The sequence below is a fragment of the Rhinopithecus roxellana genome, chromosome 9, assembly GCF_007565055.1.
Source record: "Rhinopithecus roxellana isolate Shanxi Qingling chromosome 9, ASM756505v1, whole genome shotgun sequence".
In the NCBI taxonomy this organism is placed as follows: Eukaryota; Metazoa; Chordata; class Mammalia; order Primates; family Cercopithecidae; genus Rhinopithecus; species Rhinopithecus roxellana.
The window spans coordinates 128,631,483-128,703,088 of record NC_044557.1 but is presented as its reverse complement, the minus strand read 5'-3'; the positions used below and the strand labels follow the sequence as shown (position 1 = coordinate 128,703,088).

The following is a 71,606-nucleotide window of genomic DNA, read 5'->3' as shown; positions in this document are numbered from 1 at the left end:
CCAGCACACAGCCTATTGTACCCGTTTTGGGGACCTGCAATTCGCTTCAAATACCAGGAATCCATCCTCATGTTACTGGATAGAGTAGTCCAGGTTCCTGGTGTTTTGAACAAAGAATCGAACAAAACGCACAGAGCAATAAAAGAACGGAGTAATGAAAGCACAGATTTACTGAAGACAATTAGGGGTGGGAGCGCACTCGAGCAAACACCTCAAGAGCCTCCTTAATGAGGGTTTCTGTTGAGCTAAAGAAACTCAGCAACATCACTTGGTGCCCTTTAGAGGCCTCCAATTGGCTACACCCCATGAAGGATTGGCCTGTGACCAATCACAGGCTGAAGTAGCTTGTTATTATGCGAGTGAGGATGTGGCCTATAAGCTGCACCTGCTGCTCTCCTGCTTATACGAACTGGCTGCACCTGCTGAGCCCCGTTCCCCTAATTCCCTATTCTCCTGCCACATTCACACTCTGGGATTGCTCCTCACTTTGGGCTCATTATGACTAAAGAGGAGGAGCTGAGGCCTCGTTACCACTTCATTGCAGAGACAAAGGCATAAACAGTATTTACTAAGCATGTATTGAGCATTTGTGATGTTCCAGGCACTGCTCTAAGTCCTGGGGTGCAACAGTTGGAATGTATCACCTCCAAAATTCAGGTGTTGCCAATGGGATGGTGTTGAGAGGTGAGGCTTTCAGAGGTGATTAGGCTGTGAGGGCTGCTTCCTCGCGAGTGGGATTAAGGCCCTTCTAGAAGAAGATTGGCCCAGCATGTGGCTGGCTTGCCTTCCTGTCCTCACCACCTGAGGACACAGTCTTCCTCCCCTCTGGAGGGTGCAGCCTCATTTGAGACCAAACCTGCTAGGGCCTTGATCGCGGACTTCCCAGCCTCTGGGACTGTGAGCAATCCATTTCTGTTCTTTATAAATTGCCCAGCCTGTGGTATCCTGTTAGCACAACATAAAACAAACTCAGACTTGGGAATACAGTTGGGGGCAGGGCGGGTGAGGACCCTGCTCTACAGGAGCTCATGTTTTAGCAAATTTAAAACCCGCTGCTGTACGTGCTCAAATGCTAGTTCCTTTTGGAGCAGGAACATAGCTGAAAAGAGGGATTGAATTTCAGCATGGAGGGCTCCGTCATCTACCTGGACTCTCACCAGCTTTTCTGCTCCTCACTCCGAGATGAAGCGGTTTTCCATTTTGATTGGGCTCGGAGATTCCAGGCCCAATGCCTTAGACCTGTGTGCTCATACATTCTGCTTGATCTTCTGAGGTGGCAGGGCAGAGTCTGAAGGCTCCATCCCCATTTGGAATATCCCGGTCATCTGAGGCAATGGCTGCTGGTCCAGCCTGAGTCATCATTTTTCCCTGAGGAAAGGAGACGATTGCTCAGATGCTCAGCCGCTTTGCTCTGGCTTCGCCGTACCCTTTTCAGATGTTTCAGAACTCTCTTCAGGAAAATGAAAAGACGCACCCTGGGAGGCGTTCAGCAGAGTAACCTCCAGAGACGGCAACTGTTAATAGCAGGAGACAGGGGCCGGGCACAGTGGCTCACACCTGTAACCCCAGCACTTTGGGAGGCCAAGGCAGGCAGATCACCTGAGGTCAGGGGTTCGAGACCAGCCTGGCCAACATGGTGAAACCCCCATCGCTACTAAAAATAAACAAACAAACAAACAAACAAAAAATTAGCCGGACACGGTGGCACATGCCCAGCTGCTCAGGAGGCTGAGGCTGGAGAATGGCTCTAACCTGGGAGGCAGAGGTTGCAGTGAGCCAAGATCGCACCACTGCACTGCAGCCTGGGTGACAGAACAAGACTCAGTCTCAAAAAAATAAAAAAGAATTTTTTAAAACCCTAAAATAGCAAAAAGATGCCCTGAGCACAGGAAACATTCATCCCAGCACTTCTGGAGCAGACTGCTTTAAAACTGGGCCTCTCCATCTTCACAAACACAAAATCCAACGAAAACAACACATCCTTCCCATGGGTATGAAGCATAGATCCCATCCCGTGGGGACAGTGTTGATTAGGAAGTGGAGGACAACGAAGGCTTCCTGGTGGAGGAGGCTCTGCGGCAGGACTTGAGGCATGAGGGTGAGTGTCTGGCTCTGGGCAGGACACAGAGGCAATGCCAGGGACATGGACAGGGGGCTGTCACTCGGCCTGTGGTCTTTGCCCTGGGATTTTGCTCTACGGCTGCCCTCTTGCTCCTGAGAATTGTTACATTGGTTTTCCTCCATCTCAAGGCAAGTGTTTTGGTGATAGGTCAAGGAAAATACCCACTGAATACAAAGCAGGCTCCTAGAATATGCCCAGAGAGCACCATAGCAAATGCTGTCTCACCAGTGCCGCACCACAGCAGCCTGTCTTGGTGGCGCCTGATGCCCTGGGTGCCGGGGCATGTGGCAGTGCCACATTGCCGGGGGTTCAGCCTCTGCGGGGCTGCTGGAAAGGACAGACAGGCCTGGCGGGCCTCCTCCAGTCCCAAGTTGGGACATTTCGAGTCCACCACACTCGGAGAAGAATCTTCCAGCCCTGGGAACAACCCCAGTCCCTGGGGTGAGCTCCAGAGGGCAGCTGCCTTGATGCTAGCGGAAGGAAGGCAGTGGGCCGCCCAGGAGCGGGGGCACCTCAGTGCTGTCAGAGGAAAACATGAGTCCAGAGGACCCTGACTTAGCTCAAGCCTCCCCCAACATCCAAATCCCAGCTGGCTGGATGACTGCGGTCCTGCAAGATGAAGGAAATACACTATCACCTGAAATTCCAAACAGGCGCCCCTGGGTGGGCTGACGGCCAGCCGGTCCCCGAGGCCTCTATCACAAGCTGGGAAGGTGACCTCCAAGCCAGGTGGCCCTGCCCCACCTTCCCCTTTGTGATGGACTGAATATTTGTGCCCCCAGATTCATCTGGTGAAATCCTGACTCTCAATGTTTGCTCTCAGGAAGTGGGGCCTAGGGAGGTGATGTGGTCATGAGGGTGGAGCCCTCCTGAGTGGCGTTTGTGCCCTTATAAAGGGGGCTAACAGTGAGAAGAGGACACAGGGAAAAGATCCCATCTTCCATTAAGGAGACAGGTCATCACAGACACGGATCCCAGGTTCAAGCGATCCTCCTGCCTCAGCCTCCCGAGTAGCTGGGATTACAGGTAGGCACCACCATGCCCAGCTAATTTCTGTATTTTTAGTAGAGACAGGGTTTCACCATGTTGGCCAGGCTGGTCTCGAGCTCCTGACCTCAGATGGTCCGCCCGCCTCAGCCTCCCAAAGTGCTGGGATTACAGGCGTGAGACACCGCACCTGGCCTAATACTTTTTTATATATATGGCATTTTCAGGCTCATACAAAATGGAGAGGAAGGTACAGAGAGTTCCCATAGACTCCCTGCACCCCCAGAACCTCCCCCACCAGAGTGGTGCATTTGTTACAACTGATGAACATCTGTTGACCTGTCATCATTACCAAAGTCCAGTTTACCTCAGGGCTCAGTCTTGATGTTATGCACTCTGTGGGTTTGGACGAATGTATAATGACATGGACCCAACATGACAGTATCATGCAGAGTAGTTTCACACCCCTAAAAGTCCTGTGTTCATCTGTCCCTCCCCACTAAGCCCTGGCAGCCACGGTCTTTTTCCTGTCTCCATAGTTTTGCCTTTTCCAGAATGTCATAGAGTTGGAACTATACAGGATGCAGCCTTTTCAGACTGGCTTCTTTCCCTTAGTAACCTGCAGTGAGTTTCCTCCATGTCCTTTCATGGCTTGACAGTTCATTTCTTTTAGTACTGAGTAATATTCCATTGTCTGGGCCGGGCGTGGTGGCTCACACCTGTAATCCTAGCACTTTGGGAGGCTGAGGCAGGAAGATCACTTGAGGTCAGGAGTTCGAGACCAGCCTGGCCAACATGATGAAACTCCATCTCTAATAAAAATACAAAACTTGGCTGGGCATGGTGGCAGGCAACTGTAATCCCAGCTACATGGGAGGCTGAGGCAGCAAAATTGCTTAAACCTGAGAGGCAGAGGTTTCAGTGAGTCGAGACCGTGCCATTGCATTCCAGCCTGGGCAACAAGAGTGAAACTCCATCTCAAACACAAACAAACAAAAAAACAAATCCCATTGTCTGGATGTACCACAGTGTATTTATCCATTCACTGACTGAAGGGCACCTGAATTGCTTCCAAGTTTCGGCAACTGTGATTAAAGCTGCCTAAACATCTGTGTGCAGGTTTCTGTGTGGACCTAAATTTTCAACTCCTTGGTGGGTAAATATCAAGCAGCACAAGCTTGATCATATGGGAAGAGTAAGTTTAGTTGTGTGTGTGTGTGTGTAACAGATACCAGGCAGGAGTGCAGTGGCTCTTCACAGGTGCAATCATTGCACACTACAGCCTCAAACTCCTGGGCTCAAGTGATCCTCCTGCCTTAGCCTCCTGTGTAGCTTAGACTACAGGCATGCACCCACTGCACCCCAATTTTGCAAGAAACTGCCAAACTCTCTCCCAAAGCATCTGCACCATTTTATGTGCCTAGCAGCAATGAGTGAGAGTCTTGTTGTTCCCCAGTCTCCCCAGCATCTGGGGTGGACAGCGTTCAGGGTTCTGGCCACTCTACTAGGTGTGCAGTGGTATCTTACGGCTTAGTTTGCATTTCCCTGATCACCTAGGACGTTGACCTCTTTCCATCAGCTTGTTTGCCACCCAGGCCACCTGTTCCCCACACAATGACAGTGTCCTACGAGGCAGTTCACAGGGATCTGAGCACTGGCCTTGTTCTCAGGGTCCCTGAAGTTAGACTGTGGGCTTCTTGAGGGCAGAAGCTTTTCTTTCCTGTCTGCTCCCGTTACCTGAGTTGATTGATACACTTCCCTGAAGATTCCAGACACAGCCTGGTGAGTACGAGCCAAGTCCATTGTGTGCTCATGCAGGCTGCGGTTAACTCTCTGAGCCTCAAGCTTCTCATCTGTGAAATGGGGAGAACAGGAGGACCTGCTTCATGGAGCTGGTTTGAGTCATAAATGCTCATTAGCAGCATAGAGCTTGGCACATGGGAAATACTTAGAAAAGGTTAGTTAATGGTGACAACGATTATTCAATTTGCTTTTGGAGGGATGACCAAATTCTATTAGTCCAAAGAAGAGCTGACTTTGGGCAGGACAGCCAGTACCATTCTTTGGTGCCAAGAAACGTGAAGCCCAGCAACTAGGGTGCCTTCTTGCCTTGTTTTATAATTTTTGTTTCCAAAGTAGATGGCTAGGATGATGGGTAGAAAAGGTTAAAACCAACCAACTAGCCCATGGTGGCAGCCAAGCAAACTTAAACCCCCAAAGCCAGAATTCAGCTGGAAAAATACACGGTTCCAATGTAAGAATTAAATTTAGAGATGAAGAAAAGTTACCTAATTTTGGGACTTTACCCAGGAATTGAGCTCAAATAGCGGCAATGGGGTCAGCTGGTTAATAGAAGGCTGGTTCCTGTGTGGCTGCCTCACTTTCTCCACGCTAGCCAAGGCCAGCCTGGCCTGGCGTCTTTCCTCACACCATTAACACAGACAACTAATGAGATGTTGGAACAAGCCCAGAGAAAAAAACTTGTTTAGAGCACTTCCTCCCCACTTCACCGGCACAAACATCTATTCTGGGTTTGGGCCCTTTTCCAAGTTGGGTTACATGATGATAAACAACAGGTTATTTTGGCGAGTAAGATTTTAGCTGGGTACTTCGCAAAACAATTAAAAACAATTTGAAGAAACTATTAAGTGGAAAAGTTAGAGGCAGAAAGAATTGTCGGTCGTTCTAAAAGTGTTTTCCACTAAGCTTCTTGTTTATTTCTTGATGTTGTGGAAAGACCTTCTTGGCCACGTTTTTCATGAGTTATCTGTGTTTCCCATAGATTTGGGGTCTAGACTATCAATTATTTATCTTATTTGAAGGATAAAAGTGGAAAGTTCAAGAAATCAATAATTAGCTGGCTTGAATTTGCTGAGAAATTCAGAACAATGTTCACAACTAAAATTTACAAAGTAAATCAACAGAATACGAAGAAGTAATTTAACCCAGAATGACAAAATGAAAGGATGGTTCCCATGTAACCTCATAAATTTCCTGCTTGATACATCTCAAGTCTCTGATTTCTAATAAAATTCTCATGAGAACATAGTATTGCTCCATAAAAACTCCTGAACTCTCCCCCATGAGAACGGGCTGGTTTATAAGGGTGCATGGGTTCAAGTCTGTGGTTTACTTATTAAAAATTTCTCAGTAAATATATCATGGTCCACTGGAGAGCACCCCTCAATTGTGGGGAGGCCATGTATCATTTCTGCTGTCCCTAAGTAAGAAGAAAAACAAGAAGAAGCATGCCAGGAACTCTGAAGCAGAAAAAAAAGGGAACCTTTATTTTTCTAAAGAAAATTCTAAGACTTTCTGTTTACCTTTGACCCAAAGAGACCTCGTGGGAGTTTCACATTTGCTTTGTGAAAATCTGAGCATTCTTGCCAAAAGGGTTGACAGGCAGTCCTGCGAGGGGCGAAGGAAGCTTGGTTTGGTTCCTGCCCCTGTTGTGGGTCAAGGCCCTCCCAGGGAGCACAGGGCAGAGCAAGGCTGCTGAGTTGGGGCTGCAAGTGCTTTTGAGGAAATATGTACACTTACACGTAGTCGCAAAGGTAGTAAACTGTGGCTCACTCACCTTTCCCCACATGCCCGCCAACTGGAAAAATAACGTTCACTCACGTTGCGCTTTTAATCTGGGCCAGTTACTGCTAGAAGCTTTGTGGGTCCCCCCTCACTCAGTCCTGCACACAAACCTATGGAACGGTCCATTGTTATCACCTTCATCTTAAAGAGATGCAAACTTCACCCAGGAAAGTTAAGTAAGTTGCTGAAGTCACACACCTGGTCAGGGACAGAGCAGGTAGATTTCACCTTAATGCTGATGTTCATCACGAGACTAGATAAGAGAGAGATGCCCCGCCACGGAGGGTGACTGGAAAACCTGGGAGCCTTTCTCGCTTCACCTTACTTAGCCAGGGTCCTCTTCAGACAATCCTCTTCCACAGGATTGGAGCAAACACGTGCAGAGCACCGGTCACGGGCTACAGCTGTGCTGGTGGGTTCGTGGGTGGGCCTCGCGGACCCTCCCAGCAGCCCGTGGGAAGGGAATGCTGGGCTTATTGTGCAACTTTCTTCCACTGGGTTCAAGAGCTGGACCTGGTATTTCTAGCAGTAGGTACAGGCCTTGGTGCATGCATTTTCACTGGATAAGAATAGGCTTTGGTCTATGGCTGAAATAGCACAATTAACAATTTTTAAAAATAGATTTTAATTTTTAAAGAAGTTATAGGTTTAGACAAAATAGAGAAGAAGGTACAGAGACCTCCCATATCTCCCAAGCCTCCCCTGTTATCACCAGAGTGGTGCATTTGTTTTTTTTTTGTTTTCTGTTTTTGTTGTTTTTTTTTTTGAGATGGACTCTTGCTCTGAGGCCCAGACTGGAGTGCAGTGGGTGATCTCAGCTCACTGCAACCTCTACCTCTCGGGCTCAAGCGATTCTCCTGCCTCAGTCTCTGGAGTAGCTGGGATTACAGGTGCCTGCTATCACGACCGGCTGGTTTTTTTTTTTTTTTTGTATTTTTAGTAGATACAGGGTTTTGCCATGTTGCCCCGGCTGGTCTTGAACTCCTGTCCTCAGGTGATCCGCCCACCTCGGCCTCCCAAAGTGTTGGGATTACAGGCATGAGCCACCGCACCCGGCCCAGAGTTGTGCATTTGTTACAGTCCATGAACCTGCACAGACACATCACCATCACCCGGAGTCTATTGTTTCCATTACGGCTCACTCCGGGGTTGCACGTTCTATGGGTCTGACACATGTACCATGCCATCCATCCACGGCTACAGTGACAGACAGGGGACTTTCACTGCCCTAAGAATCCTCTGTGCTCCAATTATTCACCCTGCCTCATCCTGAACCCCTGGCAGCCACTGCTCTTTTTCCTGTCTCCATAGCTCTGCCTTTTCTAACATGTCGTAAGTTGGAATCATACAGGATGCAGCCTTTTCAGATTGGCTTCTTCCACTTAGTAACATGCGTTTACATTTCCTTCTTGTCTTTTCATGGCTTGAGGGCTCATTTCTTTTTAGCATTGAGTATCGTCCCAGTGTCTGAGAGGGGCACCTCGCAGAAATGAAAAGCACTTTCTAGAGCTGAACATGGGTGGCCCTGGTGGCCCATTCCAGAACTCACTGTCCCTGAAGAGACACATAAGGTGACCTTATTTTTCCTTAATGACAACAGCAACCGGAGGCTGACATGTCCGTCCCCACAGTAACCACCCACCCGTGGATGAACAAGCAGAGAGCCCCGGACGCTTCGTCAATGCAGACTTCACCTTTAAGGGCACCTGCTGTTGCAAATGAAAAGCTGTCATATTCCTTCTTATGGAAAGTTGATAACTACATCTGAACACCTAATTACCTTCATAAACCCCGACACACAGCGCTCCGATCAGGGCAGGCCGGCAACTTGCTGGGAAAATGCAAAATGTCCTGCAGGGCTCAGCTTTTCACAAGCCCCTTGGTGGGGTCCTTATTGGCGTTTGTGCGTTTGAAAGCAACGGATCAGGCCTCCCAGCTTGTGCTTGAAAGGGAAGAGCAGGAGCCTGCGTGCGCGAGGGAGGGCGTCAGTGCCACCTGGTGGCCGCGCCGGGGAGCCCAGGTTCCAGCCTGGCAGCAGCTCTAAGTACAGGGTCGGTCCCACCGCTCCACAGGGCTGAGAATTAGTGAGCTTGCAGCCCCAGCCGCTCCTACAGCCAAGCCTGAACGTGAAATACGCTGAACTCCGTCACACACGCCTACTTCTCTAGCTCAGCGCAGAACGGCTTTATTATGAGAGTCAACAGGATGTTAGTGTGATGATGATCTCCACAAAGAACGGCTTTTTGCAACATAGAATTATGGCTCAGTGTTACCGTGAATTAAGTGAGAGAAGGTGGCCGCGGAACATTTATTTCGAGACTAAGTCAAAACTAACCAGAGTAAGCTTTTCGCTGACAGTCACTGAAAATAAATGACTACAAATCCTGAACGTTTTTAATAACCTTACAAAATTCACCTTAGGCTTTTGTCCACCTAACTCCATTATTCAGGTTTGTCACATGACTCCTCGACTGCTGGAGCAAAAAATATATGTGTATTGACCTCAAAACTCTTAAGACATTTGAGAATGGAACGTTGGGTCTGATGATCTAACTGGAACTTTATCATTCATTCTGCAAGGGCTGTTACTTAAAACAAACAGGCCACTCACGGTGGCTCACACCTGTAATCCCAGCACTTCGGAAGGCTGAGGCAGGCTGATCCACTTGAGGTCAGGAGTTCAAGACCAGCCTGGCCAACATGGTGAAACCCTGTCTCTACTAAAAATACAAAAATTAGCTGGGTGTGGTGGCGCGTGCCTGTAGTCTCAGCTACTCAGGAGGCTGAGGCAGAAGAATCACTCCTGAGGCAGGAGGTGGAGGTTGCAGTGAGCCGAGATCGTGTCACTGCACTCCAGCCTGGGTGACAGAACAAGACTCCATCTACAAAATAAACAAACAAAACAACAAAACTAACAACTAAGATTGATCCCTTTTTCTTCACTGTTCCTAGAAGTTCTAGGGGTAAGAGGGAAGACAGGGATCTCACATTCCATGGATGAGGTTTCTGCCCTTGTGAAGCCTCCAAGGTCACCAGATGAAGGCAAGATCTCCTTAGATGATTTTATGGCTTTGGCGTAATTACTGTAAAACTATCAGCAAAAGCAAGCTCGACCCTCCTCAGGGTGCACTGTGCATTTGCCTTTGGGGTGAACCAGGTGAGGCAGTATTGGGGAGGGAGAACAGGGGGAACAGGTGCCACCCTTCTTCCCTGGTCCCAGTCAACAGCCGACCCCTGACTGCAAAGGATGACTCCATCCTCTCGGGAGGGACCTGGGGGACTCAGCTTGAGAAACCAGAAAAGGCAAAAGGAGGCTCCTGCCACATGGGTGCGACAGCTCACACCCATTGCCTTTGTGGATATGCATGGGAATTCCATGACTCTGCCAGACCAATGATCAATATACCTGTTTTACAGAAAAGGAAACTGAGTCTCAGAAAGATTAGGTCATTTATCTTTGGTCACAGAAATAGCTGGAAAAACAGCCTGGAAGAGAACCCAGGTCTCACATCCCACTTTGCTCCCCTCAATTCTTTGCTTTGCCCTCAAAGACACAGTGAGCCAAAAAAGTTCATGTCTTCAGTACTTGGCCAAACTTCGGGTATAAGAAAACAAAACAAAACAAAACAACAGCAACAAAACATGAAGAAAGAACAAGTCTCCCTTTTTTTTATCTAAATGCTCTTTCAAAGTAACTTAAAGACGAAGTGTCCCTTTGAATCCAGCACTTTCGGGTCTGAAAGATATCCTTAATTGGTCTTGGTTGTTTGTTTGTTTGTGTTCTCTTATTTCAGTTTAAAGGCACACTCTGAACAAAATTCCATATTGTTTATTCTGTTCCCAATCTCATCTTCCCCCTCTTTCTCTTCCCCCAACCCCAGCCTTGCCAATTTGTAAACAAATCAGAAAAATCCCCAATGGGCTGAAAACCTGTCCATGGTTCACTCCAGCTGGAAAGAATGCTGTTCCACCAAGATTCAGATCCCATTTATAATGGAAACCCTGACAGGCAATGTTGTAATTATGGTTGTGCCATAATGAATGTATCTGTGCGGTTAAAGTAGTGGATTTTTCCATGGTATTTTTCCATGGAAGATTTCCTCCCTGAAAGATGTTAACTTAAAAATCTGGATGATAGCTTTGGCTTTAGAGCAGGGTCACTCCTGGCATGGCTGTAGCATGAAGTTAACTATTATATTGACTTTGGTAGTAATGATTAGCAAGGGGGATATTAGTCAAATTGATATTTTGCAGGACTGATGGCAGTTTGGGGGGTTGGGTTTGATGGTGTAGGAGCTAACTTGGGTAAGCTTGTATTGCCTTTCAGATTTTTTTAACCAGGAAGTACTGTCTTTCTTTTCTGACATGATGACTAATATGAAAGTAGAAAGGCTGAATATGGCTAACTGGTATTAGGGTGACCAACCATCCCAACTGGCCTGGGACTAACTATCCTGTTTGGGCACTAAAATCTCATAAGCCAGGAAATCCCTCCATCCTGGGGAAGGCAGGACAGTTGGCCATCCCAGATAGTATGGAAAACAGAATCAAATTTAGGAGGACAGCCGAGTGTTAGGTTGGTGTAAAAGTAATTGTGGTTTTGCCATTATAACAGTCTGTGTTAAAGAGAACGAGCACACTTGAGTTTTCAAGTAAAATTCTTTCTTGGTGCTTCAAAAACCCTACTTAGTGTCAGCAGCATTTAGCTTGAGAGCTGACTCAGGAAAAGGCTCAGAAAGAATGTGAAAATCCCTGCTTGGTATGGCAGAATGTCATATGGAAAACCAGACAAGTCATTGTTCTGCCCAACAATTTCACGGGTTAATCCATCCTCTGGCCATTTGGAGGCATGAACAGAGTGGGACATTTCACGGGTATCAGGCCCTCCCCAGAGGCCACTGCTGAGGGTTTTGCTTCTCCAAGCCCTTCTTAACAGGCCCTTGGCTGTTCTTCCAAAACCTCTTCTCTATGCTGAAAAGGGCACAGGAGAGAAGGAATGTGGGGGCCGATTTGTGGAGCTCCGGCTTCCTATCCAGGCCCCACACCCTGCCTCACTCAAGGGGCCTTGCCTTCTGGATCTCCTCCTTTTATGAAGCTCTCAGGTTGCTCTGGCTGCCTTTCCAAGTAATGTGAAAACAGCCGACTTTTAGGAATTGGGGGACTGAGTGAGGTTAAAAGAAAGGAAGGAATACAGAATCAAAACAAACGCAAGAATAGGGCAATGGCCAAAAACACCAGTCGATGAACTTGACAACTCCGCAGAGTGGCAGGAGAACATCTCTATCAATTTCAAAATGTCAGTCAAGTCGATTTCTACCAACAGACCCTTCAGGACATGAATATTGAATCTATTTGTGGATCTATAAATCCTCAGCCTTCAGGGTATGTATAGAATCCATTTCTGGGTCTGGGCCTTTGGTGACTCTGTGTGAGCCCTTTCTGCAGCTGTAACTTCCATTGCTGTGAGTTCCAGGGGCATAAGATGGAGGAAAGGGCAGGTGTGGAGTTCCTGACCTTACATGACAGAACATTCTCCCATGTCACCCACCACCATGGGACGAGTGTGCTTCCTGCCCCATGGGAGCTGGGCTTGTCAAGGCCATGCGTGAGGCAGGATGGCAGAGTTTCCACTCACCCCTCGGGGAACTTCTGACCTCTGCCTCCAGCCTGGCCACGGCCTGGAAAGCCTGGGATGTGCAGAGGTGCTGGAGCCACAGCCCGCTTAGATGACATGCAGACCCCATTGGAAAATGCATGCTTGCTGTCGTACGCCCATGAGCTTTTATGCTGTTTAATCTGCTGTTTATGCTGTTAATAGATCCACCTTTAAAAAGTGAACAAAATTCAATTGGGAGGCGTGGCTGGTTCTTCTTCAGTGGCGCTGCTCAATTGTGTAGGAGAACTGCAAAAGGGTCTCAAAATTATACTTTTTTCTAGGCTTTCTTCTGTTGTCAGAGGGAGACAGAAGATGTGAAGTTTCTGTTCTTACCTTTCTGCTTCTTAATAGAAGTGGCTGCAAGGAATTATGTTGATGTGCCTGCAAAGGCCACAGAAAGACAGTCACCAGCAGGCCAGAATCTAAGTCTTAGATACATAACATAGTTTTATTTTCATATGCATGAAGAGAGAGGAAACTGTGAGAAGTGGACACATATATTTTCAAAGACCACAGCTTGAGGGCCATTTGATGCAGGGGCCAAGTGCTCAGCAGTGAGTAAGACAAGTCCCCGAGGCATCTCAGCGTGGTAGCAGTGCCAGCTGTCTTCAGTTCTCCCCTCCGGACTGACTCTTCGCCCTGCCCGGGGCCATGGGAGCTGGTTTTTATAGACTGCATGGAGACTCCACGTCGTTGGCTTCCGGTAAGGTCTGGCCAACGCTGGTGGTCCTAGCAGAGGGGCAGGACACCTATCTTCTCCTGCCAGGTCACTGGGGGTTGGCTGCAGTCCTTACCAACAGCACAGCTCAAATACGGGGGACCAAGGGTGGCAAGCAGTCTCTTTGGGGGCCGACTGCAGCCCCACGCCCACCCTCAGGGCTGCAGCCGCAGGCAGAGCGCTCTGCCATCCCTCCTGGGTTTCCTAACTCTACTCCTCACTTTGTAAACAGCTCCTTTGAGCAGGAAAGAGAGAAGTAGCCATGTTCTGAGCTATCAGAGTCCTCAGCTACGGAGGACAGGGAAGGAGTGAAAATGTTTCCACAAAGACCCGCCTACAAAATGGGTGTTCAGAAGCTTTGCTTCTGGAGGTAAAATCCTGAGACATTCAGAAAAGCCTGGAAATCGAATTCCACAGTAAGAGTGCTTGCCATGAGCCATTTATCAAGCAGGGTCTCAAGGGGACAGAGAGTTGAACAAAAGTTCCTGCCCTAAGGTATGGAAACATTCATTTAAATCAAGCCTAATTTTCCACAGGTCCTGGATAGCAGAGGTTCCCTGCTTTTGGTAGAGACAGCAGTGCCGTGCAGTCTGCAGCATAGGGCATAGGAGGGGGACCTGCATGGGACAAGAGGGAAGTGATGTGGACTTAAAAAATGAACACAAGTGACCTGGTAGCTGCCGCAGCAGACGGAGGATAAATGCTCTGAGGGGAAATGCTATTGTGAAGTTGTGGGTGACGGCCACCTCCTGAGGAAGAAGCATCAGAAGAGGAGACAGAGACAGGGGAAGACTGCAGCCCAGGAGACTCGGCCCACAAATACCCTGGTGTTTGCCTGAGGATGGATCTCTGCAGCACCAAGTCAGGGCAGGCACAGCGGACGAGTGGAGGGAAGAGTCCCTGAGGATAGGAGCGATCTTTAAGGGCGCACAGTTTTATGCGGGGGGAGGCTGGAAAGGACCTAGTGGGGGTAGGGGATGCAGGGTGAGTGGGTGGGGACAAGAGTGAGTGGGGGGGATGGAGGGTGAGTGGGTGGTGATGGAGGGTGAGTGGGTGGGAAGGGTGGGGATGGAGGGTGGTTAGGTGGGAAAGGAGGGTGAATCTGGTGGAAATGGAGGGTGAGTGGTTGGAAATACGGGGAGAATCTGCGCCCTGCTCACTGTGGACTTGGAGAGTTCCCCTATGACTATGGCTTTGCCTCCCCAGGTCATACCTCTCTCCTACAGATGTACTGACTCAAGCAGGAGCTTCTCATGCACTGGAAGCGGCACAGCATGGGCAGGGCCAGCCCCTGTCCTTCCTGTGGGCCTGTGAGGAGCACCTGGCTATCTGCACTGGCTCAGCCTTGCCCCTGGACAGGTGGGTCACAGATGTGTGACCTGGGGCTTCTGTGACAGACACGGCTGTTTCCACTGTCTCCGGACGTCAGTGTACGCTGTGGACAAACGCAGCCGGTCTACGTGAGGTCTGTTCTGCACTAAGGACGAGATGGGCTGAAATGCAAACTCCGGTCCAGACATAGCTGGAGGATAAGCGACCCACCGCTGGGACTCAGGAAAAGCTACTGTTTTGGTTGTGATCCAGTAGATAATATTTAGGCTAACAAACATCTACAAAGCCACCACTAACATTCTGATGGAGAAAAGAGCAGTCCCTGAACTCTGGGACCTGGTCTGATGCTTATAGGATGGCCCTGGTGGTCTTCTGTTGGCCACAAAGCTTCTCACAGGACACCAGCCTCCGACGCAGCCACCGCAGACCGTGACACAGCAAGTCCAAAGGTCACTATGCAACCACAAAACACCAGGCTCCCCCTTCCCCACTAAATGAGTGATGACTGCTTCTTTACCCATGGCAGCTTTATGCTCGAGTCCCTCCCTACAGATGCAATTGACTGCAATATCCAGTCACAGCATTGCCCCCAACCTTGAGTAGGCCCTGCTTCCCTAGACCCTCCCCAGATTCACCCAGCAAAGTCCAAATCCTGTAAGTCCTTTCCAATCTCCTTTCACTGAGCGGCCCCACAGTCCCCCACAGCGTGCGTGCTTCTTTGCTGAGAAGAGTCATAAACCCAAGTGGTTCAGTTACAGGGGATTCCTGGTGGTCTTTGTCTGAAGGGCATTAGCATGGCTGTCTCCAAATGTCATGGTCATGCTCCATGGGCCCAGCCACAAAGATCCAGATGGGGGCTAGTGAGGTCCAGTGCACCACCCAGTCCCTTCTACCCAAGACAGCAGTGAGTATTCAGTCCTGGGAGCTGGTGACAAGAAGAAGGCCCTTCATCCATCCCCACTGAGGTCCTCTGTGACCTCCCATGGGCAGAGGCATGAGGTTTCCTGGGGTGAAGCATCATGGATACTCAAGGCTGGTTATTTTGGATAATTGCAAAACCTGATCCATAGAGGCTCCATGAGGGCAGGGAGCCAATGTGCTCATCTTCAGGTCTCTCCCGATGCACTGGTTTTCATTCTCCGGCTCTTCCCTTCTTCTCAATAATAGAAAATGGGCTAGGCACAGTGGCTCACGACTGTAATTCCAGCACATTGGGAGGCTGAGGTGGGTGGATCACCTGAGGTCAGGAGTTCGAGACCAGCCTGGCCAAAATGATGAAACGCCATCTCTAATAAATAAATAAATAATTAGCCAGGCATTGTGGTGAGTGCCTGTAATCTCAGCTACTTGGGAGGCTGAGGCAAGAGAACCACTTGAACCCGGGAGGCAGAGGTTGCAGTGAGTCGAGATTGCACCACTGCATTCCAGCCTGGGCAACAAGAGTGAAACTCCGTCTCAAAAAAAAAAGAATGGAAAATGTCCTGGAACAGACCTTAAAGTTTCCACCTGCTGTGCCTTTTTGCTGCCCATACCCAGCCACTGAAGCTCCAGGTCAGGACCTGGCAAGTCACTTTCAGCTGCATCTTCTAGTCCTCGAGGTTCCTTCTTAGGTCACTGCACTAAGGGGCTGTTCTGGCTTTATGCACTCATCTCCAGGGACAGCCTTGTCCACCTTTGGGTAACTCTGTCTTAAGATCCTGTCTGGAGCCCTGAGGAGTTTCGTCATGGCTCATAAGAAACTGCAGGAAGAAAACAGCACCTCTCCTCTACAGAACGGTGTCGGGTCCTGGAAGACGACAATCACGGCCCTATTAAGCCGACCTGCTGCGGGTTCCTGCAGCCGTCTCAGAGGGGTCTCCATAAAGCTCTCACCTGCTTCTCCCACTGATGCTGTGGGTACCTGTCACATCGCTTCTGTGTGGCTCTGTGATCCTAATGGCTAGCATCCAGTAGGTGCTCAGCAAGCATTTTTGAATGAAGTGTCCATTTATTAGTCCTCTCTAATAAATGTATATTTTATGATCCTTTTCATCACCGGGCAATACGCTTTCTGGAGGCATGAAGTGAGGAGAAGCCCATGTCGGTCCACAGGGCCTCGAGCAGCAAGCACATGCCTTGATTTCTGCATACTCAGTGCCTGTCATACTCAAAAAATATTCCTTAAATGAATGAATGAATGAAGAGTATTTCTAGCTTTCCAGGCTATTCAAGGGCTAGAAAGTTGGAAAAGAATGAGTAAATTCCCCATATCCCACCCTTACTTTTACCCCATAACACAAATGCCATTGAACCAGGATATGCACTCAAGCCAAAATTCATGCCTACAGCCCCCATCGTTAGTGAATTCATGCTGTTGAGAGACTGCATGGAGGAAGGACTGAGATGCTGGGAGAGCACAGTGAATGGAACTATGAATGATTTTGTTTTCTTAACAAACTTTTTTTTTCTTTTTAGATAGAGTCTTGCTCTGTCACCCAGGCTGGAATGCTGTGGTGTGATCTCAACTTACTGCAACCTCCACCTCCCAGTTCAACTGATTCTCGTGCCTCAGCCTCTTGAGTAGCTGGGACTACAGGTGTGTGCCACCATACCAGGATAATTTTTGTATTTTTAGTAGTGATGGGGTCTCACTACATTGCCCAGGCTGGTCTCGAACTTCTGGCCTCAAGTGATCTTCCCACCTCAGCCTCTCAAAGTGCTGGGATTACCAGTGTGAGCCCCTGCATCCAACCCAAACCCTCGTTATCTTCACCTGTGGTATGGAAAGTTTGTAGCCACTTGTCTGCCAAACCTGATTGGCTTATGTGGCTGGCCAGGAGGATGCTGATGGTCTGAGAGCTTATTGCAGAAAGTGTCTGCACATTCCCTTAGTATGTGTCAGGCTGAGCTAAGTTATTCTACTATTCCTTTTTAGAGCTCTAATATTGTCCCCTAATCCAGAAGTGTTTGGAGAGAATAAAAACTACCCATTCTGGTTGGGCACGGTGGCTCATGCCTGTAATCCCAGCACTTTGGGAGGCCGAGGTGGGCAGATCCCTTGAGCTCAGGAGTTGGAGACCAGCCTGGGCAACATGGCAAGAACCTGTCTCTACAAAAAATACAAAAAAGTAGCCGGGCATGGTGCCCACCTGCAAGTAGTCCCAGCTACTTGAGAGGCAGAGGCGTGAGGATTGCTTAAGCCCTGGAGGTCGAGGCTGCAGTGAGCCAAGATCGTGCCACTGAAGTCCAGCCTGGGTGACAGAGAGGTCCTGTCTCGACAAATAAACAAATGAAACAAAACAAAACAAAAATACCCATCCCCAAATAGCATCCGGCTCTCTGTGTGCCTTTCTCTTTGATGGTTTATGACTGGACTTCCTTAATCAGCTACAAAGCAAGGCTTAAAGAAATGATGGAAATACCTAGCCACAAAGAACACGTTAAAGTGGAGGAGTTAGAGGGAAGGAGAGTGTGAGAGGAATGGACGTTTGCTCCCTTCTTGTTGGATGGGCTTAAATCATGGATAGTGTCTCACATCGAATGGAGGTGGGAACAAAGCTTGGAGATAAAGGAGATGGGCTGGAAAGCAGCAGTGGGGACTGGAAGGGAACTGCTGGCTGGCCAGCCTGCAAGAAGGGGAGCTGCACATTTCACAAAAAAATACACTTATGCAGCTGGCCAGGAGGATACTCATGGTCAGAGCGAATTGCAGAAAATGTGTGCATGTACCCTTAGCATGGGAGAGGCTGAGCTAAGTGAGTCTACTCTTCCTTTTTAAGGGCTCTAATATTGTCCCCTAACCAAAAGATACGGGAATCTTAGAATGACATTTGCATTTTCAGTTATGTTAGTTATTACAAGCACACAGTCCTTATCTACTCCCAGAAAGCATTCACATTATCTTACCAGGAGATTTCATAACATAATGCAGTTAGAATATATGAAAATGAGATTCATAACCACTAAGTGTGAGGCAAAGCTAATTGTAACAAGAACCCCGAATAAAACAGGAATCTGGGTTTTACCTTTGTGTTTCCTAGAAGCCACGGCAAAAAGATAAAACAGGGGAACCTATAGCTCATAAAAGGCAGCAGGCAATTTTGACTGGAATCTCTTTCTCCTCCTCCACAGTGTATTAGAGTCTCTGCTATGCATGGGTGGGGTCTGTGATGTTTACAGCGAATCTGAGAAGTCATCCAGCCCTGTTTCCTCATTTTTCAGGGATGCAGATGGAGATTCAGAGGTGACAGTAATGTGCCCAAGGACACAGGTGTCAGAAGTGGGATTTCTCTTTTCACTGCACCAAATGACCAGCTTGGCTTGTCAGCCTGTTGTCTTATCCCACGGTGACTGTGGTCAGATGAAAAAACTCGGCTCTTGCTTCATCTGTTCCCTGCAGCTGCAGTCCCTTTGGATAGACTCAGACTTAGGGGTGGACGTGAGGCAGGGCTCATGGGCAGTCCTCAGCTGTGGCAACGACATCCACACACCAACAGCTGCATGGTGACTTTGGTCCCTTGTGGGCTCCTGCGGCTCCTCCAGCTCTGAGATACTGAGGGTTCTTCCAGGGAAACCTGCACTAGGGCAGAAGCCGCTACAGGGGCCTGTGCCTAGGATGGGGCTAATGTCAGCCATGGTGACGGGGAAGGGCTTGGCCACTGGCTGGGGCGACGCAGGCTGGGCAGGGCAGCTCTTTCCCAGACTCCTTCCAGAGTGGGCCGTTTGCAGAGTAGCTGGGCTGCCTTCTTGTGAGGATGTGGCCACTTCTGCAGCGGCGCTGAAGTACAATGTGGAACTCTGCTGTCCTTCCCCTCCTCTTGGCTCCCCACCCGTCCCCTTCCCCTGTGTCCCAGAAACAGCGCCGGCTCCTTCCTTTGGGGTGCCCACCCTCTGCGTGGCTGCTGGGTTCTGGCTGGGTGCCTCATCCTGCTGATTGCTGGCAAAAGATACGTAACTTGAGGTTTCCAATGGGTCGGCCTCTGCTTTAGGGACACTTTCAAATGCAGAGCTGTTCTCTAAGGTTGACGGGTCACGGGATGAGGATGGGAGCTCTTGCTGGGCGGACAGGGCCTTCCTCTGCAGGTCGTCCTGTTGACTCAACCCCCACGCAGGTGGACAGTAGACAGGACTGGCATCTCCAAAGGCGGCATTGATCTTAGACACATTTCCTGTTTTTAGGGCAAGTTTCACCCACAGCCAGTGGTGATGACTGAGTAAGGAGTCCTCCACAGCAACCTGGGTCCCCAGCCCAGCCTCTGGGGGGACCTGCTCAGGGGTAGGGGGCTTCCCCAAAATGGTTAGCTCATAACTTGCCCCTTGGCATGAGCCTGAGCTCTCGGTTCTCTTCCCAGCTAGAGCTGCAGCCCGGGGAGAAGCTCCTCTCTCTGTTTTATCACCTCCTGCAATGCCATAGGACTTCCTGAGGCAGCGCTGCCAGATGTCTGTGGACTTTGGATGCAGCAGGCTGTAATAAATCACCAGCGAGACACTGCCTGAAAAAGAGCAAAGCGACCACAAGGTTATGTTCTTTGAAGTCTGCATCCTCCCTGTGGTGTGCAGTTTCAGGTTCCGGCCCTTTTGTGTAGAGCAAGATAATTTGGGATCCAAAATAGGACTCTTGTTGGAGCCTCAGAACTGGCTATTTTGGGGGAATTTAAGTAGGTTCCAGCTTCTATAAGCTGTAACTATTTCTAGACTTAAACACGAATAACAAGGCTTAAATCCGATTGATTCTATGCTTTTGTCTTGAGGGCAGCTCCAGTTGAGTCATCTACATGTGTGTGCGTGTGAGTGTGCATCCATGCATGTGTGTGTGTGTGTACACACAGGTACAAAATGTTTGGTAGAAATATGCATTCAAGTAACTGGACCATACACTCCAAATTCAACTGTCAATACAGTGGTTGATGGGTTACAAAGCAGGGGGAAGGGAGGATGTAAGAAATAACCTCAAAAACAAGTAAGACCTAAACAGGTTAATCAGATTCATCAAAAACCCCATATCAAGGAATTTCCATGAACAACAACAATACTTCCTTTGTGCATAAACATCTTAATCACATTGTTGTCAGTTTAATTTATTTTGATCAGAAGTGTTGACTGCTGCAATAATTTCTTTAACAGAGCATTCCAGTAAGCCTCCCACGTTATTTCCAGTTTCCTGTTGTACTGGATAAAGAGCCTGGTTTCAGGGTGCTCATTATAAACAGCACAAAACCTGAAGTAATGCCTGAGGCCAGGAGACTGCAGCATGACGGAGCTAGAAAGACCCCTGAGGATGCCCCCCACCCCCCAATCCTCTCTTGTCTGAGGGGACTGGGAGGTCTGGGTCGAGCAGCTGGTTAGTGGCCAGGCTCAAACTTGGGAAAGAGAGATGGAATGCCTCTGTGTGCAGCGCCCCCTCTGCAGTAGGCCCTGCTCAGCCAATGTCTGCACTGTTTTGAATTCTCACAATTGCCCGGTGAGGGACATATTATCATCCTTCTTGTACAAGCAGCCACCCAAGGCCAGAAGAGATGAACAAAGGACCCTGACCACAGAAGTCCTGGGCACACTTATTCAGTGAACACAGACTTTCCAGAGGCCATGTGGTCTGGGGGTTCTTGGTGGCATCCCCAGGCTGGCACGCAGTTGGTATTCAATGAATGTTGGTCACAGGATGGAAGGAAAAGGGGAGGAGCCTGGATGCAAGCTTGTGCTCCTTGGACTATAATTTGTGATCCATCTTCCAGCTGAGGATTCCCAAGGGTCAACTGGGGAGCCAGGCGTTTGGCAGCTCCATCAGAGGCCAGAGGAGGAGCGCCAGACATGGTTCTGAGCCGGTGGCCACCTGGGTGCTGGGTGCTGCCCGCGGCTTTGGGCTCCCTACTCACTGCCCTCCTGCTGTGCCGTGGGCCAGCATACTGGCTATGAAAATGTCTTCTCACTGGAGTGGAAATGAAAGGAAACCAGGCGTCCACTCCCAGGAGTGTGACAGGTTTTTGGAGTGCTGCGGGACATCTTTTTTGAATCAGTGTTAAAATCCAGAAAGTAGATGAGGGGATGTTTGTCCCTCCCACCACACTGTGCCCCCAGGACTCAGCTATACCTCCCATGAGCTGGAAAATCCAGATGAGTTGTTAGACCTCCCGGCTGGCAAGGCCCCTTCATTCCAAGTATCACGTGGCCCCTCCCTGGGAAGGATTGCTAGAAATATGCCAGGAACACCCAGACTACCATGCAATGTGGTGAGAGGGGTGCTTCTCACCTGGGCAGCCTGATGTCCTCAGTTTCCCATAGGCCATTTATCCACACACACAGCTTAGAAATCAATGCTCTGCTATTCAAATGATTATCGTAAAAAAGACAAACCAGATGCCCATCCATGGGTCGATGGTGAAACAAGCTGTGGTCCATCCCAGCCATGGGATGCAACTCAGCCATAAAAAGCAAGGAGCTGCTGACACACAGCAACCCGGGGGGCTCTCCAGAGAGCTCCGCCAAGTGAACAAGACCGATCCCCAGGGGGCATACACTGTGGTGCTTTCACACAGCATTCTCCACGTGACAGAATAACAGAAACAGAGAACAGATGGATGGTGGCCAGGAGGGGAGGAGGGGGCAGGGCGAGAGGAATGGGGCCACAGGAAGGGTCCTCATGGCAATGGAAGGGTTCTCCCTGCACCTTGACTGTACTATGTTGAGATCCTGGCTGTGATGTTGTACCACCGTTTTGCAAGATGTTACTACTGGGGGAAAACCTGGTAATGGGTACAGGGAACTCTCTGTATTATTTCTTTTTTTTTTTTTTTTTTTTTTTTTTTGAGATGGAGTGTGTTGTCCTGTTGCCCAGGCTGGAGTGCAGTGGCCGGATCTCAGCTCACCGCAAGATCTGCCTCCTGGGTTCCCGCCATTCTCCTGTCTCAGCCTCCCCAGTAGCTGGGACTACAGGTGCCCGCCACCATGCTCGGCTAATTTTTTGTATTTTTAGTAGAGACGGGGTTTCACCGTAGTGTCAATCTCCTGATCTCGTGATCCGCCCGCCTCGGCCTCCCAAAGTGCTGGAATTACAGGTGTGAGCCAGCGCACCCAGCCTCTCTGTATTATTTCTTAAAACTACACTTTTCTAAAAAGTTTGATTTGAAAAAGAAGGGGTTGTCTCAGCCACCTGAAGCTGGAACAAGTGAGGAGCCATGATGTTTCGTGAAGAAGGACAGAGCTGAAACCCAGGGTGGTCTGTGGCTCTCAGACGCTTGTTACAAGGCCACAGCGTCTGACCCTTCTCCAGCCCGTGAATAGCCCCTGCATCTCACTAAGTACTTTGTGTCCAGATCATTCCTTTCCCAGGTCCAGGCCACTCACACAGGCCACGTCCAACCCCTGGCTGCTGTGAGCAAGAAAAGAACCCGAGGCCACTTCCAGGCACCTCTTCAGAGTGTGGGTGACAGAGAGCAGGTTCTGGAGTGAGGGCAGGAGTTGTTGCAGAGGACTGGGGAATCTTTGTCCTGGCCCGTGTTGCAGAAGCACGAGGCCCCATGTGAAATGTGCAGGTGCTCTCCTTGACGGTCCCACCGCAGGCCTGAAAGTGACAGTGGTGGAAGCCTGCTGTGCTGGGAGAGGAGGCTGGTGTCCATACCTTTCAAGTAGGAGGCGAAATCCCTGCGGAGCTCATGCCAATCTGGGAAGCGAGGTCATCACTGTGGGCACGGCACAGACCTTGGGGCCATGCATTCATAAAACGTGGCTGATTACAGCTGCCAGGCCTGTGCTGAGGCCTGCATTGGAGCTGGGCTTGAATCTCAGCTCTATCTGTTACAAACCATTGGATCTTTTGGGGACTTGACCTCCTCTGTGCCTCACCTTCCTCTCCTCCACTGCTAGGGCACCCACCTCCTGGGGTGCTTGCCTATGGGCTGCAGAGGGTGTCATGTGAGGAGGATGTGAGGAGCTCCCCAAGGTGGGAGGGGAGAGGGAGGTCACGTCCTCGACCCTGCAGGCAACTCTGGGGAGGACGGGGGCTTTGGGGTAGAGAGGGACAGCCCCAGCTTTGTGTGAGGTTCTCAGCACAATCGCAAGGCAGATGAGGCTGAGCTCAGTGTCTCATGCTCTGATGGGGACGGCTCAGCTACCCACAGTGCAGTGAGCCTGGTTCCTTGATCTCCAGTTAACCACATCTGAACTCAGTTTCCTGCCCTTTGAGCTCACTGTAAAGAAAAAAAAAAAAAAAAAATAGGTTGGGGAGGGGATGTAGATAAGAAGGCAACATTGGGGCTTACCAATCAGAAATCCAGACAGGACCCCAGCTATGGTCTGCAGGCTGGTCCACGATGCCTCCTGGAGAAAGTCAGTGGCCAAAAGCAACAGGATGATGTTCTCCAACAGCATGACCTGCGGGACCCAGGGGAGAGGCACCACACCTCTTCAGGTACAGACCACCCAGGGACCACCTCGTCCCGTGAGTCTGCAGCGGCTCCCCCTCCCCTCCATCCTGAGTACCCACTGGAGACCCCAGGCTGTTAGGGCCTTCCCAGGAGCAGGGCTGTGTCCCACTGAGACCTTCTCTGGCAAAGAGAGAGCCACTCTGTTCTCAGAGTGGCTCATTAAAGTGTCTGCAGAATCATAAAGGCCCAGGAAATGTAAGCCTCAAATGGCTGTGGGGCCGTCTTTAGAGAGTCAGTCTGGGCTGAGAGAAACTTTTATTTTCTACTTTTCATATTTCTCCATCCTCACGCTAACTGCAGGCACATATTAGTGTTGTAATTAAAGGCAGCTGCAGAGCTCATGTTGCCACTGAATTCCAGGGAGCTAGGGTCACAAACTTTCTAACAACTTCAGGATTTTGGTTCCTTAAAATAATTGCTTTGCAGCCACCAGGTAAATTCGCCTTGTGGCCACCAGGTGGCAGCAGGAGACGGGCGCTCGCAGGCTGACAAAGGAGCTTGGCACTGCAGCTGCTGCTGGTCAAAATGGCAGATGGTCCAGAAGGCTCTTTGTACCCGTCTGGGTCGGCTTATTAACTTTGCTTTCCAATTTTTAAATATAAAAATATATATCTTCATTAAAATAAGTAAATAAACTCGATGTAATTCAAAGACGATATATTTAAATACTGTGTATGTTATTTATTTTAAAATAACACTTAAATTATATACTGATTTGCTAAAACTCTTTAAAGATTTGCCAGGGTTATTCACTGGCTTCATTTTTCACTCTCAAAAATTCAAATAAGTAGATAAATTTAAAAAATTATGAGGAGCTGCTTCGTAATCCTACGAATGTCCATTCTCCCAGTCCCTCTGGGCGCCATCGGCAGGGTTTCTATACTAAAGGCCAGCAGCCAGTACAGAAGGCGCCTTTCTTTCCCCACTCCTCAGCTATGTGGTTCTGGTGGTTCAGATCCTTACATTTGTCCCAACTCCATCACCTGCCTCCTGTCTTTCCCACCATTTTCGTGGTTCTGGCCCCATGCCTTCTGCCTAGGCAGCCCCATCTTCATTCTCTCTCTGAAATCTCTCCTCCACACCAACGTCGGGGCAACCTGCTTCACCCAGAGACTGCACCTTGCCATTCCTCCCCAGTGCACCTCGAAACAGCCCCCCTTAACTTCAGGATCCAGTCCCTGCTTCTCAACAGAGCAGATGGTCCTGTTTGCCAGTTCTCCCCAATTTTCCTTTCTGGGGTCATCTTCCAGCATGCTCTCCTCAAATGACATTCCACTGACAAAGAGTGTGTTTCCTCAACCAAACTCCAGTCAGGATCCTCTGAGCCTTCTTTTCCATGAGTCTTCAACCCTGGCCAACGAGAACTCCAGACTCAGCACATATGATGCCCCTCACCTCCCCACACCGAGACACTTGAACAAACACTGACAGAGTTTCCAGCGGCTCAAGGCCTCACCCCTACGATGCTGACCTCAGTCTCCTTTAAGTTCCTGCCTAAGAAAGCGCAATGCTGCCAGGAGAATGTACTGTTTGTTCCAGCCAAAACCTGGTGCTGGGAGGATAGGACCCTGGACTTCCTTTCCGAGCAGTTACTTTAGAAAGCTTGCAATTGCAAATCGTTTCGCTGTGCTCTGAGATACACATCTTCATTACCCAGAACTGTCTCCTCAAGGACCCAAGAGCCATCTATTTAAATACAGACTCCAAGCCTGGTGGGTGCATTGCTCTAACAGGACTGACTCTTGCCTCCTGTCATAAAGAAATGAGAAATTTGTTTCTGTTCCTAACAAGGGACAAGCGCCAATGAACAAACGCAGACGGCACGCTCCCATTTACGATCCCACTTTCCTGCTTTTTGTAAATTTCCACCTCCCTGTCTCCCAAGCCCCTTGATGTTCCTCCGCCTTCCTCCTTTTTTCTCCCTTTTAAGTCCCCAGTCACCTCTGCACAACTTGAAGGTGGGTTCAGTTCATGTGGGGCTGTCTTCCCTGTGGTGATAAGACTCAGTGCAATCTGTTTTCATTGCTTTTAATGAGTGCAGGGCTTTGTTTACCTTGGACGCTGCATGCACTCACTTTCCTGTGGATTTCCAGACACTCCACGGTCTTCTGCAGCTTTGCCTGAAATGTCCTAGCCCCCTTCCACACCTTTCCTTCAGGTGAACCTCACTCACCACACAGCACCTGGTGCAAGTCCCCTCTGGAAACCCTTCCCTGACTTTCCCAGGCTCTGCCTCTTGTGTCCTGTGGAGTTTTGATAGCGTCACTTCTCTGATCACAGTGGCTGCATGGATTTGCTTATGTCTTTGTGGCCACTGAGGCACGACACTCTCACACTGTGGTGTCGAACTCCATTTTCAGCACAGGAGGAAGCTGAATGTGTGCTGATGTGAATAAACCCATGATGGATGAAAGAAGTGAGACCGGGTCTTATATTACGTTCAGAAATGACCGAGAGGCCTGCTCCCACCTCTGCGCAGGAGGTGAGGACAGGTGAGTAGCTCCTGAGCTAGGCCGGTCATAGTGTCACCTGCGGCTATCTCCAGACACGGATTCCCAGGTCCCATTCAGACCTACTGAGCCAGAATCTCTGAGGGGGAGCCTGGGGATCTCCACTGCAGAAAAGCCCCCCTGAGTGCCACTGACAACCAGCAGGGCTGATGCCCGGCTGCACTGGAGGCCCCCAGCCCCCAGTCCCCAGCCCCTGCCAGACCCTTCCAGCAGAAACCTCCTGAACCCCTGCCAGGCGGTGGCCTGTTGGTTAAGGGCCCTACAAAAAAGTGTAACAATTAACCAGGCATGGTGGTATGTGCCTGTGATCCCAGTGACTCGGGAGGCTGAGGTAGGAGGATCACTTGAGCCTAGAAGGTCGAGGCTACAGTGAGCTGTGATGGCGCTGCTGTATTCCAGCGTGGGCAACAGGGCGAGCTCTGTCTCAAAAAAACCAAAAGCCAAACAAAACGTCTTATGTTGTTACTTGAAGGGATGTGGGGGTGGTACACTCTCCAGTGGCCCAGGAATAGGCTCAACATAGGTGGGGGATCCTTGGGTGGGCCCTGGGCTGCGCTGCCCAAGGCTGCGGCTTCCAGACAGGAACTGCAGTTTCTTCCAGGGCCCACCCAGGGCCTGGGCTCTCGCAGTCTCTTTCCTCTGTGAGCTGCTGTCTCAAGGGCTGGGGCTGCGAGGGGCCCGGCACCCTCTGCAGAAGGTAATGCTTTTGAATGGCAGCACAGGTCTGTGCCAGCAGGGTGCCCATCTCAGGGAGTGGTGCCCCAGTGTGTCCACCACAGTGTGGCCTCAGGCTTCCAAGATCACAGTCTGGGCATCGCTAACCTGCCCAGAGGTACTGGCTTCAGGCGCTGGCCACTCAGCCACGTTGGATCAATGGAGATTAGCTGGGGGTATTGAGGAACAGAGGGAGAGGCTGTCTTGTGCTCTGAATGGCCCATGTCACAGAGCCAGGGTTGCCCAGCACCGTGTGGCACAGGGAGGGGCCCAGACTCAGGCCTGGGCAGTGTGCGTGGTGCAGTGTGTGGTGAGAATGCCCACCTGTCATCTCTGCCTTTTCTTCAGTTTCATGGTTGCAGCCCCACCTCAGAATGTGACTGGCAGGCACTCTCGAAATGTCAGTAGTTTAATAGGTTATCCTGGGAGTTATTTGTTATTTCACCTCTTTATGGTGATATTTGCCATCTTTACTCTCCACTTCCTTCCTCTTCCCTAACCTTCCTTCCTTCCTTCCTTCCTTCCTTCCTTCCTTCCTTCCTTCCTTCCTTCCTTCCTTCCTTCCTTCCTTCCTTCCTTCCTCCTTCCTTCTTTCTCTCCTTTCTTGCTCCCAATGTCTCTTTCATTTATTGTAAATTATTATTTATCTTTCAGAGCATCTACATCTATCTACCTGTGCCAGGCACCAGACTCTTGGCTTTCTATCCATCATCTTATCAATCCTAGCAACAACCATTTCAGAGATGCAAAAAAACTGGGTGTGGGGGTCGGGGGAGCCCCGATGACTCTCATACAGTTCAGAACTGAAAGATCCTGGTATCAAGCCCTAGCTGGTTGGGCACCAAGTCCTAAGGCCCATGCTCCCCACCACACGCTGCTGGGATCCGGATCCAAGCCACCGGGCTGGGATGGCCTGGCCTGGAGGGTCTGTGCACAGGGAGAGAGATAAGGACACTCGTGCCACTGTGGTAGATCTCACTCCGAATGTAATGGTGTCTGATTTCTGTTTTTACTGTTTAATCGCTCGACTCAGTGATCTAGTGACTGTATGAGACAGCTGGGAAGAAAGAATGATTTGCTTTCTTTGCTTCTGTAACAGCCCTCAAACTCCTGGGAGATGACATGGCGACTGAGGTGAGAATGTGACAAACGCAAGCAAACAAGGTGGCAGGTGTCAAACTCCTCCTTATTGAACTCCTGCTTATCTGGGTGTTGGCAGATGGGATGTCCACCTATGAATAAGCCACTTCAGCAAATTGGCCGAGAAAATCAAGATTCCACTTTGTTCACGTGGGGATCATGTGGGTTGGGGGGCTGCTCATGCATGACCTGGACCCTGTCGCATGTGAACCTACCTACAACACACATGCTGTTATGCTTGGTGTTCAGCTGTGGAAGCTGAGGTTGGTGAGGCTCAGTAATGTGTCCAACGTCACAAGTCCTGTGAGCTCTGTCCGGCTCCATAGCCTATGAGGTCACTGTGCTTTATGGGTTCAAAAATCAGCAGGTGTCCAGGATGTTCCCCTTTCCTGGATGGCAGCTGCATCCTGCCTTTATCTTCACCCAGGTCTCTACCCTGGAATGCCTGACTCCTCCCTCAAAAGTCTCACCTTTTCATGTTAATAATGGCCACAATTTATGGGTTATTTTGTGCCAGCTAGTTATGTATATTGTTTTATTTGGTCTTTATAGGAACCCTGCAAAGTATGTAGATCTTATTTAATCTTCACAGGAACACTGAGAGGGTGACTTATTCCTAGTGTGCATGAAGAAGTAGGTTCAGACAGTTTAAATTCTTGGCTGAAGCCAGTTGGTGGTAGCAGCCAGCAGAGCTGGGCTCCAGTGCAAGTTTTCTGACTCTAAAACCCGTGCCCCCACCTACGTGGTTATATTTTCTCTCCTTTTCCCATTATAATCCAGCTCAATCTCCACTGTCCATCTGAAAGTCTCTAGGTCATCCTGATGAGAGGTGATGCTGGCAGCTACTCCTATGAGTCCCAGACATTTTTTTTCTCTCTTGGCACCTAGCCACATTCTATCTGATTTTAGTTATTTGGGTGCCTACTTACTTTCCAAGTATTATAATTTTTTTTTAATAGGAAGAAATCTGTACTGCCCTCAAAGCAATCTGAAGAAGCATGAAGCCACTTTTGTGTTTCTGATACTCTCTAGGGCTATGCCTGGATCTTAATCATAAACACCTAATAAAAATGGAGTTGATTAACAAAGACATTGAGTATATGATATAATACCGTTGAATTGTAATGATATTCAGCAGGTGGGCCGATGTAGAGAAGGCGTCACCAAATATGCCTCAGTTGTTGCCACATTGAATGCGGGGCCACAACTGGAGATCGGGTTACTATTTTCAAAACCTGTCATCTCTGTTCAAGACTATAATTTCTTTAAGAATTTTTCTTAAACTAAGCTATTCCTTCTTCAAGAGATAGGTGTGCACTGGTGCACACACAAACACACCCCCCCACACACCCATACACACCCATACACACCCTACTTGCTGTATACACTGTAAAAGTTAGGATGAAGAAAAGTGCCACTTGCCATGTAGAATGTGACCATCCTATTTCTGGAAGGGCTGTCCCAGAAGCTGAGGTAGCAGAGGATGTACACGGCCCCCACGAGCAGGTTGAACAGCCTCCAGTGGCAGGTGCTATCGATGATGTCACTCTGCTGGGCGACGAGCCAGAATGTCATCACCAGCCAGTGGGCACCTGCAGAGAATCCAGGTGCAGATGTCAGGGTCCACACAGGGAGGTGGGGGGACAAGCATGGACACAGAGACCAGGGGCTGGAAGCCTCTCCGACCACATTTGACTCAGCCTCCAAGAAGAGACATCAAAACCCAGAAGAGATCTGAGGGGGACAGAAAACCAACGCAGTTTGTCTTTGCATGTATTATCCCATTTTATTCTTATGAAGGGTATCTGACCTAATTCGAAGATGACAAAAGAAAGACTAGCTTCAATAACACTTGCCAAATATTGTATACCTATGCCCTTTTTGTTCCAAAAAGTGTTTAAAGAGGCAGTTATAATACTGACTGCCAATTATTTTAAAATTGTTACAAGAGCTAAAAACCTCCACATCCAAAGGAAAGAACTCTATGTGGTGCAGCTCTAATTTTTATTCCCATATTTTAAGATGAGTAAATCATTCTGGATTTCAAGCTGACTTTTTAAAAAAAGAATAACAAAATAGCTAATCTCTCTTTAGAAGCACAGTTTTTTTTTTTCAAAAAAATTATCTTTTCTGCCAATAACTGTATTTAATGTTTGATCTAGGCCCAAGAGCCAAATATTTCTTAATGTCTCCAATTCTCTTAAAACAAGAGTACACTGTTCCTTCTTGCAGAATATATTCACTGATGACCAGAGATGACAGCTCTCCTTGGCAGGGACACACAGGCCCTATTCAGGGAGCCTCCAGAGCCAGAAAGACTCTCTGTCATTGCCATTCATATGTGTGTGCCTAGACTGAGGGAGGAGGGAGGGCTTGGATTTAGTGGAGCTGTCCTATTTGCAACAGAGGAGATGTCCGAGATTCGGCATTCAAAGGAAATGGTGCACTTTTGGAGGCTATGTGTGGTATCACATATATACTGTATATTTTTATATCAGGTGAGGCAAGTGGGACCTTGTACCTCCCTCCTGTTTGACTGACAGTTTTTCTACATAAAAGATTTCGGCCTATAACACAGAACAGTCTCCTGAGAAGTTCTCTGCTCCAGATTTAGCTGGGAGTTTTGAGGGCTGGGATGTCTAAGCTAAGGATATCCCAAGACAGCCAGCACGCATTCCTTCCTGCTCTGGATGTGTACTCATCGGGAGCTGCAGTCTAGACCTCCATGCTCTTGAATCTGGGCTGGCTGTGCTTGCTTTGACCAGCAGAATACAGCAGAAGCAATGCTGAGCCAGTTCTGAGCCTAATTTTACAGAAGACTAGCAGTTCCCAGTTCCTCTCCATTGGAATTTTCAGCTGCTAATTCCTGTCAAGGCTCCCTATGAATCCGAACACCTGCTACCCCACTGCCATCTCTGAGGCCCCCCAAGCTTCAAGATCCATTCAGCGGAGAGCCCAGTCAGCCTGCAGGCCTGGGATTGAGGATCATAAGTGGTTATTCTTGAGACCTTCATTTCTGGATTGGTTTTTTATGCAGCAACAGATGACCAGATCATTAGCTCAGCTCACCTGCAACCACCAAAACCCAAACGTGGTAGGCTTTGTAGAACAGAACCAGACTCAGCACGCGGGTTCCCAACATGCCCATCCTCCAGAGCTGCTGGCAGAAGAGGGCGGCCCATGGCACGGCCAGGTGGCCTGGCTTCATGAAGCCCATGAAGCGAGTGTAGGACACCAGTGCCCAGGAGAGAGGAGGACCAGGAGAACAGGGTGCTCACCCCTGCAAGGGAAGCAGAAAGACGTGGTATGCTTTGAAGGTTCCGAAGTGATAGTACCTTGTGAAGATTTACTCATGGCATTTCTTTAATGGGATGTGTAACCTCTTGCTAAAGCCTAGCTGAACAGAGGGTATCACTAACCCCTCACCTTGACTAACAGGTAACATAACAACTCTATGTCCAAATACACACGTCTATATTCAGGAAGAAACGGGGATATGCAGGAAATATTTCCACTGCACAATGTACTAAATGCTCTTCCCAGCAAATGGGCTGGACTCTTTCTTTCTATGCCCTTTAAGAAAAATGTCCCACTTCCTGATCCTCTAAGCCCGCTGTGTATAACAGAGCTGATTCTACAAGGCTCTGAACATGGCTCCACCCCAAATGTACTTTGCTGTTTGATCCATATGACGGAGGTTTAATAAAAGAACCAAAACATCCAATGGTGTCAGGCTCTTTGATAAATATGGATGGAAGGACAGGACAGTCATGTATGTGATGCATTTAATTTATGCGTATGCAATTGTGGACACTCAGCAAAAGGGAAGGGAGAGATGAAGATGGAAGGGGAGAGGTGGGGAGGGAGAGATGGGGAGGGGAGGGAAGGGGAGGGGAGAAAAGGGGAAAGCAGGAGGGAGAGGGAGAGGGAAACAAGAAGCGACTGAGAGAAACATGGAGAGACATAATGACAATGCGAATGGCCTCAAATGAGTGGGAGCTAGAGACAAATATTGCTGAGGCCTGCATTGTTCTCAGTTTCCACATGGCTTTGAAGGCATAAGCCTCTGGCTTTGTAAAGAAGTTTCTCTTTCTTTCTCCTTCCCTCCCTTCCTTCCTTCCTTCCTTCCTTCCTTCCTTCCTTCCTTCCTTCCTTCCTTCCTTCCTTTCTTTCTCTCTTTCTCTCTTTCTCTCTCTCTCTCTCTGTCTCTCTTTCTCTTTCTTCTCTCTCTCTCTCTCTCTCTCTCTCTCTCTCTCTCTCTCTCTTTCTTTCTTTCCTTCTTTCTTTCCAGGGTCTCACTGTGTCACCTGGACTGGAGTGCAGTGGTGCAACACAGCTCACTGCAGCCTCAAACTCCTGGCCTCAAGTCATGCTCCCACCTCAGCCTCGTGAATAGCTGGGACTACAACTGCACGCCACCATGCCTGGCTAATTTCTGTATTTTTTGGTACAGATGGGTTTTCGCCAGGCTGAGGCTGGTCTTGAGCTCCTGGGCTCAAGCAATCCGCCCACCTCAGCTTCCCAAAGTGCTGGGACTACAGGTGTGAGTGTTGTGCCCGGCCAAGAATTATTCTAATGACTAAAGATACAAGAAAAACATGCGCATTGAGTTGATGGACAGGCAGTCTTTCCAAGGCGTTTTCAGGGTAATTTTGATTATGAGCAATTTCTATCTTATGGGCTGACTTTAGAACATGACCCTTAAGAAAGAAGGGAGCCAACTCTCTGTAAACTCAATGCACCAGCAAAAGCCAGTTTTAAGCATCATCTTGGGCTAGTGAGCTCCAGGTGCCCTAATGCTCCTAAGCAGAGGAAATCTCGAAGGGAGGGTTTTGCTAAAGAGGTTCACGTTCCTGTCCCCCTTCGGCTGCCAGACAGTCTGTGTTCTGTGGTGAAAGTTACTCACCTGGCACAATATCTGTGAAGCCTGAGGCTAGAAAAACATATGTCTGAAGCAGCAGGTGGGGTCCAGTCTGCAGCAGGGCCTCCAACAGTCGAAGGGCCGACAGGTCAGCCTCCTGCAGCTGCAGCCAGCCTCGATGGGGAGCCTCCTGTTCCTTCTGCAGAGCAGTCAGCACAGCGTCCCAGTGCCTAGGGAACAGCGGAGGGCACGTGACCGGGAGCCAGACTGTGGTGAGCTTCAGTAGGACCAGCTTTCATTTAGAGACATACTACATGCTAAGCAATATCCTATGCCCTTACTAGTCACCTAGATTACTAGTTAGTCTCCTGCCAGGCACTGACTAGAAGCAGAAGACGTCAATTCTATGTAAGTTCCCTGAGTCCCATGGTGCTCAGCCAGGCCACACTCTCCCCACGTTTAGTACCCCAGTACCTGACCCGGGGGCTCTTTGAGCTGCAGCGGCTGCATGGCAAGGGAACCCAGGCTGCCAGCTCTGTGAGACTCGGCAATCACCCTGACCTGAGTCCTTCCCCGGAGCCTTTTGGGATGGGAATTCATTTATTGACAGATGTTTGTTGCAAGGTACTGTGTTGTCATCTCTTTGGAGGACAAAAAGATGAAAAGGTCTCATAGAATGTAGAACTCTGGGCTGCTAAGCCTGGGGCACATGAAGAGCAGACAGGGAAGAAGGATCTGGGGGCTTTGCTGGGGGGTGGCCAGGGATCCAGGTGGCTGGAGCACCATGCGGAGCTTGGAGGCTGATGTGGTTGGTCCCAGTGAAGCAGATCAGGGCCCTGAACCTCAGGCTATGGGGTTTGGATTTTGCTCTGGAAAAATGAATTTGGCAGAGGTATATGTACTATTTGGGGTATGAGATGAATGTGTATGTATGTGTGTGTCTATGTATGTGTGCATGCATACTGCAAGTGCATGTATATGTGTGCACACACATGTGGTGTATATGTGCTTGTGTGTGTATGTATCTGCATGTGCATGTATGCATGTGTGTGTACAAGTGTGCAAAACATGTGCATATATATATGCATTATGTGCGTGCATATGTATAGTGTGTATGTGTATATATGTGTGTGCATGCAGGTACATGTGTGTCTATTCATGTATGTGTGCAGTGTGCATGTGTAGCATGTGCAATGTGAGTGTGTGTGTGCATGCATGTAGTGTGTGTGTGTATGAATAGGCGATAGGGACATCAGGAGGAAATAGAGCTAATAGAATACTTCTAGCAGTAATTAGTGAAGGGTGAGTGAGAAGGGAGTCTTAGGAATGGAAAGTGGGGAGCAGGTGCAGAAAATAGTGGGGTTGGAGATCAGGATTTGATGACTGAACAGGGGAGATGAGGGAGGTTGCAGTGGCTTTGAGGTTTCAGGCCTAAATGACTTGGAAATGGTGGTGCTACTGACGGAATTAAGCCAGGTGAGGAGTGCTGGATTGGCTACAACATGAATTTCTTTAGCAGTGAGGAATGTGAGGATGGGTGGAGCCCCCATAAGGAGAGATCTGGATGACCAGTTGTGGTTGAGGGACTGGAAGCGGCCAGAAGAGACTGTGTGAAGACAGCAGAGGCCAAGGACAGCACCCTGGGGTCTGTTCCCACTAAGGGGTCTGGATACTAAAGGAACACCAGCAAGGGTGGGTGGAGGCCAAGAACCAGGCAGCAGAGAGAGCTGCTGATGTCTGCACTGTGGATTACAGGATGGGGTGGCCCAAGGCCACGGGGACACATCAGCTCACCCAGCCTGGGTGGCCCTCCTAGGCTCTCGGAAAAGGAACCAAGCATCAGAGAAAGAAGTCAGAACATGTCCTCGCTTCATTCTGTTCCCCATGAGCCTGTGCCAGACACCTTTGTTGGAAACTTCATCTCATGAGTAGAAAGTGGCACAGGCCACCTTCCTTGCAACCTGAAGAGCCATATAGAACCCATGACGACGAAGCCACTCCCCAGCCACACCTGCGGGCTCTCAGACTTGGAGTCTCACCTGGGGGTAAGATTTCGCCACCACCCACCAATTCCTCTCTGGGTCTCTCCCGCAGCAGCAACAAGGAGACAACCACAGCCGCCTGCACACAAGCCTGGTGCCCAGCAAACCCACCGGATTCTGCTTCCCTGTCTTGTCCAAGTTAAGAACTAGAGGTCACTTCAATTTAGCAGCTCCCGAAGTCAAGCTGGACGCATGTCGAAGGTCACCTGCAAAACTCCCTCTAGAGACCCCTAAGGCTCTGACTGGCAGGTGACAAGCTGGACCCTGATGGCTGGCAAACATTTCTACGTCCAGAGCAGAAGATTCGGGGAGTCCTCTTGGAAATGGCTTTATTCATGGTGCTGAGATCCCAGGACAGATGTCTAAGAAAAACAACTTTCCTTTTTCATGATTGGGAATCCTGGAGTGAACCCATTTCTTACTGTGTCTTGATTCCTGATATAAACTCAATGTTAAGAAAAACATATGACACTAAAACATGTAACCATGAGGGCAGGCAGTAGCTTTCTTTTCACTCTCAAATCATTTGTTCCTGACACGGGGTAGTTTCCTCTTCTTGCTCTTCCAGAAAGCTTTGTTTGTTCAATATGCATTTTTCTTGGGCTTTGAAAAGCCCACCTACTACAGACCACAGGAGAAGCAAGAGAAATGAATCCCAGCTTTTTGGGAGGCCAAGGCAGGAGGATTGCTTGAGCTTAGGAGTTTGAGATCAGCCCTGGCAACATAAGGAGACCCCATGTCTACAAATCAAAAAAAAAATTAGCTGAGATAGTGGTGGGTGCCTGTAGTACCAGCTACTCAGGAGGCTGAGGTAGGAGGATCACTTGAACCAAGAAGGTCAAGGGTGCGAGTGAGCCATAATTATGCCACTGCACTCCAACCTGGGTGACACAGCAAGAAGACTCTCACAAAAAAAAAAAAAAAAGTAAGAGAAATGAAAGATGTCTTTTAGAAACCTAAGATTCAGCGTGGAAAGAAAACATATAAATGTGAAAAGCTTAAAGAGGAAGAAATGTATCAAAAGTATCAAAATGAGTGGCTTGGGTAGTAGTGGAATCAGAGTCACAGGGAGAGGGAATAAGGTGGTCAGGGAAGGCTTCCTGGAAGAGGAGGACAGGCAAACTCTGGACAAGTAGATGGTAGGAACAGCCTAAAGGAGTGTCTGGGGTCAGTGGCACAGGGTACAAGGCACTGAAATGAAGGCCCATGTCTGGGAATAGCGAGTATCTGGTGCTTGGTAAGGTGGGGGAGGCAGGAGAGGCTGAGTCGTGGGGCTACCCTTGTAAGAAACAGAGGACCAGTGGGAACGTGACTAGCCCGGTTTTCTGAAACGACATGTCTCGAACCCATTGCAGAGGGAGAAATTCAGGCTGAGACCCCTGGACAGCCACTAGGGAAGCTGGGGTGAAAGCTGAGGCGGGATGGAGAGCATGGGGGTTTGGTCACTAGGTCCTATGAGATGGTGTCCGACATCTGTCCTCACAGTCACTGCATCATTCCAGGTCCTTATCAGTTCTTGCCTGGATTTCTGGATGCCCGCCTGGACCGTGTCCCTCCCAACTCTGTTCCATTTTATTGTCCCTGGCGCCATCTGTCTATAGGCTTATTTGCCCATATTATTCCTTTGCTCAAACCCTTCCAACAGGTCTCCAGTGCCTGAGGATAAAATCCAAACTCCTTATCCCAGTAGAAAAGTATCTTCACGGTCCAGCCCATTTATCTCCTGCCACATTCCTGCCATCTAGCAAATTCTTACCCCCTAGTCTCAATAAGCTTCTCCTAATTTCCTAAACACACCACTTCTGGAACGCATCTATGTCTTTGCACCAGCGGCTGCAGCTTTCTGTGTCGGAAATGCCTGTTCCCTCCCTACACTGATGGAACTCGCAGCATCCTTCAAGCCTCACTCAAGGGCTCCTGAGGCAGGACTCGGCCCTCCAGCACTAGGGCTATATTTTATATACTTTTAAATATTAAATCTCCACTCATTTATGCTGAACCTGTCTTACATACCTTTAGAGTTTACCTTAACTTTGCTTTTGAGAACTTTGAATTTTCACTAAAGAAAAATTGCTAAACCAAGATGCACGCTAAGGATGAGATAGGCATTCTTCTGTCATCTCAGGCTGAGTTTACAAATGGATTTATGGGCTTAAAAAGAAAGATGAGAAAGGTGTTGGTAACATACAGTATTCAAGTGGAAGCAAAAAACCTAAGTGGAAAAAAGTAATGGTCTTTGAATAAGTAGTCACCAATGTTAGGTTCTCTTGAACAGAGTCAGACTTAAAATTAACATAGTATGTATTGTTGGGAACGTTAAAAAGAATACACTTATGGCTTAAATTCTTGCATTTATTTATTCATTTATTTACTTATTTATTTATTCATTCATTTATTTGAGACAGAGTCTCATTCTGTTGCCTAGGCTGTAGTGCAGTGGCGTAATCTCAGCTCACTGTAACCTCTGCTTCCCAGGTTCAAGTGATTCTCATGCCTCAGCCTCCTGAGTAGGAGGCATTCAGGTGTGAGTGCCCAAGCCTGGCTATTTTTTCTATTTTTAGTAGAAATGGGGTTTCAAACATGTTGGCCAGGCTGGTGTAGAATTCCTGGCCTCAAGAGATCAACCTGCCTCCACCTCCTAAAGCACTGGGATTACATGTGTGAGCCATCACGCCAGGCCAAATCCTTGCTTTTTTTTTTTTTTTTTTTTTTTTTTTGAGACAGAGTCTCGCTCTGTCGCCCAGGCTGGAGTCCACTGGCGCCATCTCAGCTCACTGCAAGCTCCGCCTCCCGGGTTCACGCCATTCTCCTGCCTCAGCCTCCCGAGTAGCTGGGACTATAGGAGTCCGCCACCACACCCGGCTAAATTTTTGTATTTTTAGTAGAGACGGGGTTTCACCATGTTAGCCAGGATGGTATCGATCTCCTGACCTCATGATCCGCCCGCCTCAGCCTCCCAAAGTGCTGGGATTATAGGCGTGAGCCACCGCGCCCGGCTGCCTTTTCAACTATTTTACCAGCTTGACAAGGTTGATTGTTCCAGGTAGACAAGCATATAATCATCTGCAGAGGATGAGTGTCTCACTCTTCCCTTCTGCTAGTTACATGATCTTATTTCCTTCAGTTTCCTTATACATTAGGTATATACCCTCCAACACAATATTAAACAGTAGTTGTAATGCTGAGCATGCTTGTCTTCTTATCTGTGAGCCACCACGCCCGGTTAAATTTTTTTATTTTTTATTTTTTGTATTTTTAGTAGAGACAGGGTTTCAGTGTTAGCCAGGATGGTCTCGATCTCCTGACCTCGTGACCCACCCGCCTCGGCCTCCCAAAATGCTGGGATTACAGGCGTGAGCCACGGCACCTGGCCTCAATCCTTGCATTTTTATAAGTAACTTTGTGTTTTACTGGATTTTCAGTTAGTAGATTCTTTTGTATTTTGTTATGAGGACACTCAAAGGGACCTATATTCTTAGGCAATTCAAAATTGTGCAAAACACAATTGTTTTGGCTCCCCCTACAGGTCCTTTTGCAGAACTGCAATTCGGAAAGCTGGATTGCTTCACTAAAACACCACTTTACTCAGTGTTTTCTTTGAACCCAATGTGCTAGTTTCAGGATAAGGAACAGATCTACTGTTGTCTATTTTAACTTCCAAAGCTTTCCTCCATGGAAGTAAATTTCTGTTTTTTGGTTCATGTTTAACCTGAGAAACACTGCAAATCTTGCGGCTTTTATGCTTGCACTGGCTGTTACAAACCTTAGGGCCAAATTGTGACCTGCTTCCAATAACTGTGCATTCTGGCCCTATCTTGTTTTCTAACACTTCATCTCTATACCTGGCCTTTCTCACTTCTTTTCTTTTCTTTTTTGTTCTTTTAAGGATGTGTATTTTTAAAGTCACCTTAACCTCTTTTTAAAAACAAGAATAAATATACATGACTAATGGTTTTTCCTAATTTATAATTTTCATGTATCTCTTCACTTATCTATATGAGTTCACTAGTATATACCGGATTATTCAAGTTAGTTTTTTTAATATACACCAGAAAATCATGGCATCACTTAAGAAAATTAAGAGTGCATGGGAAAGACAGTGTGGGGTCCACTGTGAAATACCAGCAGCATGAATCTGGACACACCATGGTCCCCTGGCAGTCGCCATCTCTGAGGTAGGCAGTGGATTCCATGGGGCCTGAGGGTCCACACAGCCTCAGAAGGCAGATTTGTCTAACCATTACCTGGGAAGCTTCTCTAAGTGATCACCTGGGCTTACCTCTCTGTTTGGGCTACCAAACATGTGCTTATGGTAGCTGACTCACTCAACAGGCCTCTGTCCTCGAGGGCTCATGCCTTATGACTGTGATGGTCAAAGCCAAGTAAGACCCAGAGCCCTTATGGATTGATTACTGGGCTGGGCCGATCAGGGAAGGGGACGACAATGGCAGCCAGGCCACAGGAGAGGCTCTAATCCTACGAGGCCCTTGGAAAGATCCTTCTCTGCCTTCTCCCCCATGGAAGGAAGGGTCCTATCTTTTCGGAGGAACGGCCGCTTGAACACAAAGGCCCAGCTTTGGCAAAATGCCTGTGGCTGCAAATATGCTTTTGGTGCGGTTAGAGGTTTAGGGTCCAACTCTGAGGGTCCAGTGAAATTGAGAGTGGGTGCTTGAAGTCTTTCTCAGAAGCACCCTCTACCTCCTAGCTGAGATTCTACTCTGGGTGGGATGGCATCATTTCCTGCTCGCAATGATGCTCCATGTGGGGCTCAACATTCATTTCAGTGCCTCCGGAGAAAGTCTTGGGAACAGTTTGCAGGCATAAGCCGCCAGGACACAGAGCAGCATTGGCCATGACCCCTTGAACCCTCTTCCAACCCTCGGTGCCCATGATTTAATGAACACTTGAGCTGCAGGGCTTCGCTGCTCTGATCCCTGAATTTTTCTCCCTTAAAAAAAATCCTGTGTCCGGGTGCAGCTGCTCACGCCTGTAATCCCAGCACTTTGGGAGGCCAAGGTGGGCGGATCACGAGATTAGGAGATGGAGACCATGCTGTCTAACACGGTGAAATCCTGTCTCTACTAAAAATACATTAGCTGGGCATGGTGGCATGTGCCTGTAGTCCCAGCTACTTGAGAAGCTGAAGCAGGAGAATCGCTTGAATCCAGGAGGTGGAGGTTGCAGTGAGCCGAGATCACGCCACTGCACTCCAGCCTGGGTAACAGAGTGAGACTCTGTCTCAAAAAACAAAACAAAACAAAACAAAAATCCCTATCAACCCAATGGAATTATAAGGCAGCAGCTGACAGCTGAAATGTGCCCTTGATATAAACTCACTGATACATCTCTTCTCATAGCTCCTTGAATCTAGGTTCTCAAGGTAGAAAAAATCAGCCCTCACCTGTTGAGATGGTCTGTGGATCACAGATAAGCCCACCAGGCCCCAGAACTATCCCTGGCTACTTCTTTAGACAAAAAACTAGCCCTGGCATCCAAATGACTTTTTCCTGAGATGAAGTCTTGAAGCAAATGTCAACAGACTGGCTTCATTGCCTAGTCTGTGGTTCACTAAAGCTATGCCACCTTCCTATTCTAAGGTGACAGGTGTGCAGATGGAACTGCCTTAAGCAAGTTGCTTTATAAGGAACTAACAGCTCAACCAACAAATCAAAACAGCAAGACAGGACTTCAACTGAAGACAAGAAAAAGCCTTTCATAAGGTCACAGCTGCACAGAGAAAGTGCAGGCAGGAGCCGGGGGTGCCAATATCAGAGCAGGGGTTTGCTATGGCAGCTTTGAACCTCTTCCCAATGCCGAACTTTTATGACCTTGAGGACAGAACCCACATGGACAGAAGAGTCCTCCCACTGCACTTGTGCAATTGTGCTCCAGAGGTGAAAGATGTAGCTGTTCTTACCGCTTCCAAACACCAAGCTGTAGGAGGTGCAGCATCACCAAGGAGCAATGCCCTTGATGCCCGTCTGCTCGGAACCACAGGTAGCTCAGGGCCTGGACCAAAAACCCGGGCAGGAGGACAGCAAGGGCAAGCCACCCCCACAGAAGCCGCCCTGTGGTGAAGTAGTAAGCCATAGTGTAGAGGCCTAGGGGAGAAGGGGAAAGGCAAGCAGGTTATTGGAAGGCTGGAGTGAGTGTGGGTACCTGTATTTTAAACAATTTAACATTTTCTGGATGTTATGATGTCCTGATCTCTTAAAACTTTTCTGGCTGGGGAGTGACTGCCCCTCCCAAGGCTAGCAATTATTTGAGTTAGCAAAGGGCCCAGCCAGGGGCTTACCTTTGACATGGGAACTAAATCTAGCCAGAGCCAGACCTCCCCTACCTGGCCCATATCCCCCAAAAGCTGAACTTCTTTTGCCTTAATCATCCCAGGGCCCAGTGCCAGGCAACCAGGGACCACCCTTATACCCCAAAGCCACAGAAATTATTCAAAGAGCTAATCTGAAGCTGGTGCCCTGCCCCAGCAAAGGGTCTGGCCTCAACTTCCCGTGGTTCCTATCTCCTGCCTCCTGATCACGCTGGTGCTGGTGACATTGCCCTGTGGCCCAGCATGGTGTGCCATGTCTCCTGTCCTAGGACTTGTGAGTACAACAACTTTGCTTTCCAGAGTCTCTCCTGTGTCTCATCTTGTGGCCACACCTAACTATCTCATTAAAAACAAAACCAAAGCACTTTGGGAGGCTGAGGCGGGCAGATTGCTTGACGTCAGGAGTTCAAGACCAGTCTGGGCCACATGGCGAAACTCCCTCTCTATTAAAAATACAAAACTTAGCAAGTGTGGTGGCTGCGTGCCTGTAATACCAGCTACTCCGGGTGGCTGAGGCACCAGAATGGCTTCAACTCAGAAGGCAGAGTTTGCAGTGAGCAGAGATTGCACCACTGCATTCCAGCCTGGGCCACAGAGCGAGACTCTTGTCTCAAAACAAAACAAAACAGTAACCAACCAACACAGTGTCCCCATCACCAGCAAGAGTCTCCTAGGAGCAGCCTGGGAGCCCGCAGAGCCTCTGGCAACAGGGACAGGCATGCACTAAATGACAGTGTCAGGGCTTTCCAGAGCTGCTGGGCAATACACCACATGTGCGAAGTGCCTAGCATCTTGTGCATCCTCGAGAACGATGACACCTCCTCTCTGGTTGGTTGGTTGGTTGGTTGGTGATGGTGGTTGGGTACCGTTACACAGTGGAGAGAGGATCTGCACTCCCCAGTCAATAACTCCACACTACGGAACCGTTAGTCCCTGTGGGGTCACAGCTCGCTCTGTGGGTCCCTCTTCTACTTTCACATGGGGAACTCCCTGGCCTGGAACTCTGGGCCTCCCCGGTACTCCTAGCACCCCCTCCTGAGGGTTGTCTGAGGTTGATCTTGGAGGCGGTGCGCTAGTAGAGGCACTGCACACAGGCATCCTTTCATACAACTGTTACTTAGGCTTTCCAATAGTAAAGTTCTATGTGGATGAATGAAGACAAGCCGCGGATTTTAGGGAAACTGCGAAAACTGCCCCGAGGTACAGCTGCGGACGCTGCAGCTCTGGACCGCGGGGTCCGGGCACAGGCAGCCCTTCCATAGTGCCCAGACTGGGTCCGGCTCTCACCACCCCGAGCGTTCTGCGGCAGCCTCCCTTGGACAAAAAGCCTTGGGTGCTGCAGGGCTGGGGAATGCTAACAACCAGGCCGTGCCCAGCTGGAGGACGAGGGAAGACACCTGGAGTGGGTGCCGACCCCCGCGGGTCCTGTCTCAGCCCTTCGCGTCCGGGGCGCGGAGCCAGAGCGCTTGCGCGTCCTCTGCGAGCTTCCTGCTCTGCGCGCCTCGGAAACAGCCGGACGTGCGGGGACGCCAGTGAACTCATGGAAAAGTCCCCAGGCAGCGTCCCCAGGGTCCTCTCTCTTCTCCCCCAGGGACTCTGCCCCGGAAGAGGCGTCCGCAGGGAGCCCGGCGGAAGTGGGCGGAGACGCTCCTTCCGGCACTGAAGGAGTTACGAATTTAAACCAGAAGGGCGCGAAAAATGGGGCCATTTTGCTCCGCCGCGGCTGGCGTGCTCTGGGCTTCCCCCTCAACAAAGGTGGCCCCGGAGGGCCGCGTCCCGCCCTGTCCTAAACCCCGAAGCGGGGTCGCTGTCCTACAGGGCCGCGTGGATGCCGAGTCCTGTCCCCCTCCTCCCGCCACCCCTCCTGCGAGCAGCCTCCAAGTCGCAGGGTCCCCCTGGCCGGCGGGGAGTCGGGGGAGAGCCTGGGCGCCCCCAGACTTGCGCTCAGCACATCTTGGCATCGCAGCACTTTGCAAAGCTTGTGAGGGAAGGAAGGGCGGATACATCTCCCCCAGTTCTGCGAGGGGATCTTGCATGCGTGGGGTAGGGGGATCGTGCAGGGGCGGGAGGAAGGCGAGCACCAGTCGGGGGGCGGGGGACCGAGCATAGGTGGAGGAAAATCATGCATCCGTGGGGGGATCGTGCATGCGTGGGCATCCACTAAGGACAGGCGGACGTGCTCGGCAGGTGGGGTGGCTACCACCGTGCGTCACCGGCGCGCAGTGCTGGGCGCAGGCCGGGGCAGTGCCCGTCCAGGCAAAGGCCGCCTGTGCAGCTCCAGCGCCGGGGTGGGGTGGGGGGCTGCAGGGGTGAGCACAGCCTCGGGCTGCCGCACTCACGCGCGCTCTGCTCGGCCGCCTGCAGCAGGGCGGACAGCCCCAGGAGCCCCGCGTGCATCCTCCGCGCCGACCCCGCAGCCTGCGCCCGCCCCTTCCCCTGCCCGCGGTCGCGCGTCGGGGAGGTTTCCGGCCCGGGGTCCGACTGCGGGTGGCATTTCGGCCTGAGCCGTTAGGCGCGAAGTGTAGGTCTGGTTTATTCGTAGTGGCCAGCAGGGGAGGGAGGGAGGATGCTTAGGGTTTCTGGCTTCCAGGGTGGGTGGGGACGGGGTGGTGGAGCCCAGCTGAGGTCTGGGCTCCTGATAAGGGCAGAAGCGGGTTCTGCGCTGCCCCCAATCCTGTAACCGCCAGGAAAGCGCTTGGTGAGCGTCAGGACTGCGCAGGTTCCTCGGGAGGTGGCTAAACTGGCCACCGCCTCTGGGACGCCGAAAGCAAGTCCGTTAACCACTAGTCAGGGAGTAATACTGTGTTTGAGTAAATATGGAGAGAGTTGGGTTAGAATCGTTGATTGAGTCTTTTTGAAATCTTAACAGTTGTGTGGCCAGAAAACATAGGGCCTGTTAACCGGCATCATGGTCTACACCTCCCCCACAAATCCATCCCAGGCTCTATCCTCACGAAAGCTTTTTCCAGATCTGCTTGAGGGTTAAGATCTCAACGTGCAAGAAGAAAAACTGCACATTGGAAAACCTTCTCTTCGGAGATATCGCTATCTATATTTATATATGTTCACAGATATAGAGATATATACACAGACATTCTGACATTTTAAAAACGGCAAGACAGACTTTTATTCAGAACCATCACCATAGATGTAAGGGACTGCACTGAGGTCTTGTAGCAGGTGAGAGAGATTGGGGTCCGAAAATAATAACGAAAAGGACTTACTTATAACCAAGGAGCAGGATGGGGGATGGTGGATGGAAAGTCACTGAGAAGGGGACATCAAGTGGGGGTTCTGGCTCCCCTGACCTAACAGGATTCTTGCTGAGGGTGGGCCAAGGTGATCCACATCGGGGATAGGGGGTGGGGTGGAGCAGGTGTTGGAATTTGGTCAGATATGGAGGGTGTTCAGACACCCGGGGTAGGGAATTGGGGTTAAACTGACTTAGGATTCTTGCTAAAACTAGACTCTGCAGGGACAGAGACAGGAATGCCCAGGTTGGGCCCAGTGGTGCAGAGAGCTCAAAGGAGGCTGTCCAAAGTCTGATCAAGGAGACATTCTTTGCTATTCATGTATGTACCTATGTATTGTAATAGGCTGTTCTTGTATGACTATAAAGAAATACCTGAGACTGGGTAATTTATAAGAAAAGAAGCTTAATTGGCTCACAGTTCTTCAGGATGTGCAGGAAGCATGGTACTGGCATCTGCCCAGTACCATCCTAGGGGGGCCTCAGGAGCTTAGGCTTATAACGGAAGGTGAAAGGGGAGCAGGCACATCCCATGGTGAAAGCATGTTCAAATTAGCATAAGAAGAAAGAGAACTTGGCCAGGCGCCATGGCTCATGCCTGTAATCCCAGCACTTTGAGAGGCCGAGGCGGGCGGATCACCTGAGGTCAGGAGTTCGAGACCAGCCTGGCCAACATGGTGAAACCCCATCTCTACTAAAAATACAAAAATTAGCCGGGCGTGGTGGTGGACACCTGTAATCCCAGCTACTCTGGAGGCTGAGGCAGGAGAATCGCTTGAGCCCGGGAGGTGGAGGTTGCATTGAGCCGAGATTGTGCCATTGCACTCCAGCCTGGGTGACAGAGGGAGACTCCATCTCAAAAAAAAAAAAAAAAAAAAAAAAAAAAAAAAAAGAAAAAGAAAGAAAGAGAACTTGAATAGTCCAGTGACTGTTAGAGAAATTAAACTGGCAGTCAAAGACTGTTCAGGTCTAGGTAGTTTTAGATTAATTCTGCCAAAGTTTCAAGAAACAATTAAACAACTAACTGCTACCTAATATAATTTGCTCCAGAAAATAAAAACCAAACTTTACCCAGCTTATTTTAAAAGACTGCTGTAGTTTTGATTGTAAAGATATATGTAGAAAGAAAATTATTTTAATGACGAGCACAGATGCAAAAATCCTAGGTAAAATGATAAATTCAAAATATATTAAAATATTATGATAAGGTGGGTTTTACTATGAATTTTCACAACCCACAAATTCTTTGATGTCACTCCATTATCATTTTGAACAAGAAAAATCTTTTTTTTTTCTTTTTTTCTTGAGGCAGACCCACTCTGTCATGAGGCTGGAGCGAAGAGGCACAATCTCGGCTCACTGCAACCTCTATTTCGTGGGTTCAAGCCCTATTCTCGTGTCTCAGCCTCCCAAGTAGCTGGAATTGCAGGCGTGTGCTACCACACTCAGCTCATTTTTGTATTTTAGTAGAGATGGGGTTTCGCCATGTTGGCCAGGCTGGTCTCAAACTCCTGAGCTCAAGTGATCTGCCTGCCTCGGCCTCCACAAGTGCTAGGATTGAAATAATCAAATGATTTTTCTTGGTTGGGCACAGTGGCTCACAGATAAGAAGACAAGCATGCTCAGCATTACAACTACTGTTTAATATTGTGTTGGAGGATATACCTAATGTATAAGGAAACTGAAAGAAATAAGATCATGTAACTAGCAGAAGGGATGAAAGAGACACTCATCCTCTGCAGATGATTATATGCTTGTCTACCTGGAACAATCAACCTTGTCAAGCTGATAAAATAGTTCAAAAGGCGGCTGGGTGCAGTGGCTCACGCCTGTAATCCCAGCACTTTGGGAGGCCAAGGCGGGCAGATCACGAGGTCAGGAGATCGAGACCATCCTGGCTGTCACGGTGAAACCCCATCTCTACTAAAAAAATACAAAAAATTAGCTGGGCATGGTGGCAGGCGCCTGTAGTCCCAGCTACCTGGGAGGCTGAGGCAGGAGAATGGCCTGAACCTGGGAGGCAGAGCTTGCAGTGATCCGAGATCGCACCACTGCACTGCACTCCAGCCTGGGCAACAGATCGAGACTCCTTCCCAAGGGGGGAAAAAAAAAAAGTTCAAAAGGCCTTCTAATATAACTTACAAAAACCAATAGCATTTCTCTGTACACCTACTATACAAAACTGGAAAAATTAAGATAGTTGTAATAGTTACAATGTCTATAAAGTGCTGAGGAATTTAAAACATACATAAGATTTGTCTGGAGCACACTATAAAACTCTAATAAAGAACATAAGAAATTATCTGAGTAGATATATTCCTTGTTTTTGATTCAAACAACTTAATAAAGTTGTCAATTCTTCCCTAATTAATCTATACATTCAATGCAATCTTATTAAAAATTCCAACATGGTCTTTATGAAACTTGATAGACTTACTCTAAAATGTGGATGAAGAGAGGAGGTCCACAAATTAGCCAACTTTGAAAAGAAGGATAAAGAGGGATTTCTACCCTTCTAAATATTAAGATAGATCAAGAAAAAGTCCTATTTGTAGAACATTATGGTCTTGGCACAGAACAGACAAAAAAAATCTATGGAACACAGTGGAGAGCTCAGAAGCTGACCTACAAATATGTAGAACTTAAAATATATGACCAATAGTGGCACCACAAATCAATGGAGAAAGACAAATTGTTTAGTAATTGTGTGATAAAATGAGCTCATTAGATCCCAAACAGTAAAACTAGATCTCCACCTAGCACATGCCCACAGGTGGACGCCAGGTGGAGTAAAGACCTGAATATGAAAGATAAGACCTTAACAGAAAGAAGTATAAAAAAATAGCAGAGTATTTTTATAATTTAGTAATGGAGAAGGATATCTTAAGCACCTCAAAACACAAACCACAAGGGAAAAATGGATTGCATTTTTTGTGTGTGTAACAACTGAAGCCTTCTGTCTCAAATGAAGGAGCTTGTGGACATTAACGGACAGAAGTTAGATGCTATGGGAGAAGTGTTTTGCAATGTCTCAAACTGACAAGTCATTTACTATATGAAATATGCAAGTAACTCCTATATTTCAACAAAAACGAGGAGGCAGCAATCTCAGTAAACAAGGGGAAAGGGCAATTTGTAGAAGAGAAAAACCTGAAAAGGCCCAATTTACTCAAGAAAATGATCCCAAACTGAAGATAATTTAAGTGATGCTTAAACCTATCAATATTTTAAAAACTGCAAAGTGAATGACATCACTTTATTTACTTATCTATTTATTTATTTACTAGACAAGTTCTTGCCCTGCCATTTAGGCTGGAGTGCAATGGTGCGATCTCACTGCAACCTCCACCTCCTGGGTTCAAGCGATTCTCCTGCCTCAGTCTTATGAGTAGCTGGGATTACAGGCACTTGCCACTGTGCCTGGGTAATTTTTTTATTTTTAGTAGAGACAGGGTTTCCCCATGTTGGCCAGGCTGGTCTTGAACTCCTGACCTCAAGTGATCTGCCTGCCTCTGTCTCCCAAAGTGCTGGGATTACAGATGTGAGCCACCACTTCTGGCCTGACATCACATTACTTCTTTAGATTGGCAAAAATTACAAATTAGGTGATGCCCAACCTCAGTAGAAACAAGGTCCCAGGCTCCAGGGACCTCTGGCACTGCTGGTGTGATTAGAGCAGTTCAGGTTAAGTGTGGTACAGTCTGATTAAAAATCAGACACAGTGCCTTCATAATTAAGGCAATTATTATTTTAATGTTGGGCATACATTTTCTAGTCTTTATCTGTCTATCTTTTCTCTTACATTAATGAAATAAGAATGAGCCTTGAAGTTAATATTCTGCATTTTACACCTAATATATCAGGAATACATTCAAATATTTGTATAGTACTTATTATTGTTAGCAAATCCTACATAGCTGAAGATTTTATTTGTTTTATTTGATACCACTGCAATAACCATTTGTGGAACATAGTTCGTCCACTGTCCTCTGCTGGAATGTTTGCTTTTAGATAAATTTCCAGGGGTACGTTATTAGAAATGAGAGTAAAAGGAATATTTTCGACCTATAAATTTGTAGCAATACTTGAAGGAGTTGATGTGGAAGATACTGGTGTCTTCTGTTGTTGCTAACCCTGGGATGATCCACAAGCCAGTCGGGCCACCCAACTTCTTTAGCATCCCTCTTCCAGTGTGTAGGAGAAAGCCATGGTTGCCAGGGCTCTTCTCACCCCCTCCTCCAAGCCATGCAAACAAATCCTCCCTTAAGCCCATCCGGACCCTGTAATGCCAGGGCCATGGCTTGTTTGCACCTGCATAGATAGCAGATCATGAGAGTGTGCACAGCATATAATGCCTTCTCAGTGCATGTTGGGTGTATGAATAAATAAGTGAATAAACAAGTAAGTGAATGAATGAAAGAAAGCAACGAGGAAGCGCTGCAACTCAGTCTAGTCTTGTCCCAGGGCAAACACCCAGTAGGTTGCGCTGTTGCACCGGCCGTTGCAAACCCTCAGAGCAGGTTTAAACAGAGCTCTCTGACTCTGGGACAGAGGAAGTGGAAAACCTGTGTCTTCAAACCACGTCATTTGGTTTGAAGATGACTTAATGTGAAAAGAAATGTATTTTAAGGTTATTAAAGTAATCCTTAGTACTTGAAAATCTCAGCTAGCTTCGGAATGCTTTGGGAATACTTTCTCCATAGTTACTGCACACAAGCCCGTGGGGTGGGCAGGGCAGATATTTTCTCACTGAGAGCCAGAGAGGTTAATTTCTTGGCTGGTAGAGGCAGAGCTGGATGCAGAGCCAGGCACAGAGCCAAGGTGTGTCTGACCACAGTCCAGCAGGATCTCTGGCAAGCTGCGGTGTTTCCAGAGGCACACTTCAGTGTGTGGAGTGAAAGGAGAGCCTCTGGACATGGGAAGAGCTGCTCTCAGCAGTGTGGCAGGCCCATTTTTGTTTCCTTTCCCTTTCTCCTCTTGGGGCAAGGCAGACACCAGCACAAAGAAGGAAACAGGCCTTCCGTGAGTGCAGTAGCAATAAGGGAGAAGCCCAGAGCGGCCATCCCTCCTGTCTGCTGTGATGTTCTGGCCCAGGTGTCCCTGGGGCTGCCTTCCTCAGTGCCTGTGTGTTGCGTATATGGGGTGGGGTGAGGGCAGCGGGAATTGAGGTGGGGACACTGTGATTGTGAGGGGCTGTGGGGCAGAGGTGGGTGGCTCTCGCAGGCCTCTTCCTGGACGCTTGTGCCCCTCATCCTGCTCTCTTTTTCTTCCTGCACTTACATCCGCTCATGTGTGTATTTTCTCATTGACCGTCTCCCTCTACAGGAGCACCGGAGGAGAGGGACTTCATCCGACTTGTTCAGCCCTGTCTCCCAGGCCCTGGCACAGAGGGAGCACTCAATACACACCAATGGGCTGAAGGCGTAAATGGATCTGGGGACTAGAGTGATGGTTATTTGGCAGACAGCATCCCCGCCGTGGGCAGTAGCCGTGAAGACCCTTCTTTCCCTCTCCTCACCTGCACTCTTTAGGATTGAACAGCGTTGGTTCAATGCATATTCTGGGAGCACAGAGGAAAAGGGATGAAGTTCCAGCATTATGAAAAAGGGGCTCCTGTAAGCCAGGCGAAGAAGGGGTAAAGCCCTTCCTGGTCAGCAGGGATAAGGCAGGTGTGTGTGGGAGAGCATGCGAGGAGGGCGAGGGCTGGGGGAGATGGAGCAGGAACATTTGGTTGGGGCTCTGAGGCACTGTTCTGCTTGGGGACTGTGTGGGCAGAGGCAGGGGCTATGTAGGAAGGATTTACATAAAGCTGGAAGAGGGTTTGGGGAATGGCTTTGAAGTTACATTTGTTTTGCAAGTTCTTTGTTTTTATCAATATTTGCATGTTACTTGGGTAGCTGTAGGGAGGAGGTTTTTGGGGAGTTAAAGTGCACTCTCTCACCCCTCCTTCAGTCCTACTACTGCCCCTAGATACACAATCACCTCAAGTGACTTTCAGGTCACTAGGAATGGGCAAAGTCTAGATGAAAACCATTGGTGCCTTTGCAACAGAAAGTATTTTCGGTCCCCGTCCCTCTCTGTAACCAATAATCGATGCAATATAAATGGAAAAGTATAAAGAAGTCCAGAAATTCTTATTTTCCCCTCAACGACTAGTCATGCATGACATTTTAAAACTAGTACTTCACTGGCATCAGAGCTCCTGGGCTGTGCTTGATCAAACTGTTGGGATCTGGCTCTGAAGCACATCTTTGATCCGTATGGATTTTTGTCAGAGAATCTTCTGCCTGAAGGACAGTGTTCAGGGTCTTCCAAGTCACATTGAGCTACTTGAAGCCCCCCCCACACACCCAAAGCACGTAAGGCAGAAGGAACCGGGATACTCTGTGGTTGATAGCGAGGCGGGCTACCATTGTGGCCCTGAATCCCCCCTGAATCAGACCCTTTGTGATCTGACTGCAGCTCTTCCCATCCGCTGGTGGTATCTGTTTCCCCAGCTCAGGAATCTAATTGGCCTTTTGACTTGCTTTGACCAATAAAAGCAGCAGAAGGGGCCAGTTATGAACCTAGGCCTCAGGACACCTTGCACGCGGCTCTACAATTCACATTGCCTTGGGAGCAGCCAGCCCACAATGGACCTGGAAGCTAACTGCAGATGCAGGGATACGCCTGGTAGGAAGGGCTGAATTGTGTGCACCGAATTCCTATCTGGAAGTCCTAACTCCCAGTGCCTCAGAATGTAACCATATTTGGAAATGGGGTCTGTATAGGTAATTAAGTTAAAATGAGGCCTTTAAGGTGGCCCCGATTCAGTAGGACTGGTGTCCTTATAAGAAAAGGAAATTTGGATACTGACATACACATGCACAAAGGGCCGAACACACAAAGATGCAGGAAGAAGATGGCCATCTAGGAACCAAATCAACCCTGCCGATAACCGGATGTCAGACTTCCAGCCTCCGGGACTGGGAGAAGTAGCCTGAGGCTACTCCTCATGCACACACAGTATTCCTTCCTTCTCTGCGTCCGGACATGTGTCTCTCCCAAATATTCTTCTGCATCGTAATCGCCATTCCTAAATCCAGCACCTGCTCATTTATTTATTTTCAAGAGGTAACACGCTAGAATCTTTAGAGCTAAAGTGAGCGTTCTATTTCGTTCTCCAGGCTCCCTGTGCTCAGGTGATCTTCAGCCCGTCACAGGCCCTGGCTGCATTTTTCTTCCACTGTAACAGGAACCAACAGGGATTTGCCATATTGTGCAAGAAAATATACATTGACCGCCATTCTGGAAGCACTCAGGGGTTTCCGAAGGCATTGGCCATCGCCTGTGGAGAGGGAAGTATATTTCAGCTCCTCAGCTGAGGGTGGTACTCCCTGTGATTCCTGTGCTGTGGTCTGTGTCCATCTGTGCCACACTGTCAGTGGTTCTTGGCTTGCAGGACAGCCTCAACTCTAAAAACACTAGATTCCATAGTATCTGCCCCAAATGCTGACTCTTAGCTCCCTCTTGCACCTCAGCTTCCAGTCCCTGCTAAAGAGACAGAGTGGGGTGGAGATTCCATAACAGGAATCTCTGCCACCTCGTATGTGTGTACAGACAAGCTAGAGCACAGTCCCTACTTGCCCTAGGCATAAAAAGCAGGAGGCACTGGGCAGAAAGAGTGGACAGGACTCAGGGGACTGGGACCGCATAAGCCACTGAGCTACATCCAGGGCTCAGGAGGCCGGCATGGTGGGCCGGCTTGGCGGGAGAGGAGGCAGAGAATACAGAAAACGGAAGTCGGAAAGCAACAGCAACAGAAACACTGCCAGTACCTCCAATGTCTGTGATGCTTTACGAGGCTCTGCCTGAGCTTAGCCTCAGGTGTCATCGATGAAACCCTCCGTGCCACGTGGGGGTTTTTATTCCTGTTTTACAGAGACAGAGTTGAGTTTGAGGACAACTCAGTGACTCGCAGGAAGGCCCACTGCGAGTGATTGTCAGAGCTGGAGCTACACACTGTGCTTTGGCTCCCAGGCCGAGCCCTCTTCTGTATCCTGCACTTTCTCCCAGGCCGAGAAATGAATCAGGTGGGAAGTGCGCCCTGGGGACAGGTGCCTCCTATGAGGCAGTTATCTACAAGGCCTATTTCTAGGGCTAACCATATCTGCTGTCCTAAAAGCCTGGCTCATTCCTTTCACTGTCTCCCTGGGAACTCGGTGCTTGTTCCAGTGAAACAACTCTCAGTCTACAGAGATACTGGAGGATGTCTCAGTAAGTTTAAAAAAAAAAAAAAAAAAAAAAAAAGGATAAGCATTTTCCCTGAGTCTGTATTATTTCCATCTCCCTGATGCTCAGATTTATTACTTATTTCTAGACCCTGAGCTGTTGTCAAAACACAGCTTAACCCCCATTCTCTGGGCCTGAGACCCTACAGCCCCCATGCCGCCCGACTTCGCTGCCTGGCTTCGGGTCTTACCTGGAGCTACCTGACCAACAAGAATGCACAAGGCCAGGAGCCAAGAACAGAGACTCCAGATGGGGAACAGAAGGAAAAGGTATGTGCCCCGCTGCGACCATGAGGCTCGCTGGAAGAGCCTCTGTTTATACTGCTTCTGGCTGCTTACACAATAGATCTGGAAATGTTGCCTGTTATGAGACTTAATTTTAGAGAATGATTCTTATCTGCGCAGCGAGTGCTTTCCAACTGAGCGGCTCCGTTCCTACCCTTCTGCTGGCCAGCCACACATTTAGGTGGGAACGGCCTCAAATTTAGCTCCAAGGCTGCACGCTTGGCCCACATTCCTGACCACAGAGTTCAATGGGCCTCAGGGAACACAGACAGCCAGGGCCAGAAAAGGGATGGAAATGTCTGCCAACTTCTCGTTTTAAGAATTTGAAGGTGACCTCTGTGATGGCCCAGCACAGAACCAACCTGCTTGGTGCTGACTTCTGCAGTGAGAAATGAGCTGATTTCTCATCAGACAACTCAGCAAGAGGAGACCAGGGGCCCAGGGCAGGTCACTACAAGAGGAAATCCCACACACCAGAACCCGCTTCCCACCATACATATGCAGATGCACACACCCATAGCTGCACATGTATGTGTGCAATCACACATGCACATGCACACACATGCATACCCAGTCACACTGGAACATGCACACATGAACATACATGCATGCCGACACACACCTACATGCGCACATACCCCATACACACACCTGCACATGCACACCTGCACACACCTACATCCATATGCACCCTATACACTCACTCCTGCACATGTGCTCCTGCACATATACACACATGAACACCTGCAGACACCTACATGCACACACCCCCATACACTCACACCCACACATGTGCACCTGCACATATACACACATGAACACCTACATGCACGCTCGTACCCTCAAATGCAGATGCACACACATGCACACTTGCACACACTCATACACACACTCGCACATGCACACATGTTGATATATGCACACCTGCATAAACCTACACACACATTCACACTTATACACTCACATACATGCAGATACACATGCACACCACACACTCAAGCATGCATGCACGCACACTCACACATTCACATGTGCACACATGCACACCTGCAAACACCCATGCTCACACATGCACACACACACACATACAGGGTCTGAGTGTCTATTTTCCCATTTACTAGTAGGAGGGTGTCTGCAGAGGGCATCTCTGTCTCCTGCAGGAATCTGTTTTCACCTGAGTGAATCAGGGTTAGCCTGTGACTCCCTATATTAACCTGGGAAGCTTTCTGAATCCAACCTTTGGGGCCAAGTGGAAACTTCTTTGGGCTTTCTCATCTCTGCACCAGCTGGAGACCCAGGCAAGAGGGGTTCTGCTCGGGTCTGGGGTTAAGAGTTTTTCTCTCTGGCCAGATCTATGTCCCTTCTCATTAATCATTCTCTGGGTTCTTATGACCTAAGAATTACTTGCCCCCAGCCTTCATCTAGGGACTTTGGAAGTTTCTTCCTTGGGTTGGAACCCCAAGGTGAGACCATGCTCCCAGGGAGCGTCATAGGCCCGAGTGGTGGCTGCTGTGAGACGGTGACACAGCTTAGAGATGCAAGCCAAGAGGTCCTGTGTGGGAGTGCATGAGACCCTGGAGGCGGAGGATAGTCTTGGCTGTAGGGAGATAAAGGGGAGGGGCTGCGGGCTAAGGCCCTGCTCTCTTCGTGCTGTCTGATTCTGGTGCGTGACTTGCGGGAGTCAAAGGATCCTACATTTTTCCTGGAGGTCCAGGTTGTCTTGGAGTATATTTGTTCAGGGTGGGAGGATAGAACATGTTTTAGTCAACAGTGTGATAGTTTGATTTATAGCTGTTAGATATTAGTCTCTTGGCACGTTTCTTTGTGTTCTTCCCAGAGTCCTCAAATATTTGTGGTGGGACTGAGCTGCCTGCAGGGAAAATCACTCATCCATCCCAGGGCAGGACCGCAGCTTCTGCCTACATTGACAGTAGGGTGCAGCGCTTCTCAAATCATGGGTGTTTCCTGAGACTCTAAACCTCAGTTCTTTGTGCTCTTCTCCTACACCCTTCTCACGTGGCTTCTCCCTCTGATCAGCTGCTAAGTCTTTCCATGCAGCCGGTCAAAGGGAGACAGACATATTTCTAACTGCCCGCATTCTGCTGTGCTGCATTTCTCACGGTTTAGCTGATCTCTGAACTGGACCCCATCCCAGGGAGCCAGAGAAGCTGGTTTCTGCACTGGAGGAGAACCACTGCCTTCAAAACAGCCCCAGCCCTTCATGTCATGTTCCAGGAAACTTTCCCCAAGGGGAGACCACAAGTTAAATCTTCTCCACCTGGTCCTTTCACGCTCTTGTTTCAAGAACAAACAAGTCAAATTGCAACACCCACTGAAAAGAGTGGAGCAGGATGGAGTTTGCAATGCCTGCCTGCCTGCCTGGGTAACCACGGTCCAAGCACCTCCATAGGCTTTCTACAACCTTCAGACAAAGCTTTCAGGACTTGACCGTGGGGAATCCATCAACTCCCTGCTTAGTCTCAAATGTCTTCCTTATGCTCCTTGGTCTAGAAAGAGCAGTGAGTTTGGAGTGCTCCATCTGGCCCGTGAACCCCAGAAATCTGCGACAGGTGAATTTAGAAAGTTGATTTTGTCAAAGTTGAGGTTGTGCGCCTGTGAAACTGCCTCAGGAGGTCCTGAGGACATGTGCCTAAGGTGGTCAGAGCACAGTGTGGTTTTATACATTCTAGGGAGACATGAGACATCAATCAACATGTGCAAGATGAACATCGGTTTGGTCTGGAAAGGCAGAACAACTTGAAGCAAAGGCGAGAAGACTCAAAGTGAGGAGGGGCTTCCAAGAATGCTAATAGTTGTGTTCTTTTGAGTTTCTGATGAGCCTCTCCAAAGGAGGCAATCAGATATGTATTTATCTCAGTGAGCAGAGGGGTGACTGAATAGAAAGGGAGACAGGTGGCCCTAAGCAGTTCCCAGCGGGAACTTTCTCTTTAGCTTAGTGATTTGGTGGGGGACCCCAATATTTATCTTCCTTTCACAGACCCTAGATATTTCTGCTGAATTTTCCATTCTGCAGATATGGCACCTGGGTTCAGTGAGGCTTCTGTCATCCCCTAGATTTGAGTTTTTGGTGTGTCGAGGGGATATGAGATTTTAGGATGCTGTGATTGCTGTGATAGAATGAGGTTTTTGCTGGCTTTAAAATACAGCATCAGAGACACAGTAAGGCCAACGGATCAGGACATGGTGCCATTGAAAAGGGAGTTTTTTAGACTCACAGATACCAGGAGGGGTGCATAGAACATGGGGGCCACACGGGGAAGCCTGGGATTAGGAACTAGATGGAGAGAGAAGGAACTCTGGGTGAGACCCTTTCTAATGATTTCCATGGGAAGAAATGAGAAGACAGGGCAAGCAGGTTTGGGATTTGCTAGTGTGAATAATTTCTGCAGCTCTGGGGCACAGAGGCTGTCGCTAGTCATCTGGTACCTGTCCCTGGGGAGATAAGGGCTGGTGGATAGAGACCTGAGCGTGAGAGCCTCCTGAAGGGGACAATTGGGGGTGTGGGCTCTGGATTGATTGGTTAGCATCTGAAAGGGGTGCTCCTGGGAGAGTTGCCTAATATCTCTAAGAATTGGCTAACTCCGAGGGGGCAAAGCCCCAGATATCCAGGCATGAGAATACAGACAACAAGAGATCCACTGCCAATCCACTGCTCTAACACGCCTTCCCTCAGCCGTGGCTTTGCAGTGGCTCTCCGCAGGTGAACTGTCCTCCCTGACCCGCTGACACAGGGCCTGACAGTGTGCCTTGTGTCGACCAGCAGGAAGCAGTGGCTACGTGCCTATTTCAGAAAGGACATCGTGTGTCTCAGCTCAGCCCACAGCCCTCAGCCCTCAGCTCCCATGGGGAGAGTGTGTCATAGGCAGCCCCTGTTCACTGAGCATGTGTCCCCGAGAGGGCCACACAGACAGCAGCCTGAGCCCAGTCCAAAGCTGGCTGCAGAGGCCACAGAGCCAACTGAATGGCGACATGAGTGTCTGTGGTTTCCAGAGTCTGAGATTTGGGGATGTTTGTTCTTGCAGCAAAAGGCGATCAGTCCAGACACCTGGGATTTTGAATGTGTGAGAATCTCCACGAGCTGCAGGGGCTTCAGATCCATATTGCAGGCTTCACCTTTTCCTGCCACCTTGAAAACTGCTCTTGGTCCTGTGGGACTTCCAGACTGCAGGAGGAGATCTTCGAGGCCGTCTTTGTCTTTGACCTCACACAACTCACCCATGCCAAGTTTACCTTGCCTGTTTTTTACCTCCTAAATGTTTCTGGAATCTTTCTCCTCTCTGTTCTTAGTATGTTAGGTCTGGCTTCCATCGTTTCTCCCAGGATCAATACAAGAGGCTCCCACATGGGCTCCCCACCTCCAGAACTGCCTTTGGACCTCACATCCGTACTCCACCCAGCTGTTAGAGGGATCTCTCTAGGATTAGTGTCCTGGGGCTGCTGTAACAAAATGTGAGAAACCGGGTGGCTCAAAACCACACAAATGTGTTGCCTCACTGTTCTGGAGGTCACAAGTCTGAAATCTGGTGTTGGCCAGACCATGCTCCATCTTACAGTGCTGGGAGAGGATCCCATCTTGCCTCTTCCAACTTCTGTGAATGGCTGGTAATCCCTGCATTCCCTGGCTTGTAGAGGTATCATGTCCAGTCACATGGCCCTGTATGTCTTCACATCGTCCTCTCTCTGTACACCCCTCTCTCTGGGTCCAATTTCTCCTTTATATAAGGACACCGGTCCTATTGGATTAGGGCCCCCCAATGACTCCATTATAAATTGATTATCTATGCAAAGACCTTATTCCCAAATAAAGTCACACTCTGAGGGACTGGAGTTAACACTTGAATGTCTCTTTTCTTGGGGACACAATTCATGCCATGGCATAATGTATCTGAACTTCATGTCTGAGGGTGTCACCTCTTCAAGGGCCCAAAGCTTCCTGAGGCTCCTCATCTCTCAGGCTATGCCCTCACCAAAGGTCAGGAGCTGTCTGCTGAAGCTTTGACAGCAACAGGCAAACATGGTCTACCTTCCTGGAGCATTATCTTTCAGGGTTCATAAACGATTGCGTTGCAATGCAATGGAATGGAATAGAATGGAAGGGGCACATGCCTTTGCCTGATAAAATGCGGGTTTGAAGGTATTTCGAACATCCAGCAGGTAGCCCCTTTGGCACCAGGGGGGCCTTTGTTCTCATTTGCCCACGCAGGGGCAGCATGTTGCAGAAGCATTTGAGCAGCTCTGGCCTATAGGAAAAGGCCCAACATTGTTAAATTGTGCAAGGTTATCCCGCACAGGTTATCTAATCTTAGCTCAACCCAGCCATCCGCTCTCTGGTGAACACTTTCCAATGAGGCACCATCCAACCGTTCCTGCTCATGCCTTTGCTCCTGGGCTGTTCACTGATCCCAGCTTTTCCCTTGTCCAACAGGCCTGACTCCCGGTCAGCCTAGAGAATGCCTTCTCTGACGCTCTAGTTCTTTCCTACTAGGCGACAGTTACTTTCCCCGTGCTTGAAAAAACATTGATAGTGTCTTTATCTTTGCATGTTCTGTATCATATTACAATTTGTAATTACCTGTGGAAAGTGACAGCTCACATTAGCAGGTGAATTCTTTGAGGAAAGCAATTTTTAAAAACATTTTAAATTCTTCATGTCGTTGACATTCACTAGAGTTCACTTCCTGGAATATACTAAGCACTTAACACGTGTTTGTGGAAAGCTGGTGATGTTTTACTTTCTGATGCTACAATTAAAAAAATGTCTATCTTACTTTTGAAAACCTTAAAAATAATGCAAAAAACCCTTGAGGCAAAAATACATTATTTTGTCCTAATATTCAGAAGACTTATATAAGTATTATGGAATAATTGATTTGTTTGAATTTTTTCATTTCCAGTTACAATAACATCCATTTTTTATAATAGAAAAATTACAAATACATATAAAAGGAAAATTAAAATCACAGAGAAATGTAAGTCCAAATGGATTCAGGACTTGTTTATGAAGGTAGAAATTTAAGTTAATTTGAGTAATAGTGTGTGATCTTGCTTACCTTAAGTAGGAAAGAATTTTTTTTTTTTTTTGAGATGGAATTTCTCTCTTGATGCCCAGGCTGGAGTGCAATGGTGCAATCCTGGGTCACTGCAACCTCTGCCTCCTAGGTTCAAGCGATTCTCTTGCTTCAGCCTCCCAAGTAGCTGGGATTACAGGCATGAGCCACCACGACCAGCTAATTTTATGTTTTTAGTAGAGATGGGGTTTTACCATATTGGTCAGATTGGCCTTGAATTCCTGACCTCAGGTGATCCACCTGCCCTGGCCTCCCAAAGTGCTGGGATTACAGACGTGAGCCACCGCATCTGTCTGAGGAAAGAATTTTTCTGAAGTCACACAAACGATGAACTGATGGGAAAAAGTCTGATCTGTTTTACTCCGTTAAAATCAAGAATTTCCTTTTTATGCCAAAGACACTATAATGGAAATGAAAGCCAATTCAAAACTGGAGGAAGATATTCTTACAAATATGTTTTACAAAATGTAAGTGTATCTGAATGCAGAAATGGCAGAAAGCAGCCAGTTCACTGCAAGCTCCCCACTGAAAGCATATCTTCTGCCAAATGGTGAATTTGCTAAAAGTGGACTAATCAAATGACGGGTGTGCTGAACAGAAGAATTTTCAAAGTCCTCGGCTTCTCTGTGTCTTCACCATATCAGTTTTGCCTCTGTGATTTGTCACAAATATCTGTTTCATATTTCAAATCCAGGTGCTTCAAAAATGCCCAATGTTGACTGGGCGCTGTGGCTCATGCCTGTAATCCCAGCACTTTGGGAGGCCGAGGTGGGCAGATCACTTGAGTTCAGGGGTTCAAGACCAGCCTGGCCAACATGGTGAAATCCCATCTCTACTAAAATCACAAAAATTGGCCAGGCACAGTGGCGCACGCTTGTAATCCCAGCTACTCAGGAGGCTGAAACAGGAGAATTGCTTGAACCTGGAAGGAGGAGGTTGCAGTGAGCTGAGATCGTGCCACTGCACTCCAGTGACAGAGTGAGACTCCATCTCAAAGAAGTAAATAAATAAAAATGCCCAGTTTTATAGATAGGTGTGTGAGGTTGTCCTGAAATGAAGTTTGCGATCTGCATTTTTGCAGGTTCATGCCTGCCTGGGCCTTATGCTATTCCCACCTCTGATCTTGCTCTGATGCCTGCCCCTGCCCCTCCCATTCCACCTTCATCCCAGGGACTGACCCTACTCCTTCCCCATCTCTCCCTCCCGCAGCCCTGTTTCACCCTGGTCCTTCTTTGCTCTGGAGGTGAAAAGAATCTGGTGACTTAGGCACAATTTAAAGTTGCGGGACAATAGGTCATTAGGAAAAATGTATTCAGCTAGTTGTTCTTTTGGAATATTAAATAATGGAAAATCGGTCATTCAGAGATTTGACTTGGAGCCCTGGGGAGAGACCTGGAGCTCAGAAGACGGTAGTGGCAGGTAGAGCTCCAGGTTACCCTTACTGGCCACTAGAAGGCGACCTTGAGAAAGTGAAGATCTGGACCCTGCAGAAACCAACTCTTCTTCCACCAAACCTTCTGTAAAGAGCGGGTGCCTAAAGTCTGTGGGTTTTGCATTAAAAAATGAAATGCAAGACCAGGCGCGGTGGCTCACGCCTGTAATCCCAGCACTTTGGGAGGCTGAGGCGGGCGGAACACGAGGTCAAGAGATCAAGACCATCCTGGCCAACATGGTGAAACCCCGTCTATAATAAAAATAGAAAGTTAGCTGGGCATGGTGGCGCGCACCTGTAGTCCCAGCTACTCGGGAGGCTGAGGTAGAATCGCTTGAACCTGGGAGGCAGAGGTTGCAGTGAGCCGAGATCATGCCACTGCACCCTAGCAGGGTGATAGGGCAAGACTCTGTCTAAAAAAAAAAAAAAAAAGAAAAGAAAATGCAGGTTCTTACCCAAAATTGCAGGGTGAGGTAATAGGTGGAATCTGAGACCTAGGAATACCTCATTTAAAGATGTCGTGTAAACAAGAATGGCAAAGGAGGTGGTTTTCTCTTTACAGTGGCCTGTGAATTTTCCCTGGTGGGGGCGGTGGGTGGATGAGGGGGCCCCTATAGCTACAGAAGGACAGATGGACAGCATGGCAATCTCCTGTGTCATGTCCATCTTCTGAGTCTCTTCTTGTTTAGTTGGTAACAGGGCTGTCCATTGGCAAGAACAAAACAAAGTGTTTTAAGAGATTCACAGAAAAACACAGAAATGATTTAATTTTGTTGAAGAGATTTAGAATTCAAATTTGTTAAGAGCTTAACTTCAAAAGTTGCCATTCAAGAGGAAAGCAGGAAAGGTTAAGGATGCTTGGTGCAGAGGCGGATTTTTACTAATCTGAAAGGTCAGCCCCCAGGACCTGGGAGGTCAGTGGTCCTGTTGCTTGGTTGCTGAGGGGGAATTCTGTTACTCAGGATTCATAACCCTGTAGGTTAAAGGACTTCTATGGTCTTCTGTGATTGTTTTCTTTGTTCTGGCGTATACCCGATCATGATGATGCCTATAAAAAAAGAATAGTCAGTGTCAAAAAATCAGATTAAATTAATGCTTTTCTTTCCTTCATACTTTTTTCTTTCTTTTCCTCACTCCCCTTTTTCTTCCCTCTTTCTTTCTCCTTCCTTCCGTCTCTCTTTTTCTTTCTCATGTTTTTCCTTCCATCTCTTTCTTTCCTTTCTTTTCTCTTTTCTTCTGTTTCCTTTTATTTTTGCTCCTCTTTTTTCCTTGTCAAATGATTTGATTACTTTTTCCTTACATGCTGGAACATTTTAACTAATTGCATCTAGTTTTCAATATCATATTTCTCCAAATTACTTCATTCAAATTCAGCCTTTTCAGGTTCTGTTTTGTTTGTTTGTTTGTTTGGTTTTTTTTTTTTTTTTTTTTGTCGTTGTTGTTTCTGTTTTGTTTTGTTTTGAGACGGAGTCTCATTCTGTTACCCAGGCTGACTGGAGTACACTGACGCAATCCCGACTCACGACAACCTCTGTCTCCCCGGTTCAAGCAATTATCCTACCTCAGCTTCCTGAGTAGCTGGGATACAGGTGCCCACCACTATGCCCAGCTACTTTTTGTATTTTTAGTAGAGACAGGGTTTCACTATGTTGACCAGGCTAGTCTCCAGACCCCAAGTGATTCGCCCTCCTCGGTCTTCTAAAGTGCTAGGATCACAGGCGTGAGCCACTGCGACTGGCCCAGGTTCTCTTTTCAATTCATTCCCTCTGGCCTTTGTGTTTTTAGTAAATTTGGCCCTCTCTGTCTTTGTGATGTCACCAGCCTTTGCAGACCTGGAATGTTCCACTCCTCTCTCAGTGTGGTGCCCAAACACACATCATGTCCTCTTTCTCTTTGCAAGCCTGGAGGGCATCCTTATACAGGCTAACTTGGGCTCAGCTCTTGTCTGGACATTGCTGACTGTGTAGAGTGGATTATTCTGGGGTGGAAAGGAAGGAACAGGGAGGGAGGGGCGGAGAGCTGGTGTTTGTGTTGGGGTGGGTGATCTAAACACCTGCTGCTTGCATTCAAGGATCTGTTAGTTTCTGCTAGGGTCACTGTGGACTGTTAGTTTCTGTTAGGGTCACTGTGGAAGTGCCTGGACTTAGACCATTTAGTTGACATGTTGTCCTGTAACCACCCAATGGGTTCACCCTGCCTGCTGCCTAGACAGAGCTGATTTATCAAGACAGGAATTGCAATGGAGAAAAAGTAATTCATGCAGAGACTAGAGTTTTGTTGTTACTGAAATCAGTCTCCTCAGCATTTGGGATCAGAGGTTTTAAGGATAATTTGGTGGGTATGGGCTCAGAAAGTGGGGAGTGCTGACTGGTCAGGTTGAAGATGAAATCACAGGGGGTCAAAGTGAGTTCTTGCTGACTTCTGTTCTGAGTGTGATCACAGAACTGATTGAGCCAGATTGTCAGTCTGGGTGGTATCATCTGCTGCACCAGAATATAGGGTCTGCAAAATATTTCAAGCACTGATCTTAGATTTTACTATAGTGATATTATTCCCAGGAACAATTGGGAGAGGTCCAGACTCTTGTAGCCAGAGGCTGCATGGTCTCTAAACCCTGATAGCTAACTGTAGCTAATTTGTTAGTCCTACAAAGGCAGACTGGTCCCCAGGCAAGAAGGAGTTTTTCTGATATATAATCTTGCAGCTAATTTGTTAGTCCTACAAAGGCAGACTGGTCCCCAGGCAAGAAGGAGTTTTTCTGATATATAATCTTGTAGCTAATTTGTTAGTCCTACAAAGGCAGACTGGTCCCCAGGCAAAAACGGGTTTTTCAGGGAAAGAGCTATTATCCATTTTGTTTCAGAGTTTAAACTATAAACTAAATTCCTTCCCAAGGCTAGCTCAGCCTACACAGGGGAAGGAACAAAGACAGTTTAGAGGCCAGAAGGTAGACAGGTCCATTAGGTCTGATCTCTTCCACTGATATAATTTCCTCAGTTGTGATTTTGCAAAGGTGATTTCGGTCCTGCCTCTCATTAGAGGGCCACGTGTTGAGTGAAACGGTCTCAGAAGCTAAAGACGTTGCCTCTGATGGGGGTGATAGAGGAGGGAGGCTGAGCCGGACCCCACGTCCCATGCCAGTGAGTGGGGCATCAGGAAAAAGAAGGAGATTCTTTAACAAAAGAAAGCTGCTAAAAAGCTATGGAATTGGACTGAGAGACTATTAGCAGTTTTTGGAAGAAGAAACCATTTCATGTTTGCTCCCTGTGAAAGAAAATATCTTGGGCCCCCAAAACTCACTAAGTTAAAAGGAAAACTCCAGCTGGAAACTGCTTGGGGCCAACTTGCCTCCCATTCTATTCAAGCTGCCTCCCATTCTATTCAACCTGCCTCCCATTCTATTCAACCTGCCTCCCATTCTGTTCAACCTGCCTCCCATTCTATTCAACCTGCCTCCCATTCTATTCAACCTGCCTCCCATTCTGTTCAACCTGCCTCCCATTCTATTCAACCTGCCTCCCATTCTATTCAACCTGCCTCCCATTCTGTTCAACCTGCCTCCCATTCTGTTCAACCTGCCTCCCATTCTGTTCAACCTGCCTCCCATTCTATTCAACCTGCCTCCCATTCTATTCAAAGTTATCTTCCTGCTCATTATGAATGTATATCTGACGGCCTCTTTTGGAAAAGCTAATCAGAAACTCAAAATAATGCCAGTTTGTATCTCTCCTATCTGTGACCTGGAAGCCCCTCCCTGCTTCCAGTCTTCCTGGCTTTCCTTCAGGTTGTCCCATCTTTCCAGACCGAACCAATGTACTTCTCACATATATTGGTTGATGTCTCAGGTCTCCCTAAAATGTGTAAAACCAAACTGTGCTCCAACCACCTTGGGTACATGTCGTCAGGACCTCCTGAGGCTGTGTCACGGGTGTACGTCCTCCACCTTGACAAAATGAACTTTCTAAATTAACTGAAACCTGTCTCAAATTTTGGGGGTTCACATACCTAAAAAGTCGCATCAGTCAAATCAGTTATAACACTTTGCTGAGTAAGTTCTCACAATCTTTTTACAGTTCTGTTACCACGTTTGCCATAATTTTAAGGGATAAAAACAAGGGTCTGAGAGTTTTAAGTCTTTGTCCAGGTAGACACGCTGGTGAGTGGTGGAAGAGGAACTGGACCCAAGGCCTTCGCCTTCACCTCTCTGGATGATTTCTAGTCTGTTCAGTTTCAACTGTGACATCCTTTCTGCTCCAAAGCCTTTCAAGTTTCCAGTTGTACCTGACTTCTGTCTTCTTGTACATATATTCTGAGTCAGCCCTGAGTCATACTCTAGGCCACAGCTGGAGGCTCTTCAATCCACAGAAGCAGCAAAACCACCTTATGAGAGATGGGGGCAGAAGGAGGCAGCCAAGAAAACCATGTGTGGATGGGCCAGTCAGGCTCCTTCACACAGGCCAGCTGGATGAGGTGACTCAGGTGTCCCGTCCAGGACACCTCCAAGAGCAAGATGGAGAATGAGGAAGGACACTGCGATGAGCTGAGTTCTGATTGTATGTCAGGGACTGGCTGGGCTGGATGAGTGCTACACAAAGGTTATCTCACTGAGTCCTCACACCAGTCCTGGGGGTGCATTTATTCTGCTCACTTTTATACACCCAAGAATGCAAAAATCAGAGAAGTCAAGCAGCGTGTCCAAAGGCCTGGGTCAGTCTGACTTGAGAGTCAGCCTGTGGTTTCCCGCACCAGATGGAGTTCAGGGTGGCCTGCTTTGGTGCTGGGTCATAGTCGCTGGAGGAGAGATTCTCCAGTGGCTGGAGGGAGGGGATCTAAGGGGAGCTGGGCTCACAGAGCATGGAGAGATGAGGAAAAACACACTAGAAGCTCTGGCTCAGGGGGAGGCAGGTACACTCTGGGGTGAAATGTGTTGTGAACCACGGGATGATGGCAGCCACGGGAGAGGACATCTCTAATCACCCTCTGCCCTGGTTTCTACAAGAGTCACCAGGCTGGTTAGGAAGCTATTGTTTCTCAGCCCCAAACTCCCTACTCAGTACCTGCCTTCCGGTGGGGCGGGCCTGGAAAGGGCCAGCTCAGCTCTGCCCACAGGGCAGGGAGGGAGTAGGGAGGCTAGTGGGGAGGGGGGCTGGTGTGGAAGCTGGTGGGAAAAGGGGAGGCTGACGGGGTGGGGGGGCGTGGGGAGGCTGGCAGGGAGTAGGGGAAGCTGGTGGGAGCGGGGAGGCTGGCGGGGAGTGGAAAAACTGGCGAGGAGTAGGGAGGCTGATAGGGAGTGGGGAGACTGGCGGGGAGGTGGGGGAGACTGGCGGGGAGGTGGGGGAGGCTGGCGGGGAGGTGGTGATGCTGGCTGGGAGTGGAGAGGATGGGGGAGGCTGGCAGAGAGTGGGGGAGACTGGAGGGACTGGGCGAGGCTGGCAGGGAGTCAGGGAGACTGGAGGGACTGGGGGAGGCTGGCGGGGAGGGGGAAGGCTGGCGGGGAGTGGGGAAGGCTGGAGGGAGTGGGGGAGGCTGGAGGGAGTGGGGGAGGCTAGTGGGGAGTGGGAGAGGCTGGCGGGAGGGAGGCTGGCGGGGAGGTGGGGAAGCTGGTGGGGAGTTGGGGAGGCTGGAGGAGTGGGGGAGACTGGCGGGGAGGGGGAAGGCTGGCAGGGAGGTGGGGAAGGCTGGCAGGGAGGTGGGGGAGGCTGGCGGGGAGGAGGGAGTCTGGCGGGGAGGTGGGGAGGCCGGCGGGGAGTGGGGGAGGCTGGTGGGGAGTGGGGGAGGCTGGCGGGGAGGTGGGGAGGCCAGCGGGGAGGGGGGAGGCTGGCGGGGAGTGGGGGAGGCTGGAGGGAGTCGGGGAGACTGGTGGGAGCAGGGAGGCTGGCGGGGAGGTGAGGGAGGCTGGCGGGGAGGTGGGGAGGCTGGCGGGGACGGAGGAGTCTGGCAGGGAGTGGAGAGGCTGGCGGGGACATGGGAGACCGGCAGGGACAAGGGAGGTTGGTGAGGAGGGGCTCCTCCTGTGGCTGCTTCCTGAGGTCTCCACAGTCCCCCTACCCTACCTGTACCCCCACCTGGCAGCAGCAGTTTCTTCTTGTGGCAGCAGATGGATTTGATTTCGCAGTGTTTCCAACCCAGAATCAGCCTCGTAACACCCTGTTGGGACTCAGTAAGGACCTGTAGGGTGAGGCAGGTGTGTTGGCTGGGTCTGCACCCGCAGTTCTTCCTGCCACTAGCAGACTGCCTCTGGGCAAGTAGCAGACCCAGAAGCATAATGTACACCCAGGAGGTAGTCTGTTTTTCACCCCTTGTTAGGTCGCTATCAGTCTGCATGGAAAGTGCTGTGAATAGGACTCTGCTGGACCAGGGGCACAAAGTGCTCTGAGACACAGGGCTGCTCTCTGGGCTGTGCTGGGGTCCAGGTGTGGGAGGTGGCAGAAGGCGCAGTGTGCATGTGCAAGCAGAGGATGCTCAGGAGGTTTGGGTGCTTTAAGGGGAGAATGTGTCAACTTAACATAATAGAAAGGGTCAGAAACTAGTTTACAGAGGGTTTATTCAAGTACAGAGGTTGAAAATGGGCCCATCTCTGGGAAGCACAGATTCAAAGAATGGAAGTCAGTGTTACCAAGTGTAGAGATTTGGGATTGCTTTTTATATAAACAAAACTTAGGGGAATTTCACAGAATTTCAACGTCTATGTAAGGCTTAATGCGTAGTTCCAATGATCTGATTACTTGAGGGGGTCCTCTTTTGGAAAGGTATATCTAACATTCCACACTGCCATCTAGGCTGAGTTAGGGTCAGGACCTTTAAGGAGGTAGTTAATCTATAACAAAGGTCTGTGATTCGAAGGCAGAGGTCTGGTCTCTGGTGTTTCCTAGTTATTTACAGAACAAGAAGAATGAAGAAGAGTTAAGCTGTAACCCCAGCAGCAGAATTGCAAAACATGTTCCATGACCCAGATCACAGCCACACCTCTCTCAAGGCTTACAGAGTCCTGGAGGTTCCAACAGCTTTTAAATTTAATTTATTTTCATAAATGCAATTATATATCTGAATATCCTGGCTAGGAAATGTCCAGGAATGCCTGGAGCATAGATTTGAGAAGACTCTGTAAGACTAATTAACAGGGGAGAAATGCCCAGAATGGGTTTGGAGTCACAGGTTGGGGGACAGAGAGCCATGCCCAGAGCCGAAGGAAAGTGAGAGCTGGAGTGCTGCCTGGGAAAGGCCCAGAGGGGAGGAGCTCTTAGGAGGTGAAATGGGATGTGAGGTTTATGGGATTCAAGACACCAGGAGAAAGTTAAGCTTTGCCCAGTAGGGCTCCATAGGGAGCCACAGTGATCACTGTGGTGACTGCTGCCTTGAACAAATGGTAGGCAACTTTGCTAAAGGTGGGAGTTGAGCTTATCTAGCCAGGTATATTAGCCAGTATGTGAAAGCTAGCTGAAAATTCAATGTATTTATAGTTGCAGTGTGTGTTTCTAAACCAAGTCTACCGTGCCCAGCAAAGTGACATCAGAGACTTTAGACAGAATACCCCACAGGCGTGGGGTGGGGAGGGAGCGCTGGCACCAAGTGTGGATGCTTAGTGTGTGCTGAGAGTAAGTGGGGCTCTGCCTGGGGGGCTGCAGGGGCAGCAGAAAAAGCTATCTTTAGAGTCCCTTACAGGAGACCTGTTTTTGTGACTTGTCTGAAAAAGGTCAGACGTGACTAAGCCCAGGAGCAATCATTTCGACAAGTGTTCCCGCGTGTTTATCAGTGAACCTGGGTTTTAGAAAATAGCAAAACAAAACTGAAACAAAAATAAAAACAGAAACCCAATTAAGCAAGACCCTTTACTTACCTTCTGTAGGTGTCTGGTCTCTACGGGTAGAGTGAGTCTGGGGAGTGGGGAGGGAGTAGTGATGATACGTCTCTGCATGCCTGGTGTCTGATGTCAGTTACAATAATCAAACATGGGCTGGGCACGGAGGCTCGCACCTGTAATCCCAGCGCTTTGGGAGTCCCAGGAAGGTGGATCACAAGGTCAAGAGATCAAGACCATCCTGGCCAACATGGTGAAACCCTGTCTCTACTAAAAATACAAAAATTAGCTGGGCGTGGTGACATACGCATGTGATTCCAGCTACTTGGGAGGTTGAGGCAGGAGAATTGCTTGAACCTGGGAGGCGGAGCTTGCAGTGAGCTGAGATCATGCCACTGCACTCCAGCCTGGTGACAGAGTGAGACTCCATTTCAAAAAATAAATAAATAAATAAATAGATAAATAATAAAACTCACAGCAGGACCCCTGGCTAGCTGGGGAGGGGACCTGTGTGGGCGTGTGTTCCTGGGGCCAGCCTAGGAGAAAGTGCTTTTCCTGGGTGTGTGCCCAGGTCACCTGGCTGTAGGACATGCGTCAAGGAATGGGTCTGCCAGGTCACAGTGTTCCTGGACCAAACTGAGGGTCTGTGCTGTTTCTTGTGGCCCAGTAATGAGATACAGATGAACTGGAGAGGAAGAGAGTTTTTATTTCTGTAACCAGTTACAGGGAGAAGGCCTGGAAATGATAACCAGACCAACTCAAAATTGCACAGTTTTCCAGAGCTTATATACCTTCTAAACTATATGTCTACATGTTAAGTGTGCGTTCATCTAAAGACATAAGTCATTAACTTCTTTTAATCTATAACTAAGGTCTCAGTCCTGAAGACCTTCTTCTGGATCCTCAGTAAGTTTACTTAATGGAAATGGGTCTTGGTGCTGGGGTGATTACCCTTATCTTGTCTCCTGCTGAATCAAAGGTTTGGGGAGTTCCTTTAGACCCCAACAAACTTGTCTGTGGAGGCCTGGGGAGTTTATTCAGACCCCCAATAAAACTTGTTTAAACTTAATGGTCCTGTTAAGAATTCCTTTATTATCTTGTCATGCTTCAAGGCCCAGGAAAAGCCTAGGGAAAACCCTTGGTGGGCTCTTTGTTACAGTCCAGCCTTTTTATAAGGGCACTGGCTCAATCAGCTTTTAATGTTTAATGTAGATAGTCAGTGCTGGGACAGTTGTAACGCAGGCCTACATTAGTGAGACCTGGCCTGCCACAACAGGACAGCAAGGGAGGCAGGGGAGAACCAGGGAAGGTGAGGCTGAGGTCGAGGGTCAGTCCCCAGCCCCATGGTGGACCTCTGGTCCTCCAGCACCTGGATGAGCTCCGGCGAGAGCCATGTGGCTTCCTCTAGAGAAGAGCCTGTCTCCCATCCTATTATGGGAGCCTCTTCCTCCTCTTCCAGGTCTTGTGGATAATGACCAGCAGGGTGATCCCCAGTGAGCACCAGTGTATTTGCCTGTCAACGAGGGAACAAGTGAATCAAGTTCCTGTGTGGTTCACGGAGGGGGAAGATCAGGTTTCACTCGTCGGGAATGGCTGGTGTGTGCATTTGGAGAATATGCTAGTGAACGTGGAGGGCTGTACCCTGTCCAGGCGGCAACAGGGCCTGTAGTCTGCACACATTTGGTTAACACATTCTACACCATTCATTTTTCAGAAAGGAGTCTTCCTTTAGGTGGATGAGGCACTGTCAGAGGGAGTCACTCCGAGTTCTGAGTCACTGTTCAGTCCGGGCTCGTTGGAAGCAGTTGGGTTGAATCTCAGCATTCAGGTTTGACATGTTCTGGGCAAGGACTCCTCTAAATGGAAACTTTTCCCTTTCCATTCCTTAAGGATGTGAAGAACCCAGCAGCCTTTCCTGAGGCTGTGTCTTCTGTGCATAGCATCTCCTAGAGCCATTCTAAAACACCCCTCCGTGGATCTTAAAGCACCCCCTTTTTCCCTTAGGAGGGGGAGTTCTGCAGCTCCTTAATCTGAAGCCAGATGGATGCAACTAAGAGAGAAGAGAGAACTCCAGGCTGCCCCCATGGTGAATAGGGTGGGCCCAGCCTTGTGTGGTCCTTAAAGACAACCACGGTGGATGAGATGAAGCTACCAGGGCACTGTGTGTACAGAAACAGCAGGAATCAAAATGGTATATATACTCAATGAGTGCAATGCTAAAAAAAAAGTTTATGTGCCAACTCGGACTGGGGAAGTATACTGGGAAAAACAGGCCAATAGTAGATTTGATTGGAAGAGTAGTGTTTTGAGCAGCTTTTGTTAAGCACTGTTTTGTGACAACAGCATATTTTGACTGATTGTGACAACAGTATATTTTTCTGCTGATATTTGTGGGTTCTTAGGCTTCCGTGGTGTAAAACAACCTTGATCAAAATGTGAATGGTTCAAGAAGTTAGTGAATCAGCTTTCAGGCCTGTCTGGAACAGAACAAAGGGGCACCCACTCAACAGCTCACTAAACTTCTTTTAAAAACCTGTTGTCTTCCAAGATTTGGGACTACTAATAAAAAAGCCTCAGGTAGCTTTTGTTCATAAATTACCATCAGTCTGTGATCTAACAGAGGAGATAAAGGCAGGGCAATAGGTATTTCTCCCAAGCCTTTTATTGTGATGATTTTAAAAACTATTATTTTTCAATATTTTGGATACTTCATGTATTTTCAGAAGAAAGCAGCCATGAACAAGTGTATGTATATTGGGAGTTAACTAGAAATATCCATTTTCATGGAAGTTCTCATTCTAAACATTGGACAGAATCAGTTCTATCCCCTAAACCAGAGGTTGGAAAACGATGACCCTTGGCCGAATCTGGCTTGCTGCCTGTTCTTTTGAACACAGTTTTATCGAAGCACAGCCACTCCCATTTACTTGGGTGTCAGGCAAGGATTCTTTCACTCTGCACTGGCAGAGTTGAGTACTTGCGACAGATGGGATATGACTCACAGAATTGAAATATTTATTATCTGGCCCCTTAGAAATATTTGCCAACCCATGTGCTGAGCCACTGACATCACCATCTAATCCCATGTGGCA

At 48.7% G+C, this 71,606-nt stretch overlaps 1 protein-coding gene across 1 annotated transcript; it reads right to left on the bottom strand.

Annotated features, from left to right (window-relative positions):
- Positions 1–17,629: 17,629 nt before the first annotated feature.
- On the bottom strand, positions 17,630–43,787 carry XKR5 (XK related 5). Its single transcript, XM_010381385.2, is given in 8 exon segments — positions 17,630–19,871; positions 23,634–23,745; positions 29,585–29,754; positions 31,232–31,412; positions 31,414–31,442; positions 33,069–33,253; positions 40,983–41,166; positions 43,730–43,787. Coding segments are annotated over 8 exon segments (2,055 nt in total). The 3' UTR covers positions 17,630–18,735.
- Between the last annotated feature and the right edge of the window lie 27,819 nt (positions 43,788–71,606).